The sequence below is a fragment of the Dendrobates tinctorius genome, unplaced genomic scaffold (assembly GCF_039654945.1).
Source record: "Dendrobates tinctorius isolate UK_male_01 unplaced genomic scaffold, ASM3965494v1 ptg000160l, whole genome shotgun sequence".
Classification (NCBI taxonomy): domain Eukaryota; kingdom Metazoa; phylum Chordata; class Amphibia; order Anura; family Dendrobatidae; genus Dendrobates; species Dendrobates tinctorius.
In genome coordinates, this window is record NW_027361827.1 from 13,253,153 (window position 1) to 13,325,241 (window position 72,089).

Sequence of the window (72,089 nt, forward strand, 5' to 3'; positions counted from 1 at the left end):
CAAACCCACACAGCGCAGGAGCTCTGGAATGCCATCAAGCAGGAAAGCGACGTGTGGTTTGTGCCAGCGAATCTCCAGCCGGGCTTGGTAGTGTGTGACAATGGCCGAAATCTGGTGGCAGCTCTTGGCCTAGGCAACCTCACTCACATCCCATGTCTGGCACATGTGCTCAACTTGGTCGTGCAGAGCTTTCTGAGGGACTATCCGGATCTTGATGCACTGCTGCACAAGGTCCACATAGAGTGCGCTCACTTGCGTCGTTCCAGCACGGCAAGATCGCGCCTTGCTGCTCTGCAGCGCCGATAACGCCTTCCGGAACATCGCATCATATTTGACCTACCCACCAGGTGGAATTCAACGTTACATATGTTGGAGCGGTTGTGTGAGCAGCAGGCAGCAGTAATGGAGTACCAGCTGCATCAGGCGCAAACAAGTCGCAATGTGCGCCGGTCACACTTCAGCACCACTGAGTGGGCCTCTATGAAGGACATCTGCTTCGTTTTGCGTGCCTTCGATGATTCCACGCGGATGGCGAGTGCAGATGATGCACTAGTCAGCATGACTGTCCCCCTTATCTGCATGCTTCAAAAAACACTGCAAGCACTAAGGGATGAGGTTTTGGAAGAGGTGGAGGATGAGGAGTCACAAATGCCATCTGCTTCTGGACAGTCTGCGCTACGTGCTTCCTCACAAAGGCCTAGGCAGGGGACACTTTGTGAGGAGGATGAGGAGGAGTCGATGGAGGAGAAAGACATCTCTCCACAGGAGGGAGGTACACAAAGCTCTAGTCAGTATGTACAGCGAGGGTGGGGTGATGCAGAGCAGGCAGAGATCACGCCTCAAGCAGGGGACAGCGGTTCTTTGGCAGTTGGGAGTCTGCAGCACATGGTTGACTTCATGCTGCAGTGCCTGAGAAACAACCGCCGCATCGCCCACATTCTCTACACGGCTGATTATTGGGTGTACACCCTCCTAGATCCTCGCTACTGGGACAACTTGCAAACCCTCATACCAATGTTGAACCGGGAACGTAAACTGCGGGAGTACCAAGACACACTGGTGCAGTCCATCATGTTTTCCATTCCACCCGACAGCAGTGGTGCTAGTGCTTTACAAAGCACCTCTGTGCGTCGAGCCAGTGGAGGAAACTCGGCACAAAGAGGGAGCAGAGGCAGCGCCTCAGCACAAGGCAAGACCACTATGGCCCAAATGTGACAAAGTTTTGTGTGTCCGCCACAATTGTCTACACCATCACTGATGGCTCCAGTCAGCAGGAGGCAATGTTTCCGTCAGATGGTGACAGACTACATGTCTTGCCCTGTGAGTGTACTCCCAGATGGCTCTTCCCCCTTCAAGTTTTGGGTCTCTAAGCTGGATACATGGCAAGAGCTTAGCCAGTATGCATTGGAGGTGCTGGCTTGCCCTGCTGCCAGTGTATTATCGGAACACGTCTTTAGTGCCGCAGGTGGTGTACTAACAGACCGTCGCACGCGACTTTCTTCCGATAACGTCGACCGGCTTACTTTTCTGAAAATAAACAAGGCCTGGATCTCCCCAGAATTTGCCAGTCCTCTTCCCGACTAAATATTTGGTTGGCAACTGTATCCAGGTCTCCTGTTGTGTTCATGTTTCTACCACCTGAACTATAATCCCTGGGCTTCAACACAGCCAGTTGTCGCTCAGATGTCTCGTCTGCACAGAGAAAAACACTAGCTCCTGTGTTAGTGGGGTTCAGTAACGCCAGCTGCTCCCCTGTTGTGTGGACGGCAAAGTCTCCTGCTCCATCCACATTCAAACTACTACTGATTTTTAACCCTGCTCCACTTAGGCCTCTGGCTCCACTGTCTCTAGTATTTCCCCTGGCCTCCAACCCCGCCAGTTGGTGTTCAGAAGTGCCGTCTTCACAGAGAAAAACACACTCGCTACTGTGTCTGTGGGGTTCAGTAATGCCAACTGTTCCCCTGCTGTGCAGACGGCAAAGTCTAGTGCTGCCTCCACATGCCAACACCATCAGGCCTCAGCCTGCTCCATGCCTCATCTTGGGCTCCAACAACGCTAGTTGGTGTTCAGAAGTGCCGTCTTCACAGAGAAAAACACACTCGCTACTGTGTCTGTGGGGTTCAGTAATGCCAGGTGTTCCCCTGCTGTCTAGACGGCAATGTCTCCTGCTCCATCCACATGCAAACTACTACAGATTTGTAACTTTGCTCTACTTAGGCCTCTGGCTCCACTGTCTCTAGTATTTCCCCTGGCCAACAACCACGCCAGTTACAGCTGTGAAGTGGCGTCTGCACAATTCACACTTGTTCCTGAGTTACTGTGGCTCAGTCCCGTCAGTTGATCCCCTGATGTGTGTCCGGCAAGGTCTCCTGCTCTGTCCACATTCACATTACTAGTAGTGTGAATGAGGACTGAGCAGGAGAGCTTGCCAGACACACATCAGGGGATCAACAGACGGGACTGAGCCACAGTTACACAGGAACAAGTGTGGATTGTGCAGACGCCACTTCAGAGCTGTAACTGGCTGGGTTGTTGGCCAGGGGAAATACTAGAGGCAGTGGAGCCGGAGGCCACAGTGGAGCACGGTGACAATCAGTAGTAGTCTACAACCTCTATAAAACCAGCTGCAAGTTGTCCTCCGCCTGCTGCATGCTTCATCCTGGGCTACAACACAGCCAGTTGTAGCCTGGAAGTGCCGTCCGCACAGATATAAACACTCGCTCCTGTGTTAGTGGGGTTCAGTAACGCCAGCTGTTCCCCTGCTGTGTGGATGGCAAAGTGTCCTGCTGCCTCCAAACTCACACTACAATGCTTTTTCTCCTCGCTCCAAGTAGGCCTCAGCCTGCTCGGAGCATTGATCCTGGGCTACAACACAGCCAGTTGTAGCCTGGAAGTGCCGTCCGCACAGATATAAACTCTTGCTCCTGTGTTAGTGGGGTTCAGTAACGCCAGCTGTTCCCCTGCTGTGTGGATGGCAAAGTGTCCTGCTGCCTCCAAACTAACACTACAATGCTTTTTCTCCTCGCTCCAAGTAGGCCTCAGCCTGCTCGGAGCATTGATCCTGGGCTACAACACAGCCAGTTGTAGCCTAGAAGTGCCGTCCGCACAGATATAAACACTCACTCCTGTGTTAGTGGGGTTCAGTAACACCAGCTGTTCCCCTGCTGTGTGGATGGTAAAGTGTCCTGCTGCCTCCAAACTCACACTACAACGCTTTTCCTCCTCGCTCCAAGTAGGCCTCAGTTTACTCAGAGCATTGATCCTGGGCTACAACACAGCCAGTTGTAGCCTGGAAGTGCCGTCCGCACAGATATAAACACTCGCTCCTGTGTTAGTGGGGTTCAGTAATGCCAGCTGCTCCCCTGCTGTGTGGATGGCAAAGTCTCCAGCTCCATCCACATTCATGCCGCAGGTGGTGTACTAACAGACCGTCGCGCGCGACTTTCTTCCAATAACGTCGACCGGCTTACTTTTCTGAAAATGAACAAGGCCTGGATCTCTCCAGAATTTGCCAGTCCTCTTCCCGACTAAATAATTGGTTGGCAACTGTATCCAGGTCTCCTGTTGTGTTCATGTTTCTACCACCTGAACTATAATCCCGGAGCTTCAACACAGCCAGTTGTCGCTCAGATGTGTCGTCTGCACAGAGAAAAACACTAGCTCCTGTGCTAGTGGGGTTCAGTAACGCCAGCTGCTCCCCTGCTGTGTGGACGGCAAAGTCTCCTGCTCCATCCACATTCAAATTACTACTGATTTTTAACCCTGCTCCACTTAGGCCTCTGGCTCCACTGTCTCTAGTATTTCCCCTGGCCTCCAACCCCACCAGTGACAGCTCTTAAGTGGTGTCTGCACAATCCACACTTGTTCCAGTGTTACTTGGCCTCAGTCACGTCAGTTGATCCCCTGATGTGTGTCCGGCAAGGTCTCCTGCTCTGTCCACATTCCTATTACTAGCAGTGTGAATGAGAACAGAGCAGGAGACCTTGCCGGACACACATCAGGGGATCAACTGACGGGACTGAGCCCAAGTAACACAGGAACAAGCGTGGATTGTGCTGACGCCACTTCAGAGCTGTCACTGGCGGGGTTGGAGGCCAGGGGAAATACTAGAGACAGTGGAGCCGGAGGCCATAGTGGAGCACGGTTACAATCAGTTGTAGTCTACTACCTCTATAAACCGTGCTGCAAGTTGGCCTCAGCCAGCTCCATGCCTCATCCTGGGCTCCAACAACGCCAGTTGGTGTTCAGAAGTGCCGTCTTCACAGAGAAAAACACACTAGCTCCTGTGTCAGTGGGGTTCAGTAATGCCAGCTGTTCCCCTGCTGTGTAGATGGCAAAGTCTCCTGCTGCCACCACATGCCAACCCTGTCGGGCCTCAGCATGCTCCATGCCTCATCCTGGGCTCCAACAACGCCAGTTGATGTTCAGAATTGCTGTCTTCACAGAGAAAAACACACTAGCTCCTGTGTCAGTGGGGTTCAGTAATGCCAGCTGTTCCCCTGCTGTGTAGATGGCAAAGTCTCCTGCTGCCTCCAACATCACACTACATGTTATTTTCCACTTGCTCCAAGTATGCCTCAGCCTGCTCGGAGCATTGATCCTGGGCTTCAACACAGCCAGTTGTAGCTTGGAAGTGCCGTCCGCACAGATAGAATCAGTCGCTCCTTTGTTAGTGGGGTTCAGTAACGCCAGATGTTCCCCTGCTGTGCGGATGGCAAAGTCTACAGCTGCCTCCAACATCACACTACTACTGACTTTTAACCGTGGTCCACTTAGGCCTCTGGCTGTACTGTCTCTAGTATTTCCCCTGGCCTCCAACCCAGCCAGTCGCTGCTCTGATGTGCCGTCTGCACAATCCACACTTGTTCCTGTGTTACTGGGGCTCAGTCACGTCAGTTGATCCCCTGATGTGTGTCCGGCAATGTCTCCTGCTCTGTCCCCATTCCCATTAATAGTTGTGGGAATGTAGACAGAGCAGGACACCTTGCCGGACACACATCAGGGGATCAACTGACATGACTGAGCCCCAGTAACTCAGGAACAAGTGTGGATTATGCAGACAACTCTGCAGAGCAGCAACTGCCATGGTTGGAGGCCAGGGGAAATACTAGAGACAGTAGAGCCAGAGGCCAAAGTGGAGCACGGTTACAATCAGTAGTTGTGTACAACCAATATAAAACTTGCTCCAAGTTGGCCTCAGCCAGCTGCATGATTGACCCCTGGGCTTCAACATCGCATGTTGCTGCTCAGAAGTGTGTTTGCCACGGGTCCTCCCTCCTGCCCAGCCGGGTTCCAGCACCGTCAGCTGTTTCTCGGCAGAGCCTTTGGCCTAGGTGCCTCCTTCTTGGTATCCGAGTTCCAGCAACGTCTGATGGTCCTTGGTAGTGCTTTTTAGCACAGGTAACTCCTGCTTAGAAACCGTGTTCCAGCACCGTCAGCTGGTCCACGGTTGTGCCATTGGCTCTTGTTCCTTTTGCTGCCCCTCCGGGTTCCAGCACCATCAGCTGGTTCTCGGCAGTGTCTTTGGCACGGGTACTCCCTCCTGCCCTGCCTGGTTACAGCATGCCTGCTGTTTCCGGGTAGTGTCAACGTCACTTTGCCACTGATACGTTGTCCTGTCGTGTTGCGGTCGGGTTAGCCGAGTCTATGGTGCCTGCAGTTTCAGTGCTTCCTATGTGGACTGCGGGTTCTGGTAACAAAGGCTGGTTCCATAGTGCCAATAGGAAAAGCACCCCCTGTAGGACTGTGGGTTTTGGTAACTGCGGCCTGCTCACGGACGCGACACTTTGTTAATCATGGGTACCTTCTGCTACCCATCCGGGTTCCAGCAACGTCAGCTGGTTCCCGGCAGAGCCTTTGACCTAGGTGCCTCCTTGTCGGTATCCGAGTTCCACCAACGTCTGCTGGTGCTTGGTAGTGCTTTGGAGCACAGGTACCTCCTGCTTAGTAACCGTGTTCCAGCACCGTCAGCTGGTCCACGGTTGTGCCATTGGCTCTTGTTCCTTCTGCTGCCCCTCCGGGTTCCAGCACCGTCAGCTGGCTCTCGGCAGAGCCTTTGGCTTAGGTGCCTCCTTCTCGGTATCCGAGTTCCAGCAATGTCTGCTGGTCCTTGGTAGTGCTTTTTAGCACAGGTACCTCCTGCTTAGAAACCGTGTTCTAGCACCGTCAGCTGGTCCACGGTTGTCCCATTGGCTCTTGTTCCTTCTGCTGCCCCTCCGGGTTCCAGCACCGTCAGCTGGTCCTCGCTAGTGTCATTTGCTCTTGCAGCTTCTGCTACCCATCCGGGTTCCAGCACCGTCAGCTGGCTCTCGGCAGAGCCTTTGGCCTAGGTGCCTCCTTCTCGGTATCCGAGTTCCAGCAACGTCTGCTGGTCCATGGTAGTGCTTTGGAGCACAGGTACCTCCTGCTTAGTAACCGTGTTCCAGCACCGTCAGCTGGTCCACGGTTGTGCCATTGGCTGTTGTTCCTTCTGCTGCCACTCTGGGTTCCAGCACCATCAGCTGGTTCTCGGTAGTTCCATTGACTCTTGTAGCTAATGCTACCCATCCGGGTTCCAGCACCGTCAGCTGGTTCTCGGAAGTGTCTTTGGCACGGGCACTCCCTCCTGCCCAGCCTGGTTCCAGCACGCCTGCTGTTTCCGGGTAGTGTCAACGTCACTTTGCCACCAATACGTTGTCCTGTCGTGTTGCGGTCGGGTTAGCCGAGTCTATGGTGCCTGCAGTTTCGGTGCTTCCTATGTGGGCTGCGGGTTCTGGTAATAAAGGCTGATTCCGTAGTGCCAATAGGACAAGCACCCCCTGTAGGACTGTGGGTTTCGGTAACTGCGGCCGGCTCACGGCCTTGCAACTTTGTTTTTTTCCTGGGTACCTTCTGCTACCCATCCGGGTTCCAGCACCGTCAGCTGTTTCTTGGCAGAGCCTTTGGCCTAGGTGCCTCCTTCTTGGTATCCGAGTTCCAGCAACGTCTGCTGGTCCTTGGTAGTGCTTTGTAGCACAGGTACCTCCTGCTTAGAAACCATGTTACAGCACCATCAGCTGGTCCACGGTTCTCCCATTGGCTCTTGTTCCTTCTGCTGCCCCACCGGGTTCCAGCACCGTCAGCTGGTCCTCGCTAGTGTCATTTGCTCTTGCAGCTTCTGCTACCCATCCGGGTTCCAGCACCGTCAGCTGGTTCTCGGCAGTGCCTTTGGCCTAGGTGCCTCCTTCTTGGTATCCGAGTTCCAGAAATGTCTGCTGGTCCTTGGTAGTGCTTTGGAGCACAGGTACCTCCTGCTTAGTAACCGTGTTCCAGCACCGTCAGCTGGTCCACGGTTGTGCCATTGGCTCTTGTTCCTTCTGCTGCCCCTCCGGGTTCCAGCACTGTCAGCTGGCTCTCGGCAGAGCCTTTAGCTTAGGTGCCTCCTTCTCGATATCCGAGTTCCAGCAGTGCCTGCTGGTCCTTGGTAGTGCTTTTTAGCACAGGTACCTCCTGCTTAGAAACAGTGTTCTAACACCGTCAGCTGGTCCACGGTTGTCCCATTGGCTCTTGTTCCTTCTGCTGCCCCTCCGGGTTCCAGCACCATCAGCTGGTCCTCGCTAGTGTCATTTGCTCTTGCAGCTTCTGCTACCCATCCGGGTTCCTGCACCGTCAGCTGGCTCTCGGCAGAGCCTTTGGCCTAGGTGCCTCCTTCTCGGTATTCGAGTTCCAGTAACGTCTGCTGGTCCTTGGTAGTGCTTTGGAGCACAGGTACCTCCTGCTTAGTAACCGTGTTTCAGCACCGTCAGCTGGTCCACGGTTGTGCCATTGGCTGCTGTTCCTTCTGCTGCCACTCTGGGTTCCAGCACCGTCAGCTAGTTCTCGGTAGTTCCATTGACTCTTGTAGCTAATGCTACCCATCCGGGTTCCAGCACCGTCAGCTGGTTCTCAGAAGTGTCTTTGGCACGGGCACTCCCTCCTGCCCAGCCTGGTTCCAGCACGCCTGCTGTTTCCGGGTAGTGTCAACGTCACTTTGCCACCAATACGTTGTCCTGTCGTGTTGCGGTCGGGTTAGCCGAGTCTATGGTGCCTGCAGTTTTGGTGCTTCCTATGTGGGCTGCGGGTTCTGGTAATAAAGGCTGGTTCCGTAGTGCCAATAGGGCAAGCACCCCCTGTAGGACTGTGGGTTTCGGAAACTGCGGCCGGCTCACGGCCTTGCAACTTTGTTTTTTTCCTGGGTACCTTCTGCTACCCATCCGGGTTCCAGCACCGTCAGCTGTTTCTCGGCAGAGCCTTTGGCCTAGGTGCCTCCTTCTTGGTATCCGAGTTCCAGCAACTTCTGCTGGTCCTTGGTAGTGCTTTGTAGCACAGGTACCTCCTGCTTAAAAACCGTGTTACAGCACCGTCAGCTGGTCCACGGTTCTCCCATTGGCTCTTGTTCCTTCTGCTGCCCCACCGGGTTCCAGCACCGTCAGCTGGTCCTCGCTAGTGTCATTTGCTCTTGCAGCTTCTGCTACCCATCCGGGTTCCAGCACAGTCAGCTGGTTCTCGGCAGTGCCTTTGGTCTCGGTGCCTCCTTCTTGGTATCCGAGTTCCAGCAACGTCTGCCGGTCCTTGGTAGTGCTTTGGAGCACAGGTACCTCCTGCTTAGTAACCGTGTTCCAGCAACGTCAGCTGGTCCACGGTTGTGCCATTGGCTCTTGTTCATTCTGCTGCCCCTCCAGGTTCCAGTACCGTCAGCTGGTTCTCGGCAGTTCCTCATCCTTCTTGTACCTTCTGCTACTTTTCCAAGTTCAAGCTTGTGGAAATGGTTTTTGATTCTCACTCTGGATCTCCCTGACAATGACCCTGAAGACGACGACCCTGAAGACCACACAGAAGAATATCTAAAAGATTACCCTGAAGAAGATGACCAAAAGGACAAAGAACAGGAAGACAACCACCAAGATGCAGAACAACAAGAGACAGAAGACCAAGAAGCATAAAAACCAAAAGCAGAAGAACATGAAGCATAAGACTAAAAATCAGAGCAAATTATATTATCTAATTTATAAGCAGAAGAAGACTAAGCAGTGTATGGGGGTGAGTCCGTTCCTCCTCGTGGTGCCCCTGGAAAAGGCCTGCTGCTGCAGGCCAAACTGAACGCGGACAAGTCCTGTTGTAAATCTTTTGTGACAGGCTGAACGGAAGGTGTAATCTTCAAACTTTTATAGATAACAACTACAGGAATGCCTGACACAAATAAGAATATGATGAAGAAGAATAGGAAGAAGATGAAGAAGTAGAATATGAAGAAGAATAAAAGAAGAAGAAGAAGAAGATACTGCTGCTGCTGAAGATGATGAAGGAGAAAGTGTGGGAGAAGAAAAAAAGAAGGTGAAGAGCATGGAAGTAGTGAAACATTCATATCTGACAAAAAATTAAAGACTTTAACATAGTCAATATCTTTGTAACTACGAACGTCTTTAAAAAAAAAAATCCTGCTATTCCATTTGATTGGGCTAAAGCTCTATGGCTTTAATGTCTCCTACACCTCCCACAATACATTCTACATTATTATTAGTTGTTTTTCTCCATGTAGAATTAACCGACAGGGAAAGAAAGGGTTTTTTTTAATTCCGATATTTCTGTTCCATTGACTTGAATGGGACTTCCGGGATCGGAATCGGCAATACCCAATACTTTTTTTAGATCGGCCGATCCATTCCGATACGATATTTTTCAGTATCGGGTGGTATCGCTCAACACTAATGCCTACCCGATGAACCGGGTCGATGAATTAATTGAGCGGTTAAGGCTGGCTGGATACATTAGTACCCTTGACCTCACAAAAGGGTATTGGCAAATTCTCAATGTTCCAGGGCACCAAAGAAAAGACTGTGTCTCAACACGAGATGGATACTTCAAATACACAAGGGTGCCGTTTGGGTTGCAGGGCACTCCAGCAATGTTCCAGAGAGCCATGGACCGGATCCTAGCTCCCCACAAGAGGTATGCAGTGGCCTACCTAGACGATATTGTGATCTTCAGCCAGGATTGGGGAAGCCATCTGAGCAAGTAAAGGCAGTATTTGATGCTCTACGGAAGGCGCGGTTTTCCATAAACCCAAAGAAGTGTGCCTTGGGAATGGAGGAAGCAAGATACTTGGCCTGTGTTGTAGGCAGGGGCAAAATAAAGTCCCAGATAAATAAAGTGAAGGAGATCCAGGGCTTGCCATTACCCCTCTCAAAGAAACAGGTTAGGTTGTTCTTAGTCATTGTGAGATATTACCACCGGTTCATCCCGAACTTCACCTTGGTAGCCGCCTCTCTGACAGATCTCCTTAAAGGGAGGAAGTCGGCTATGGCTAAGTGGTTTCCAGAAGCTGAGTGGCCTTCCAGGAACTGAAGCTGGCTCTTTGTAAACAGCCGGTGCTGGTAGCACCCGACTTCTCCAAGGAGTTTGTGGTCCAGATGGATGCATTGGATGTCGGGCTGGGGGCCGTATTAGGAGAGCGGGAAAGAGCACCCCATAATGTATCTTAGCCGGAAGTTGTCAGCACGTGAGAAAAACTATTCCACAGTGGAAAAGGAATGTTTAGCAAGTGGGCCCTGGACTCCCTAAAGGTACTATCTGTTTGATATGAGGTTAAGACTAGTGTCAGACCATGCCCCACTGAAGTGGATGAGGGAAAAAAAAGGGAACAATGCCTGAGTGAACAGGTGGTTCCTAGCACTTCAGGATTTTAACCTCCAAGTGAAGCATAGGCCAGGGAAACTGCATGGCAATGCTGATGCTGTCAATGATCCATTATTTATTGGCAGAAGGTGCCAAACCCCCCAGCTTTGGACAGAGAGGGAGGGTATGTAAGATGGTCAAGTTCTGGAGGGAAGATACTGTATGTGTCATTGTGGCCATTAGCTGCGGTGATGTGAGCTTGGAAGTATTCCCCAGCATATATAGTGCTGAGAGAGTTGTTTTGACGGCTCCAGGGGCAGGTTTTACGAGCAGTCATAAGAGATGGGTGGGAATGACAGCTCACATATCCCCACCCCAGGGGCGTGGTTTGGATAATAAAATGGAGGCTAATTGCCTCATTCAGTATCTGTGACTGGAAGTGTGGAGGCCTCCTGTGTGTGTGCTAAAGACACTGACCAGAGCGGGCGGACCCGCATTGTTACATGGACTTTGTATTTGTACCTGTTTCCTTTTCACCTTATGACGGAAAAGGTTATTCATTTGTTTTGAGTATCCAGAGCGGTTTATGCAACTTTAATAAACTTGCTTGAACATTTCCACAATACCGTTTCCTGTGACTACCTCAACTGCAGCCAAGTGAGTACAGATTCTTACAGTGCAGACTGTGATGTACGAACTGGCCGCATGTCTTCCGAGACAAATTCATCAGCCTCATACAGTATATCACAAAAGTGAGTCCACTTCTCATATTTTTGTAAATATTTTATTATCTTCTCATGGGACAAAACTGAAGATATGACACTTTAATGCAATGAAAAGTAGTCAGTGAAGAGCTTGTGTAACAATGTAAATTTTGTGGGATAATTTTAAATAACAACACACAGCCACTAATGTCTAAACCTTTGGCAACAAAAGTGAGCACACCCTTAAGTGGAAATTGCCAAATTGTGTCCAAAGTGTCAATATTTTGTGTGGCCACAATTATTTTCAAGCACTGCCTTAACTCTCTTAGGCATGGCATTCACTAGAGCTTCAGAGGTTGCCACTGGATCCTCTTCCACTCACTCATGACGACATCACAAAGCTGGTGGAGACATTGCTCTCCTCCATCTTCCGTTTCAGGATGCCCCACAGATGCTCAATAGGGTTTAGCTCTGGAGACATGCTTGGCCAGTCCAGGACAGTTACCCTCCATTTCTTTAGCAAGGCAGTAGTCATCTGGAGGTGCAATTGGAGTCATTATCATGTTGGAATACTGCCCTGCAGCCTAATTTAAGAAGGGAGGTGACCATGCTCTACTTCAGTATATCACACATACACTCATGCAGCCCCAAACCATGACACTACCACCACCATGCTTGACTGTAGGCAAGACACACTTGTCCGTGTACTTCTCATCTTGTTGCGGCCATACACACTTGACACCATCTGAACAAAATACGTTTATCTTGGTCTCATCAGACCACAGGACATGGTTCCATTGATCCATATCCTTAGTGTTCTTGTTTTCGGCAAAGTGTTTGTGGGCATTCTTGTGCATCACCTTTAGAAGGGGCTTACTTCTGGGACAATCGCCATGCAGACTAGTTTGATGCAGTGTGTGACATATGGTCTGAGCAGTGACAGGCTGACCACTCACCTCTTTAACCTATGCAGCAATGCTGGCAGCACTCAAACTTTTATTTTGAAAAGACAACCTCTGGATATGATGCTGGAAATGTGCACTCAACATCTTTGGTCGATCATGGTGAAGCGAGTTCTAAGTGGAACCAGTCTTGCTAAACTGTTGTATTGTCTTGGCAACCATGCTGCAGCTCAGTTTCACGGCATTGGCAATCTTTTTATAGCCTAGGCCATCTTTTTGTAGAAAGAAACAATTCTTTTTTCAGATCCTCAGAGAGTTTGTAGCGTTTCTGCTGATCCTTGGGGTCGTGACAGCAGACCCTTGGTAGCAAAGGAAAGAGGAGGTGTGGGACTGCAGTGAGTGAGTCGGCATCCCTGCTGGGGCATGGAGGAAGCATGAAGGGATGTCGACTCACTCACAGCAGTCCCACGCCTCCTCCTTCCTTTGCTACCAAGGGTCTGCTGTCACGACCCCAAGGATCAGCAGAAAAAGAGTTAAGCACTATGATCAGAAGGCCATAAATTCTCTCATCTGAGACAATGGGACCAATTATGCAGATGGCACCCTCATCAAACTCTGAGAGATTCTCGGATGAGAGGATTGGAGAACACTCTGAAGAGAAAATGGAGAATAAAGTTTCTCCACCTTTCCATTCAGTAATCGGACAGCACTTGGATGTCATCTGCATTCCAATGTTTCCCACATTCCCATAGACTTGAATGGGTGCATGTCTTTGGATTTCAAAGTGAAATTGCAGTGATTTTTTCCACTGACATATTCTGTCAATAAAAAAAGTTGTGTATCAGAACTGCCCCATTGAATAACATCGGCCTGAGTGCCATCCATTAAAAAATTGTATAGGACTCATCTGATGTATTTGCTGGTGTGAACAAGGAATTGGCAGTACTATGTTCCACATGTGGGACCATTACTTAGTGGGTGAAACAGTAACCTTCACATGAAAACCATCAGTTTTCTTTCAGCCTTCCTCCACTCGATGCATTAATTTCTCTGTTATCATGCAGCCAACTCAATGATTGGTGAAACAGTGAGAGCAATCCTTCATGAATGTTGCCCAACCAATCAACGCTGTGTGCATTACATAGGGGAAGTCGCTCCGCTCTCTATCACTTTGCAGAGTTGCAAAAACCCCACCTAAAAGGCACAAGATTACAGAAGCAAAGGTTGTCAAGGGTAAGCAGTTGAAAAATTTAAAAAGTTAATAAATACATTCATAAGGTTATTTTACCTCAGTATTTGGTAAGTTTTTTTTTTACCTCAGTATTTCTTTTATATTTTTTTTAATGATCTTTTTATTTAAAATTGAAGGTATAACACCATTAAAATTATTAAAAGTAAACGACATATTACATAAGGGTGAAATGCATAAAACATTAATATGTGTACCAATGAGAAACAGAAATAAAGGTAGAAATGGGTGGGGGGCTTCAGGAGAAGAAATGGAAGAGAAAGAAGAAAGAAAAAAGAGAGAGAAGGCAGAGGAAGCAAGAGAAAAAGAATGTGGAAGGGGGGGGTGAATGGGGGGGGGATGGAATCCGGCATCACTACAAACCGAGCTTCGTGTTGGACATGAGTTTATACGTGTAAAAGGCTTAAGGAAGATCTGAACTGATCCATGGGCTCCAATTTTCTTTGATGGATACCCGTGTATGATTCACAGAGGCCACAACTTCGGCCATTTGGTATAATTGATCTATTTTTGTCAATATTTGTTGAAGAGTGGGGGTCTGGGTTGATCTCCAGCAAGTAGGAATCAGGAGTTTGGCCGCAGCAATTATATTGTGAACCAGGGTGGAGGTTCTTTTTTGCTTAGAGCATATGGGGAAATTCAGTAAAGCTATTTCAGGTGACAATGACACCGATGTCCCCGTGATGTCACTAGCGAGTTTCTCTGTTGTTACCCAAAAGCGAGGGAGGGCTGGGCACGATCACCAAATATGAAAATAATCTCCTTCTTCACAGTGCCAGCATCTGGTCTGTGCCCCAATCCGCCAGGCGCGAGCAATATTGGATACGTTTCAATAACTCCCCTAGAGAGTTATACTGTAGAAAGTTGAAGCTCGAGGGGGCCAAAAGATTACTCAGTTCAGACAGCAGGAGCAGCACCCCATCAGCCATTATCTGGTCAATAGAAATTTGTCCCAGTCTTTGCGCATGGTCCCCCCCCCCTCCCCTCGTCATGTCCACAGGCGGCAATAAGATATCAGAGAATTTCAGTAAAGGAGACGAGGGTTGAACCAGAGAAGTGTGGGTTTTCTACCAAATCTTAGGCATAGTTAGGGTAATAGGGTTGCTAGGGGAAGGGAATTTCCTTCCCTTGGTGTATGTCAGTAAGCTTATCACTGCACAGCATTCAGGCAATTCTCCATAGCCATCTTACAAGCTCACTACAAGCACCCTATTACCAGTACCAGTGAGCCAGCACCATTCTAGAGATTACTCTGATGAAGGTCCAGCTGTGGACCAAAAACATTCAGTGACTTTTTTGTCTGGATGCCAAAATAAATGGAGCTTTCTTTTTCACTATTTTGAGTGCCAAGTCAATCATTATTTTTACAGCGGGCCGGATACCCTACTTGGGTACCAATTACAGACTGACTTACTGAGTGCCTTGTTGCTTTGTATCTAGAGAGGAAAGAGTTCGGGACATGAATGGGAAGAGTTGAGAATAGGTACGTGAATTTGGGTAGAATCAGACATTTTAATAGATTTTTCCATCCATAACAAAAAAGGGTCCATCCAAGACTTAATAGTAGCCTGCACTCTGTCTAACAAGGGGTAATAGTTGAGTTGGAGAAGTTCCTTATCAGATCTGGCTATTTTTATACCCAAGTAGGTAATATAGCTGTTAGGCCAAGCAAACGGGTAAAGCTCCTTTAACTTACCAAGCTGTTGTGAGTTCATTCTCCCCTTTGATGTCTGATGAACTCCCTCTGCTGGTGAAGAGAGGTAGTGAAATTGATTGGGATGGGAAGAACCTGTCATCTGAACAGGCGGAGTGTGATTGGACATCTGGAATTTCTGAGTGGATATAAGGCAGCCGACGCCCTGCAGGGCTGCTGGTGATCCTTTCTGCTCTGAGCTCTTGCATCCAGCTTAGTTCCTGTCTACTAAAAGCTAAGTTTTTGCCCTGCTATTATTCCATGAGATTTTGTCTGGTTTACTTAGTGTTTGTATTCAGCCAGTCCTGGATGGGACTGGCTGAATTCCATTTTTGTCTCTGATCAGTTGATCTCTTTGCTCTGTTTTCAGAATATACCTGAGTGCTGATATAGTGATTTTGAAGTCTAGCGACTTCAGGGCCTTTTTCCCTATCAGACGGTCGGGACATTTTTGGTAGGGTTTTTTTGTGGATTGCAGCCAGCATCTTTTCTGTCCTGTCCTATCTAGTTAGTTGGGCCCCATCGTTTGCTCAGCCTGTCTTTCTGTCTGTGTTTGTGTTTTCATCTGTTTTTCACCGATAATACATGTTGGGGGCTGTCTATTGCTTTGGGGTCTGCTCTGGGGCAGTTTAGATTTCCCCTTTCCTCCTTTAGGCTTATGTAGTTCTCCGGCTGTGACAAGGGGTCTAGGGCACCGTAGGAACCCCCCACGGCTACTGTTAGTTGTGGTGTATAGGATCAGGGGTCTGCAATCCGATAGCTACCAACCTCTCTGGTTTTCTGGACTTAGCTTGTATTTTTGTTTTCTCCTCCTCCGGTTACTCATTCATAACAGAATCACCAGCCATACTGCAGATTCTAGGGTGCTCAATAGCATAAAAGAATTGTAAAAAAAAAAAAAAAAGTGTCAGAATTTTTTTTTTTGGTGTATATTTTTTCCTCTATTTCGCTGAGGCCGTAGGGGGAATTTTTTCTCAATGGAGATTAAGCAATTGTCTGATCGTGTGGAGCAGCTTACTGCTGAAGTGCGGGGAATTTCCACCTATCTTGCTCATTCACATGCTGCTGAACCAAAAATCCCTACTCCTGATGTGTTTTTTGGGGATCGGTCTAAATTTCTGAATTTTAAGAATAATTGTAACTCATCGGGGAGCTCCGCGCAGCAGGTTAAAATTGTCATCTCTTTGCTGCGCGGCGATCCCCAGGATTGGGCGTTTTCTTTGAAACCTGATGATCCTATTCTGACTGATGTGAACGCATTTTTTCAGGCCTTGGGGTTGTTGTATGATGAACCTAATGCTATTGATCAGGCTGAAAAGGCCCTGTTGGCATTGAGCCAGGGTCAGGATTCTGCAGAGTTGTACTGTCAAAAATTCCGAAAGTGGGCGGTCCTTACTACTTGGAATGATGGTGCCTTGGCAGCTCTCTTTCGGAAGGGTTTGTCAGAAACCGTAAAAGATACTATGGTGGGATTTCCTGTTCCCTCTGGTCTTGACGATTCTATGTCATTAGCCATTCAGGTTGATCGGCGTTTGCGTGAACGCAAAACTGCACAAGAGGTGTTGCCACCTGTTGAACAAATGTCTGAACCTATGCAATGTGATAAAGTTTTGTCTAGGGCGCAACGTCAGGAGTTCAGAAGGCGTAATAAACTGTGTTTTTTCTGTAGAGATGCCTCTCATGTTATTTCTGTCTGCCCTAAACGAGAGAAACGTTTTGCACACATATTTGCTGTGGGTGGTGTTCAACCTAAGTTTCTTCTGGCAATTACTCTGATCTGCTCCCTGTCCACATTTTCCGCTAAGGCTTTTGTGGATTCGGGAGCAGCTCTGAACCTGATGGACTTGGATTTTGCTAAATGTTGTGGGTTTCCTATGACACCTCTGTGGATGCCTATCCCTTTGAGGGGTATTGATGCTACTCCTTTGGCGAAGAATAAACCTCAGTTTTGGACCCAGGTGGTAATGCGGGTCGCCCCAGACCATCAAGAAAATTGCAGATTTTTGGTGTTGCATAATTTGCATGATACCATCGTTCTGGGGTTTCCCTGGTTGCAAATCGATAATCCAGTTTTGGATTGGAAATCTGTGTCTGTGGTGAGTTGGGGTTGTCGGTGTGCCCTTAGTGACGCTCCTATTTTCTCCACCTCTCCCCAGTCGCATGATGTTCCTGACTATTTGGCTGATTTTTATGATGTATTTAGTGAGAATGAGTCTGCGTCTTTGCCTCCTCATAGGAGTTATGACTGTGCAATTGAGCTGAGCCCTGGGTGTAAATTTCCCAAGGGTCGACTTATCAATTTATCTGTACCCGAGCACGAGGCTATGCGATCCTATATTAAGGAGTTGTTGGAGAAGGGTCATATTAGACCATCCTCTTCACCCTTAGGTGCTGTTTTTTTTGTGGCCAAGAAAGATGGTTCATTAAGGCCTTGTATTGACTATCGTTCCCTCAACAAAATTACTGTTAAATATCAGTATCCGTTACCACTGATTTCTGATCTATTCTCCAGAGTTAAAGGTGCTTGCTGGTTTACCAAGCTTGACCTCAGGGGGCGTATAATCTTATTCGCATTAAGCAGGGGGATGAATGGAAGACGGCGTTTAATACTCCGGAGGGACATTTTGAGTACCTGGTGATGCCTTTTGGGCTCACTAATGCCCCTTCTGTCTTCCAGTGCTTCATGAATGATATTTTCTGAGACTTTGTGGATAGGTTTTTGATCATCTATCTGGATGATATTTTGATCTTTTCCAGGGATTGGGTCTCTCATGTGGAACATGTTCGGACTGTGTTCCGGATTTTGAGGGAGAATTCCCTGTATGTCAAGGGATCGAAATGCCTTTTTGGTGTACAGAGGATTTCATTTTTCGGATTTATTTTGTCTCTGTCAAGTATTGAAATGGACCCGGCCAAGGTACAGGCCATTTATGATTGGGTTCAGCCCACTTCTTTGAAGGCCCTCCAGAAATTTTTGGGTTTTGCTAATTTTTATTGCAAATTTATAGCTAATTTTTCTGGTATTGCCAAACCATTGACTGATTTGACTAAGAAGGGGGCTGATGTGCTGAATTGGTCTCTGGAGGCTGTTTCTTCTTTTCAGGAGCTGAAGCGAAGGTTCACTTCTGCTCCTGTTTTGCGGCAAATTGGTGTTTCACTCCCGTTTCAGGTAGAGGTGGACGCTTCTGAGATTGGTGCAGCAGCTGTTTTGTCCCAAAAAGATCCTGTAACATCTAAAATGAATCCCTGTGCTTTCTTTTCCCGAAAGTTCTCCCCATCCGAACGTAACTATGATGTGGGGAATCGGGAACTGTTAGCCATGAAATGGGCATTTGAGGAGTGGAGACATTGGTTGGAGGGAGCTAAACATCAAGTCGTGGTCCTTACTGACCACAAGAATTTGATTTACCTGGAGTCGGCCAAACACTTGAATCCTAGATAGGCTAGGTGGGCCTTGTTTTTCACCGTTTTGATTTTGTGGTCTCTTTTCTTCCGGGCACTAAGAATGTCAAGGCAGACGCCCTCTCTAGGAGTTTCTTTGCTGATTCTCCTATTGTGACCAAGCCTGCTACCATCTTAGGTGAGGGGGTAGTTCTTTCTGCCATCTCGCCCGATTTGAGACGTGTTCTGGAAGACTTTCAGGAGGACAAACCTGAGCATTGTCCTATTGGAAAATTGTATGTTCCTGACCAGTGGAGGAAGAGAGTGATGTCTGAGGTTCATTGCTCCACATTGGCTGGTCATCCAGGTATTTTTGGTACTAGAGCCTGTCTTTCTGTCTGTGTTTGTGTTTTCATCTGTTTTTCACCGACAATACATGTTGGGGGCTGTCTATTGCTTTGGGGTTTGCTCTGGGGCAGTTTAGATTTCCCCTTTCCTTCTTTAGGCTTATGTAGTTCTCCGGCTGTGACGAGGGGTCTAGGGCACTGTAGGAATCCCCCACGGCTACTGTTAGTTGTGGTGTATAGGATCAGGGGTCTGCAATCTGATAGCTGCCAACCTCTCCGTTTTTCTGGACTTAGCTTGTATTTTTGTTTTCTCCTCCTCCGGTGACTCATTCATAACACCAAGCATGTGGGCAGGCACATTTAGATCAAGAGCTTCCAATTTGGATGCATTTACCTTGAAATTTGTAAGATTACCATATTCCTCGAGGATCCTCAACAGAGCAGGAAAACTTTGCAGGGGATTGGTCATCAAAACCAGCAAGTCGTTGGCAAAGGCTGCAGACTTATGGTGTTTTCTACCTATCTTGATGCCCTCAATCTCTTGTCTTTGCTGTATTGCACACAATAGTGGTTCCATCACTAGGATTTAAAGCATTGGAGAAAGAGGGCAGCCATGTCTTGTACCGTTTTGGATGGTGAATGCGTCCGTTAAAGAGCCATTGATTCTAATACAGGCTGAAGGATCTTTGTACATCTTCATTATGGCTGAGAGCAATTGTAGTGGGAAGCCAAAGAAAGTTAATGTTTCCTCTAGGTAAGTCCAGTCCACCCTGTCGAAGGCTTTCTCCACATCAGTTCCGAGGAGCACTAAAAGGGAGATTTCTCTGCTTCGCGAAATGCAAAAGATGGAGTACTTAATGTGTATTGTTGTCCTTGCCCTCTCCCCCCCCCCCCACAAAACCCGTTTGGTTCAGCGAGATTGATTCTGGCAAGGACTCAGCAATTCTTCGTGCTATCATACTAGCAAATATCTTTAAGTCGACATTTAATAAGGAAATCGGTCTGTAGTTGTTGCATAATTCTGAGTCCTTACCATCCTTATATATTAGTGATATTCTGGCTTCCAGTGCCTGGGTAGGGAAAGGGCTATCCCCTAGCACAGAATTGCACATACATAACAGGTAGGGGAGAAGGATCGAGGGAAACAATTTATAGTAAATGGAGGGAAGGTTATCCGAGCCCGGTGCTTAGTCCGACGGGCACTTTGACAGGGTGGACTGGAGCTCGTCCAATCGGAAAGGTTTGACTAACTGTTGCCATTGTGAGTCCGATAGTTTTGGTAATCCGAGGCAAGTCAAGAAGGACTTATGGATTGTTTCCTCCTAATCTTTTCTTGAGTGGATTCAAGTGGGCGTAAATTATAAAGTTGCTTATAGTAGTTCAAAAATTCTTATTTTATCTGATTGTAATCAAGGGTGCAGACACCCTTTGAGTTTTTAATCGAGTGGATGTATGTGCGAGCTTGGCGCTGTCGTATTCTTGTATGCATGAGCTTAGAAGCCTTGTCACCATGAACAAACATTCTAGTCCGCCAAGAGGAATACCATTTTGCAGACTGTAAATTTTGAATATCTTTTAGTTGTTGCTTTTTCGGGGATAGTTGGGACAATGTTTGTGATTCCACTACCTCAGTTTTTCTAAGTCAAAACCAGGAGTGGGTGATAAATACAGAAGTGGTGACGTGTTTCCATTATTCTTTTCCTGTAATTGTTCACTCCTGATTTTGGCTTACACATACTGAGGTAAAAAAGTGACCAAATACTGAACATATGAACATGGCCTAATACTAATATTCTATCGCTGTTTCTGTTCATTAATGCCCAATTTCTTTTTTTTCAAAAAAGTGACATTGATATTGCTGTGGAAAATTTGAACACTTCCCTTGCATTTTCTTGGGTTGTACCAGTCTAGATCACAGTGCTACAGTGTCCCTCCCGTTCAGAGAAATAACAGAGAAGGAGATCAGACTTTCCAGAGTTCCACAGACAGCAGAATAAAACACAGAATAAGTATTGTGACTGCTGTATTCATCAGAAATATACTCACATGTAGTATCAGGGGTGGAGGGTTGCTTGACTCTTTATCGATGCTAGTACAAGGATAAGTAGAATTATTTGATATTACAGTATTCTCCAAAGTATTTTCAAGAAAGGAGAAGGACTACATACAGTAGAATACATTGAAAATCTAGTCCCCTAAGAATTTGTATCCACTGATATATTTTGCTACATTTTGGCCATTCAAATAAGATTCCCAATAAAACTAAAAAGCTAAAAAGGAAAATTAAATTCCATTACTTTAATTACTGTACTTTCTTCTCTTACATGGGTTCAGTGCATTCTGATAATCAAGTCAATTGTAGTTAACACGGACTTACAGCGCAATTACCTGTATCAGAAGTTAATGGATTCTGACAAATATATAAAAGGAAATCTGTCAATAAAATGAAGAGGTGTGTGCAGATCTATTCTGTGCTGAAATCTATGGTGCATATAGCAATGTATAACCTAACTGTACATTTTCAGTACGCTTTCCTGCTAACCGCAAAATGTAAAAAATATTTGCGACATCTATCATTGTAAAGACGCACACCCAAAGTTGGTGCGTCCTTGCTTTTAGTAATTTTTTTCTACTACCTGTATTGTTGTTTTTTTTCTTGTTTTTTTCTCTGTTGTAACCTTACCTGATTATAATTAAATAAACTAGATCTGATTTTACTCCACGATATTTTGGACTGTATGGTCGGCTTTCTCCTTCTTTCCCATTTTCTGTATATTCTCCGACTGTCCACATATCCTTACACAGGTCGGGTTTCTTGATCGCAGAGACATTATTTTATCTTATTTTTATTTTGCACTGTGAATTTACTTCAAAATACGTAGATACCCTGCCACCATCAAGCATTTCTTTGTCTCTGCTTTGGTGTCATTGTAAATAGAAAATACATCGCCTGCAATTCTAGAATTTCACACATTGATGCAAAGGAGATCAGGAGGACCCTTCATCGTCTTTAAATAAAATAGTGGCTTTGCAGGTTCAAAAAATATTAGTCCTCTAGAAGCTTTACTTTCTCAGTCATGGCAAAGAAGATTAATTGGTGACATCAAATTTCAAAATCCTATACAGCGAAATAGTCGGGGTCTTCTGTATGTCTTACCTGAGTGCAGTGTTTTTTTTAGCAGAAGGGATGCTTCAGGGATAGAAGATGGGAGCTGACAAAAACTCCATACATCACAATACATGGTATGCCAATGGTTACATAATATAGATTGATGTAATGTATGGATTCTTTGGGTCTCTATAGTCTAAGTGCAAGAACCCTAATGTAAAACACAATTGCACCATTGCATGGCTAAACTGGTAATGCCATAGGTTCAATTATTATATTACTTTCACAAGTTAGAAAGAAATAACACAAATTTTAATATAATAATAATTTTGAAAAGTAAGATTAAATTCTGGATAACTACCTGTTTATATAACACAACTTTGCATCAAGCACGTGCAGCTCAGTGTCTCTGCTAAATGTCTCTGCCTCTCCATTAATATACTCTGGGATTGATGTCACCTGACAATACAAAGGTGACCCCCCAACAATCACCCCACTTGCCATTGCACCAGGGTAAGTGGGAAGAGTGAGGCTAAGTACCAGAATTGGCGCATCTGGGGCCACGAAGAGCTGATAATTGTAGTGTGGGTAGGGCCCAAGATCCATGGCGCCTTCTTAGGCTATTAATATCAGCCCGCAGCTGTCTGCCTAGCCTTTGCTGGTTATTAATTATAGGGGAACCCTATTTCATTTTTTTTGATGATTTTTTTTTTCAAGTCCCCTGGCCCAGCCTGTGCTAGGGTCAGACATAGTGACAGAAGTATGTGCAAATATGCTACACTGTTCGGTTCTCTTTAACCCAAAAAATGTTTCAGAAGCTGCACGTTATTTATTTAAATCGTGGTTAGGTGGTGCTACTCTACTGTAACTGTATGGGCATGCACAGCGAGCCCATACAGTTACATTCTGCGGCACACCAGGGAGAATCGATCTCCCTGCACTGCTGCCTGACCGCTATTGTCCCCTGAGCAGGCGGATGGAGGTCCAGTGCCAGCAGTGGGCCCCCTGCCCAACATCACAAGTTCAGCTGTATCAGCATCCAGCACCAGCACCCAGGTCACTGGGATCTGCTCCAGCACTTCCATCCATCTATCCCTCTCTCTAGGGATCTTCTTCTCTCTCCAACCAACTACTGACTGACTAACTTAAACTTTTCCCGCTCCTTGAAATGTAATCTAACTCCACCCACCTCCCAGCACATTTCATATTCCAAGTAGGGAGCCACCAAGGGGTGCTTTGCTATACTCCAAGCAGGGAGCCGCTGAAGGTGCTTTGCTACACTACTTTGAGGTGTGGGGTGCAGGTGATGGAGCGTGGTCAGGAGTCTCCACCTTACCTGAATGGTGGGATACCACACCTCAGGTGGAGGTGCAGTACCTCATGGCGACTGAGCCTCAGGGGCGCCACATACCCTCCGTTAATCACAGCACGTCCGCGGGCTGCGAGGCAAACAAAGTTGACAAACACAGGAACATACAAAATTCTTACAATGCTTAGTAAACAGTTCTTATCTAATCTTCTCAATGTGAGAGGCACTCATTCTTGAAAGTTGCAACAATTCTTAATTAACTATCTAAAGTCTAAATTAAAAAGTGCAGGTTTCATCATCAACACATTTCTTCATCACCTTTCTTGTTCACATTTTCTACATTTTCTATCATTAGCTTAAAGTGACAACCACTGATACCTGGTTCATCACTTGCATCTTCCAAATCTTCATTCTTTATTCAAATCTCTCATCTCTTTATTAAAACATTCCTAAATCCTATATAAAAGCTATTATAAGACACATTATCAAATACTTCACATTAAAACATCAATAATTCTTGTAAGTGCTGGATACCGCTCCCAGCCGGGATCTCTTGCAGTGTCCTTTGATTGGAGCCATGCTCCAGATGAGGTAGACCTTATCTTCGCAAAGTGTCTATGTAAAACCAAGAGAGGGCACCTAAAGAGGTGCAAACTATTTACAAACAGTCCTGGATCATTCAGCGTTCATGATCTCCACAGTTCCAAATGAAGAAGCGCTGCCAATCAAACTGGGCAACAAAACTGGAAACAGAAAAACATGATGAACAAAATAGGAGAAGGCACAACGATGCAAATACCCTCCTGGGTAACAAAGTTAGTTATTTTGCAGGTTATGGCTAGTTGTCCCCTCCTGGGGTACTGGAAGCTGTTGACTTGGGCTGCTTCCATGGAAGAACTTCGTGACAATCTCTTCCTGCTGCTGGATTCACATGAGACGATGTGGTGGTACCTGGGGGTACATATAGCTTCTTTCCTGTATAGGTTGCCAGTAGCTCTTCAGGCAATGTAGATGTTAGGCCGACGCTGCAGACAGATCCTCTGGGACAGATGGTGTGGTGCAGCAGTGATGGTATAGCCCTCCACAGGCAGGGCTGTTGTCCCAGGTCAGAGTAGGTATGGTGACACTTAGGTGGTGTAGTGTCAGGTGCAGGGGATGTAGCAGTGCCTGGCAGGTTGACACAGGAATAAGTGGAGGACACCAGAGCATATAGTTCCAAAGCTTTACTCACAGTCTGTTGTACAAACAGGTGCCTGCCTCTGTGCCGTGTCCTCCGGGTCTGGGACTCAGTCAACTTCCAGGCAAGATGAAGAACTCCTTTCCAACACTCCGCCAACTTGTGCTTTTTTGAATGTCTCCTCTTATAGCGCCTTTAGGTGAAGTACTCCTAGTACTGAGTTACACTGGAGTTCCTCTCATCTGATGTTCCTATGAAATCTACTTGTACGGCAGACAGCTGTAGCCTGCTTCGGGGACTCCTTGCTACTGAGTCCCGGCTCACTATCCAGTTGCTTTTGTGGCCCCAAGCCTTATGTGGGAATAAAGTGGTCACTACTTCTATTCCTCCGGTGTCTGCTGCAGGACCATTAGTATCCATACAACCTCGGGGACCGGGCCCTGGCCTTGCGCTTAGAACTTCTAGGAAGGGTTCTCTTCTCACCCACGTCCTCTGTTCTCTTTTACTCCTCACGTTCCATACTAATCCTTTCTTTCTATGGAGAGTCAGCCTTTCAGTCTATGTTGCTCTCTTTCTCCCTTTCCTGTGCCAGCAGACCCAGGTCACTGGGATCTGCTCCAGCACTTCCATCCATCTATCCCTCTATCTAGGGATCTTCTTCTCTCTCCAACCAACTACTGACTGACTAACTTAAACTCTTCCCGCTCCTTGAAATGTAATCTAACTCCACCCACCTCCCAGCACGTTTCGTGTTCCAAGCAGGGAGCCACCAAGGGGTACTGTGCTATACTCCAAGCAGGGAGCCGCCGAAGGTGCTTTGCTACACTACTTTGTGGTGTGGGGTGCAGGTGTTGGAGCGTGGTCAGGAGTCTCCACCTTACCTGAATGGTGGGATACCACACCTCAGGTGGAGGTACAGTACCTCTGTGGCGACTGAGCCTCAGGGGCACCACACATTGATGAGAGAAGGAGCGAGCGCTCCTTCTCCCATCATCCCCCTCTCAGCGCCTGATGATGCAGACACTGACAGCGGGCGCGATGACGTCACTGCCCGGTGCCCAATGTCAGGAGATGAGAGGGAGCTCAGAGCAGTACAGGAACCAGGAGGAAGAGAGGTGATTATTTATTTATTTTTATGGGGGTGCATTTTATTACACTCTGCCTATGGGGGGTGCTGCCTTACATTACAGTCTGCCTATGGGGGGTGCTGCTTTACATTACAGTCTGCCTATGGGGGGGTGCTGCCTTACATTACAGTCTGCCTATGGGGGTGCTGTCTTACATTACAGTCTGCCTATGAGGGGGTGCTGCCTCACATTACAGCTTGCCTATGGGGGGCTCCATTATATTAGAGTCTGCCAGGGGTTGCATTATATTACAGTCTGTCTATGGGGTACTGCCTTATATTAGAGTCTGCGTAGGGGTGCATTATATTAAAGTCTGCCTATGATGGGCTGCATTATGTTACAGTCTGCCTATGGGGGGCTGTCTTATATTAGAGTTTGCCTGGGACTGCATTATATTACAGTCTGCCTATGGGGGGCTGCCTTATATTAGAGTCTGCCTGGGGGTGCATTTTATTGCAGTCTGCCTATGAGGGGGTGCATTATATTACAGTGTGCCTATGGGGGGCTGCCTTATATTAGAGTCTGCCTATGGGGAGGCTGCGTTATATTACAGTCTGCCTATGGGGAGCTGCATTATATTACAGTCTACCTATGGGGGGCTGCCTTACATTACAGTCTGCTTATGGGCGGCTGCATTACAATATAGAGTCTGTCTATGAGGGGACTGCATTATACTGTCGAGTCTGCCTATGGAGGCTGCATTATACTATATAGAGTCTGCCTATGGGGGCTGCATTATACTATATTGAGGACTGTCTGGTATATTATGCTATATGGAGGCATTCTAGGGGGCCATCATACAGTGTGGAGATTACAGTGAGGGGGCCATCATACAGTGTTGGAGCCATCAAACAGTTTGGGGGATGCTAAGGGGTCAGTATATACATAGTGAGGGGGCATTATACTGTGTATTAGAGAGCATCATACTGTGTAGAGGGGAGCTGTACAGGGGAGAGAGTCGGGACATTATTAAATGTAAAGTGGGCACTTATTGTTATAGGGGAACTCAGGTTACTGTGACTGTCAAAGGGGCGCACAGAGGGCAATATTACATGCTAGGGGAAAAAATATGGCTACTGTTTTCTAGGGCACTTGCACCCGGCATTACTATATTCTAGAGGGTTGCTTCAGAATTTAAAGGGCACACAGTACCACACAGCAGGTGCAGTAATAGGGACATATACGGCAGCAGCGGCTCAGTTTTGGGGTATCAGCAGGATAAGGAGATTGTGCAGGTTGGGAATAGATGGTGATGGGGCTGGAATGTGAGAAGTGAAACATGTCTTTCTTGTGATCTCTGCAGCCAAGTTGTGGCTGAACAAGTTGTAATGTCGGTCAGGGCCAGATGGAAAAGACGTGAAAAGTGAACGATTCCATCAGAAAGAACATCAGTGGTAAGTCACCAACTATAACTGTCCAGTAATCACTTATATGTTTTGTAGGACTGGCATTTTCCACTGACCATACGGCGGTAATATCCACGTTGGTCTTTTTATAGAGATTATTTTCAGCGCAGTCATCTCCTACATCCAATATTAGGGTACGTCACCGAGTTGTAGTCAAGGTTACCTGGTTAGGGGCCCACTCAGAAGTTTCGTCCTCCCCTGAACCAAAACCCTAGCTACACCTCTGCCCATGAAAGTCATGAGTGTCCATTATTTCAACAGTTAGATAAAAATGTGGCAAAGAAGTCCATTGAGTGAAGCTGAGTTGGAAAAGCTTGCCAACACTTCAGATTCTGAAGAAGATATCCAACTGGAAAAAGTGTCACTCACTCATGAGATACTCACGGAAAATACTGCACGTATAAGAGAACACTATCGACAAATTTCACCACAATTATATCAGAAGGTGAAAGGTATGCTGGGAAAGATGTTGCAGAAAGGTGTCATCAGACAAAGCCAGAGCCCGTGGGCTGCCCAGATAGTTTTGGTACGAAAGAAAGATGGGACTCTGCGTTTTTGTGTGGATTATCGGAAACTCAACGCCTGTACCGTGAAATATTACTATCCACTACCCAGGATTGAAGAGTCCCTGTCTGTGCTCGGGAAAGCCCAATTCTTTTCAACATTAGACCTCGCCAGTGGCTATTGGCAAGTACCGGTGTCCGAACAATATCGAGCAAAGAGTGCCTTTATTCTGCCCATGGGCTTATTTGAATTCAATTGAATGCCTTTCGGGTTGACTAATGCCCCTGGAACTTTTCAACATCTCATGGAAAGATGTCTAGGTGATCTAAACTTTGAAGCTACGCTCATCTATTTAGACAATATCATAGTTTACACTGCTTCATTTGAGGAACACTTACAATGTCTAGAACAAGTGTTGAGTTGCTTGCAGAAATACGGGCTGAAGGTGAAACCCCAAAAATGTCATCTGATTTGCTCTCAAATTGAATATCTGGGTCATGTTGTGTCTGCTGAAGGAGTGAAACACTCTCGGGAGAAGATCGCGGTGATACAAGATTGGCCCACTCCAAAGACAGTAAAGGATGTTCGAGCATTCCTAGGATTGGCTGGGTACTATCGCCGCTTTGCGAAAAATTTTGCTCACCAGGACAGACCACTACAAGAACTGTTGAAAGGAATGCCCTCTGGCGCAAAGAACTGGAAGATTTGTTGGAAAGAACATCGGGAGGAAGCTTTACAAGACCTGAAGAAAGCCTTGATGGAAGCTCCTGTGCTGGCTTATGCAGACTTTTCTCAACCGTTCATTCTCCACACAGACGGGAGTTGGCATGGACATGGATCCGTGTTGTCGCAGATACAGGGCAGAAGAGAGAAAGTGATTGCTTATGTGAGTCAGTCCCTTCAAGATTCTGAACATGATCCGGACAACTACGGTTCCTTCAAGTTGGAGCTGCTTGCGTTAGTGTGGGCTATGATGGAGAGGTTCACGGAATATCTGTCCGGGTCTGAAGTTCTAGTGCACACTGATAATAATCCTCTGACTCACCAGGAAAATGCAAAGCTAGGGACTCTGGAACAACGATGGGTGGCCAGAATGGCAAAGTTCCGGTATAGAATCACGTACAAGAAGGGAGCAGAAAACATTCATGCTGATACTCTATCCAGAATAATACATCGGGAGCGTGGAAGGAATAGAGATGAAGAACTGGAAAATGAAGAGATTCCCAGGTTTATAGAGCCCGCCAAGGCGGTGGTGGCAACGCAGGACCAGATACAAACACAGCTCCTCGGAGGAGTTTTAGGGCTACCTCGGGATGAATGGGTCCGCTTGCAACAAGAAGATGGAGAGCTTGCTCTATTGAGGTAATGTGTAACTTCAAGGAGACTCCCCAGTCTGGCAGAAAGGAACACTCTGTCTCCGGGAACTCTGCGGATCCTCCGTCAGTAGGAACGTCTCCAAATGAAGAATGGGTTACTATAGGAAAGTGCAACTCCAAATGGAGCTGGGGGACACCTGGCAAGTCCTAGTTCCAAAGACTCTGTTAACTGAGATTTCCATCAAGGCCCATGAAAAAGGAACACACTTTGGCCCGGAGAAAACTTTCCAGTGGTTGCAGCAGTTCATTCATCATCCTAGGCTGAAGGTGGTGGTTGAAGGGACGTGCAGAGCTTGCTGTGTGAACTGGTGAAACGACCCGAGCAGAAATCTCTAATGCAATTCATCGTGACATCCACTCCCTTTAGTTATTGATGGTGGACTATTTGACTATCAGACCGGCTCACAAGGGATATGAACATTGCTTAGTAATGGTGGATCATTTTACAAAATTCGCGGTTGTGACCCCTACCAGAGACCAAACTGCAGAATCAGCTGCGTATGCTTTCTGTAAAAATTTTATCCAGATTTATGGCTGTCCAAAATGGGTTCATTCAGATCAAGGAGTCTGTTTTCTTGGGAAAGGTGATGGAAGAGAGCTACATCGCATGTACCGAATTGATACATCTCGGACTACACCATATTACCTACAGGGTAATGGTGCTTGTGAACACTTTAACCATACATTGATTCAAATGTGTAACCCGTGGTACTATGCACTCAATTGTTATAGACCCAGACCAACTCTGAAACGAATTCAGGCCACCGGGCCTTCCGATCTTTTTCCAAAGTTCTCAGCATCATTCACCAGCAGTGACATCATCGAGGCCGGGCTGAACTGCGGTGACCTCAGGATCGTGGGAAAATGTCAGTGATGATGTCGCTGCTGGTGAATGAGGCTGCGTCCTCAGCAGCTCATTCACCAGTTGTTTTCAGCCGAGACGGTCGCATCTTGGCACCGAGCAGGTTGAAAAATAGAAAAATATTTAGCCCCCAGACATGGATTACGGCGTGGGACACAACGATGGACAGGTATGGTATATTGTTATTTTTTTATTTTATTTTTATTACAGGAAATAGAAGGCTTCGCTTGGATTAGGTGATACAGTAAGTAAGGTTTAACTGAGATTAATAAAGGAGTCTGTAATTTTTTCAAATAAAGGACTTTATTCTGACTGTGTCTTTATTTAACATATAAGTATAGGATTATTAATGGATAGGTGTCTTTTAGATGCCTCTCCATTACAAAGGCTGGTTTCACATTAGCGTTTGTGTGCGCAGCGTTTGATCCACATAGATCCCCATGCGTCATACGTACATATATTTAACAGGGCAGTGTCTGGCGAACGCAACATGTTGCATTTTTTGAGGTGTCAAAAATCCATCAAATATGCGCAGGCATGCGCATGCGGATGAGTGCGTAAAAATACCGCATTACTGTCTATGGGAATGCATTGGTATGCAAGGACATGCGTACGCATGTGTTCGATACGCATGCGTTCTTCAACATGTAAATAGAAATCCTATGAGACATGCCCATTTTGTCTGGTGTCATATCGAACGCATGCGCACAAACAGCGCAAACGCATGCAAAAACGCATGCACATGCAGTGTTTTTTCCCCATCATGCGTAAGATGATGCGCATAAAAAACGCTGTGTAAACATGCATTTTGCATGCATTTGCACATGCGGATGATACGCTGCAGACTCAAATGCTAATGTGAACCTAGCCTAAGCCGTGGGCTTGATGTCACCTAACAATACAAAGGTGACTTCAACCCCACAAATATTAACCCCACTTGCCACCACTACGGAGCAAGTGGGAAGAGCTGGTAAAAAGTGCCAGAATTGTTACATCTAATAGATGCACCTTTTCTGGGCAGCTGCGTGCTGCTGTTTTTATGCTGGGTGGGCTATATCAATGGCCCCTTACCAGCCTGAGAATAACAGCCTCCAGCTATGAGCTTTAGCAAGATTGGTTGTCAATGCAAACTCCCATCCGCTGCTCCTGCTCTCACTGTAATTAGAATTAGTGGTAGCAGGTGTCACATGATGGGAGCTGTAGTCCCATCAGCTGACACCAGTCACCGAAGGTAAAGTTTATACCTTCAATCACAGCTGAGTGCTCCCACTGTCTTTTGACAGCGTGGGAGCCACGGCTCTCTGACCGGCGGGGAAATCATCAGTGTTTTCCGCGCTGTCATGCACATTACAGTGCAGCAAACACTAGATGTTCGGGCCCCCCATTCAAGTGAATAGAGTCCGATTTCGGGTTCAGGTCTGGGTACTGTTCTGGTACCCGAACCCAAACTTTTTATAACTGTTTGGCCATACCCGCCTGACCCGAACATCCAGGTGTCCGCCCATCTCTACTTCCAATGTGATGTGGCTAAAGAGGGTTCTGCACAAGGGTGCCCAAGATCATGGTGCATGTCATGACATCACAACATCCTGATTTTTCTTACACTTATACAAATTTTTCCTGGGCATCATAAAAGCTCCCAGCCCACGCTAGGCTGGGCATTAGAGCTTGAGTGGATGCAATCTGAAAATGCATGAGACTGGACAGATGATGCAAAGGGGCTAAACAGGTGAGTGGTAAGATGAGTGTAATGATTATTTTTAACCCTTTTATGATTGAGTACAGATATGAGTTACAAAAATTTGGATTTTTGTAAAATTCGAGTAGAATTCTTTTCCACTCACATTTATTCACTCATCTCTAGTCCTTCTTTTGAAAGATAACTTTTTGGTGTTTTTGTTTGAGAATTTCAATTTGGCTATTGCTACATTTTAGAGATGACCTAATTGATACGATGTGAAACAAATTCATGTTGAATCTCAGAAAATTCACTGGGCCCAAACAATTTGAACTACTGTCGATTTAAGTTGCATGAATCTAAAAAAATTGTTGCTGCTATTTTAGGCAATGTAGAAAATTGCATCAGTCAAAGAAGGCCTCACATGATCTTGGGTATGATTGGGTTGACGTCTTAAAATGCCTTGCATCACAAAGTAAAGCAAAGCCTATCATAGCTTGTATAAAAGGCAGGGAATGCAGTGCATGAACCATGTTGGAGTGAATTTGTTTAGTGAGAAAATGTCACAGCTCACAGTTTAGCAATACACAGGGAGGAAAAGCTAAAAAACACAGCATATTCTGTATACATAGTATGTGTGAAAAACTCCACTGAAGATAGCCATATGTGGTAAAGGTACTTTGACATCAGGGGTGGACATACCTCTGGTGTAGCCAGTGCAGCTGCACCAGCACCCGGAGATGGAAGGGGCCCTTGTGGCTAAAAATGAGGGCAATCTGGCCTGTTTCTCGGAGCTCGAGTCTCTGGGGGCCCATGGCTAGATTGCCCAAATCTGCAGCAGGTAGGGAGCGATCCCTGCAGTTCTGCTGCCTACAGGAGAGAATGTCATCAGAGTTGCAGGAGTCTGTCCTCTGCTTCCTGGCCAGCGCTTTCTGTGTGACACAGGCTTGATGATCTCAGCATGTAGCACGAGCCTGTGTCAGAGCTCATAGAGAAAGTTGCCAGCGACTACGATGCTTTGGGGGAACAGAAAGAGAGGTGAGTGCTGTCGTGGTTTTTTTTTTACCAATACACTGGGGAGAAGTCCAGGACAATGAGGGGTGGTGGGGGAGAACAATGATAGGGTGGGGGAGATGACAGTGATGGAGGTAGAGGAAGAACAATGATGAGAGTGGTACAGAGGACAATGATGTATACGGGGCAATGATGGAGGTCAAGGTAAAACAATTATGGAGGTGATGGAGAGGACAATGATGGATGTGGGAAAAGACAATGATGGAGTTGGGGGAGATGACAATGAGGGATGAGGGGGGAGGACAATGAGGGGAGTAAGTGGGACTTAGAATGGACTTGTGAACAGGGGGAGGGGGAGGAGGACTTTAGATATGAATGTAAAATGAATTGGGTGGTGGAGGAGGATGCTAAGTCCCTGTTAGTGTCCTCCCCATCTCACAATTTATTATGACACTATCAGGTACTTAAAATGTATTGGAGAGAGGAGAGGGTAAGGTGCTATCAGGGAATTGCAATAAATTGGGAGTTGGTAGAGAAAGCTTAGTACCTGATTATGTCTTCTCCCACCCCCCAAATTTGTTATGATGCTATCAAATACTTAGAATGAAAGGGGAGGACACAGGGCAGGGAAAAAGGCTATGTGCACACATTCAGTATTTGCAGGAGAAAATTCTTCTGCATTTCCTAATGTGTTGACAGGAAGAACACTGCATAAAATACAATTTTTTGCCACATTTTTTTACATGCTTTTGTTGCATATTTTCCCCCACTCATTAGTATGGGTGAAATATGTTGCAAAAATTGACAGTATGCAGATTTTTAGCCTGTTTCACACTTCAGCTATTTGACGTCAGTCAAAATCCACCGTTTTTATGAAAAAACGGATCCGGCATTTTTTTGGCAGATCCGTTTTTTCCCCATAGACTTGCATTATCGGCGGATTTTGACTGATGGTTGTCCGTCGCATCCGTTTTTTGACGGATCCGTTTGAATTTTAGCATCCGCTGGCTCTCTCTCTCTCCCTCTCCCTCTCTCTCTCTCCTTTTCCAGAGATCGGTTCCTTTAAATTTCAAGTACTTAGCAGCTGCAGCGGATCCATCCAAGAAACAGATCCGGTGGCATCCATTTGTTGCAAAACGGAAACGGATGCGTTTTTCACACTTTGGCGGTTTGCAACTGACGTCAAACAACTGAAGTGTGAAACAGGCCTTAATCTGCTGCAAATCTGCAAGGAAAAAATAAGCAACATGTGCATGAAACTTCAGGGATCTCATTCACTTTACGTGTGCTGTAAAACCTTGGCCTAAATAGGCCTAAATTTAATTGGGGAGAGTCACAAAGACACAATAATTTATATTATTGGGTGGCGTTGAGTATAGTTAATGGGGAACACAGTGCAGCTTATCACTTTATATTTTGATTGGTGCGTGCCTAATAGATATATTATTGGTAGGGTAAATATCTGTAATCAAGGGTGCAGTACGGGGGAGACACATGTATTTATGCAATATATGTGACCTTGTTACTTCCAGGACTACAACAAGACGAGTCATGGTTGGGAGATTTCAACATGAAGGTCTGACCAGAAGGACAAGAAGCAGCAGAAAATAACTCTATTCAGATGAGACATCTTTGGTAAGTGCCTGGATGTAAATATTATTCTATATCTGCACTATGTGACTTGAAGTGATAATAATATCTGTTAAATCCCTTCGGTCAATTTCTCACATTTATGTGAAACGTCTGTGTGCTGCCAGATTTTTTAATTTTATGGCACACAGACTCGTAGAGTTTTATAGGTCTACTAGATTAAGGCCCGATGCTATCGCATCTAGAGGATAGTGACACATCTCTTGCCATGTTAACCCTCAATACACACACACCTCCTCAACATACACTCCTCTCACCTTTCACCATCTCCACTCACATCCACTCACTCTTTCACTCCACATACGACCCTTTCTCTCACTCCGTCTCTCATACTCACACTGTCATCGTCGCTGCTCCATGATCCCCGACATCTTCTTCCGCCGGCGCCATCCTGGATCCCGACGTTGTCCACGCCGGCGACATGTTCTTGCGGCCATGCCATCTTGAGTATTCTGAAATCCTGCGAGTGGACATTAGTGGAGATAGTGAAAGGTGAGAGGAGTGTGTGTTGAGGAGTGGTGTGTTGAGGGTTAACATGGCAAGAGGTGTGCTGTGACGTCACCAGTTACAACTGGACGGAAGTTGTTACAACCTGGAAGCTGCTTAGCGCATTTATTATAGTAGATTAAGGCCCGATGCTATCGCATCGAGAGGATAGTGACACACCTCTTGCCATGTTAACCCTCAATACACACACACCTCCTCAACACACCACACCGCCTCAACACACACTCCTCTCACCTTTCACCATCTCCACTCACGTCCACTCACTCTTTCACTCCACATACGACCCTTTCTCTCACTCCGTCTCTCATACTCACACCGTCATCGTCGCTGCTCCATGATCCCCGACATCTTCTTCCGCCGGCGCCATCCTGGATCCCGACGTTGTCCACGCCGGCGACATGTTCTTGCGGCCATGCCATCTTGAGTATTCTGAAATCCTGCGAGTGGACATTAGTGGAGATAGTGAAAGGTGAGAGGAGTGTGTGTTGAGGAGTGGTGTGTTGAGGGTTAACATGGCAAGAGGTGTGCTGTGACGTCACCAGTTACAACTGGACGGAAGTTGTTACAACCTGGAAGCTGCTTAGCGCATTTATTATAGTAGATTAAGGCCCGATGCTATCGCATCGAGAGGATAGTGACACACCTCTTGCCATGTTAACCCTCAATACACACACACCTCCTCAACACACCACACCGCCTCAACACACACTCCTCTCACCTTTCACCATCTCCACTCACGTCCACTCACTCTTTCACTCCACATACGACCCTTTCTCTCACTCCGTCTCTCATACTCACACCGTTATCGTCGCTGCTCCACGAACCCCGACATCTTCTTCCGCCGGCGCCATCCTGGATCCTGACATTGTCCACGCCGGCGACATGTTCTTGCGGCCATGCCATCTTGAGTATTCTGAAATCCTGCGAGTGGACATTAGTGGAGATAGTGAAAGGTGAGAGGAGTGTGTGTTGAGGAGTGGTGTGTTGAGGGTTAACATGGCAAGAGGTGTGCTGTGACGTCACCAGTTACAACTGGACGGAAGTTGTTACAACCCGGAAGCTGCTTAGCGCATTTATTATAGTAGATTAAGGCCCGATGCTATCGCATCGAGAGGATAGTGACACACCTCTTGCCATGTTAACCCTCAATACACACACACCTCCTCAACACACCACACCGCCTCAACACACACTCCTCTCACCTTTCACCATCTCCACTCACGTCCACTCACTCTTTCACTCCACATACGACCCTTTCTCTCACTCCGTCTCTCATACTCACACCGTCATCATCGCTGCTCCACGTTCCCTGACATCTTCTTCCACCGGCGCCATCCTTGATCCCGACGTTGTCCACGCCGGCCACATGTTCTTGCGGCCACGCCATCTTGAGTATTCTCAAATCCTGCGAGTGGACATTAGTGGAGATAGTGAAAGGTGAGAGGAGTGTGTGTTGAGGAGTGGTGTGTTGAGGGTTAACATGGCAAAAGGTGTGCTGTGACGTCACCAGTTACAACTGGACGGAAGTTGTTACAACCTGGAAGCTGCTTAGTGCATTTATTATAGTAGATTAAGGCCCGATGCTATCGCATCGGGAGGATAGTGACACATCTCTTGCCATGTGAACCCTCAACACACACTCCTCCTGAACACACCACACCGCCTCAACACACACTCCTCTCACCTTTCACCATCTCCACTCACGTCCACTCACTCTTTCACTCCACATACGACCCTTTCTCTCACTCCATCTCTCATACTCACACCGTCATCATCGCTGCTCCACGATCCCCGACATCTTCTTCCACCGGCGCCATCCTAAATCCCGACGTTGTCCACGCCGGCGACATGTTCTTGTGGCCACGCCATCTTGAGTATTCTAAAATCCTGCGACTGGACGTTAGTGGAGATAGTGAAAGGTGACAGGAGTGTGTGTTGAGGAGGAGTGGTGTGTTGAGGGTTAACATGGCAAGAGGTGTGCTGTGACATCACCAGTTACAACTGGACGGAAGTTGTTACAACCCGGAAGCTGCTTAGCGCATTTATTATAGTAGATAGATGTATCACACCTATGTTTTTATGTGGATAAGATATTTACATAGTGAGCCTCAAGAAGGACAGTATTACTGATGTATGTAAAGTGCTATTGAAATAATAGTACTCTATTAATAAATAAAAAATTAATTATTATTACCTAAGTTATGTAGGTATGTGTTAGCTATGTAGTTGAAATCTACGTATGTTTGCCTAAATTTTTTTTGTTTTTGCCTTTTTTTTTTTAATCTATATATACCTATACCTATGTATATTTTTATGGATTTAAATATGTCTATGACATATATGTGAAAGAGATAATTAGTGTAAGATATATCTATCTGCTTAAAATATTTATATATATAACATATATCAAGCTATGTATAGAAGTCTTAGAAGTCTATTATCTATATCTATTTAGAATGTAACTATTATTTATATATCTATATATCTATCAATTCCAGGACCAACTTAAATAGTTTAAAGTAAGACATTTTTGTAAACGACATTTCTAGTGAAGATTTTTGGGCTATTAGGTAGCAATTGTCCTTGAAGTGGTGTATCCACCACTTTGACCCTAACGTTGCTGCATTGCTTTACTCGGGAGAATGCAACATACAATTGTCCATGGGCAAATACAGGTTCGGGCAAAAAAATTCCAACTCGATTGAGGGTCTGTCCTTGGGATTTGTTAATGGTCATAGCAAAAGCAGGTTTTAGAGGAAACTGTCGACGTTTTAATTTAAAAGGTAACCCAGTTTCTGAAGGACACAAATCGATGCGTGGAATAAACACAATGTCTCCTTCAGCTGAGCCAGTAATCACTTTAGCCTGTATGATGTTGCGGAGTAAGGCAATGACAATGAGGCGAGTGCCATTGCAGAGACCTTTCTTGGTGTTTAGGTTTCTTAATAGCATCACAATGGTGCCAATTTTAAGTTTTAAGAGATGTGATGGCATTCCTGATGGTGTCAGAGAGTTTAAAAATTCAACTGGGTAGTTTTCACATTCCTCTGCCTCATCAGCATCGACAGAATCATCACTTGTATATACAGTATAATCACCACTAATGCGATCCATTACTTTACAGTTCAGAAAATCGACGTCATCATTTTTCGGACATAGTATAGCATGTGATGCAGCAGTGTTGAGGCTTTGTTGGTCATTAACATCAATGCAAATATGGTCTCCAAAGATCTCGGTTACTATAGAGCCAGTGCAAAGCATGTCTGGAGGAATTTCAATGACATCCTCTCCAAGGTTATGTTCATTAGACAGCTCACCATTTCCAAGTTTAAGCAACCAAGTGCTGTATTCAGGATCAGTGGAGCGCATGTTGTTAATTAGCGGTAGTCTGGTAAAATGTTGCCAATGTTCTGAATATTTAATGCAGGAATCTACAATGTCTATTCTTGTTCCATGAGCGATGACGGGAAGACATTGTCTGAAGTCTCCTCCAAGAACAATAACTTTACCTCCAAATGGTGTTTTATTTTTTTCAGCAACATTTGTTGTCATGATGTCACGTAGAAGTCTATCTATCACATTCAATGCATGTTTTTGGACCATAGTGCACTCATCAATAATAAAAAGTTTTGTACTCTGTAAATGTTTTCCTGCATTTGTTTCGTTTTTAATCCTGGAAACAGATGTTTCGTTGATCGGAATAGGTATGCCATATAGAGAGTGGATTGTTCGGCCTCCTTGTATCAAGTTAGATGCTATTCCTGTAGTTGCTGCAGGTGACACAATTTCTCCTTGTCCTCTTAAATGATGTGTAAGTAGATGGTATAGGTAGGTCTTTCCACTGCCACCAGGTCCATCGAGAAAAAAGCACTTTGGTATTAAACTGCTATTTTGTAAAGCTTCAGTAATGACATCATAGGCAAAAAGTTGCTCCTGATTAAGAGTTTCTTTCATCTCTGCAGCTTTATTTAACTCATAATCCTTATCATATTGTTTAAGGAGTTGTTTAATATTTTTTGCTGGGCGTGGTAAATTATAATCAGCAAAAGTTTTTCCATGGACTATGAGGACATCTTGGACATCTTTCATAGCATATCCTTCACAATCGATACACTCTTCAGTGTTGCTGTGGTATGTATGACAATAGTCTTGTAAAAAATGGTCCTTAAATTCATTCCACAATTCAAGTGGATTACTGGGGGGGCCAAAAATACAGATATAAGCAAACATGTCTCTAAGTTGGGAAGGCATGTTAAGAATGCAAGCATCTGTTAAAGTATGTCTCCAGATGCTATCATCAAATAATAATCCAAGTGCTAACGCAGCATCCTTAAAGGTTTCATGCATAACTCCATTGACGGTTTTAATGCTGTCAAAACTGGTAGCAGCTTTTACATGCAGTAACAACAAACGTAAATAATAGCGTTCTTGGTCTTTCACACTAACAGTATACATTCTTCCAATAACTGTGAGACCCCCTCGTTTTCTTCGTTCCCATGTGCCTTGTTTCCAAACGTAGTGTTCTGGAATTTCGCGGTAGAAATAGTTATGTGCATTGTGGTCGATCTTATTAAGGTTGAAATACGCCATAAGTGTAGAATTGGAATTGAGCTTTTGATGGATGTTGTCTGCAGAGTCATTCTCATGAAAATAGAGTGGTTGAGAATTAGGCAGATGTACGGCTAGGCGAATGATGGCATGAGATTGTTTATGCATAGGAAAAGCAAATATCCGCCATGCAGCCTCAGGTGCACTAACATATCTGGTATCCGTAAATTGGTGTGTTTCATCATGTTGGATGTTATTTTGGGAAATTTCAAGGTTGGCTTTGTCATGCCCTTTGTAAACGTATTTAAATAAATATTTTAGACTTTGAATGGAAGCACATATTTCTACATTAATATGGCACTTGTATTTGGTGAGTAAAAATGGGTTATATGGAACTACCCATGAATTGTCAATCGTCTTAGAATGGTGTTCATATGTTTTGCCAATGGGTCTGCGGTAAGTGGGATAGCCATCCTTTTCTTTGATGGTATATGGTTGGTTTTGTTTTGGGAAACCTTTGCTACACTTTCCAAGATCCATACAGGGAGAATTAGGATTGTGTTCTCCACAGGGACCATGAATCATGTGTTGAAGAACAATGTTATGGAGCTGAGGGTAGATTGTTTCATCAGGTATTTCAGCCCAGACTATATTGTGTATGTCCGCCTCAGTCCGTAATTTAGACAGGCTGTCAAGAATAATTAAAATATGAGCGTGTGGGAGAACACGCTTCTGAAATTCAATGACATGGACCATTGCAGTGACGTTTCCAAATAATCCACTGCTAATGTCTTTTAAGAGGGATTCCAGTTTAATTTTAAAGACACGTGCAACCAAGTCTGGTCTGTGTTCAACACGCTGCCACGGTTCTAAATGTGTAGTAATCTCATTCCACTTAGGATTACATGTCATGGTGATAAATAGATCTGGTCGACCATACTTTGTAACAATAGCCATAGCATCCTGGTAGCGCTGCTGCATGTTTCTTGGACTGCCTTCAAAAGAAGATGGTAAAATGACGGTTTTCCCAATAGGGATGCCCTTTTAAACCGATTTTTTGAGTAGATGTTCTTGAAGGAGGCAGTAATCTTCCACTTTTAAATCTTTTTGGTGTTTGCGGATGTAATGTAGGCGATTAGCTTCGATTTTGACATAAGCATCTACTAAATATTGCTGTGTTAGCTTACCACCATTGAGGAGTGGATTAAAGTAATTTCTGACAGATAACATATAGCAATAGTATTGGAGTTGAGTGATCCTCCTCGAACTTTTGCCTTGTTGTTTGAGTCCATCATGCCATCCTTGGTCTCCATAAGGGAAAAATATTGGATAGAGGAGGGCATCCAAATTGCTATGGAGAATACTAATTTGTTGTGTTTTTGGAGCTAAAGGGTTATGGGGATCAGGTTTTAAATGAATTAATATGTCTCTATTGAAAGGTGGCTCACCATTGTCATTTTGAAACACGACAGCTACTTCACTGACAGTGGGATTATTGTAGCGTCGAGGGTCTTGAGTACGATCTTGTTTAATAGCCATAGTGATGTTTGGCATGACAGTTCCGTTTTGTAGAGATTTAATTTTTTCTTGTTCTTCCACATCACGTAACATTTGATAAGCTTCCACAAAAGGATTAATAGTTTGGATTTGAAGGGCAATAATGTTCATCAATGTAGGATGACATTTTTGATTTTCTTTACATCGTAAGCGTTGTTCGTTTGCGGTAGTGGTATCGAGAATGCGTTGCTGGTCATCTGAGGGATGTAGTGTTCCAGTTCTATGATAGATCTGGCCATGTATGCGGAAACAGTATGGGCCATATCCAGGAGGTGGTGAAATATTTGCACCCATGGAGGCAAAAGCAAAGGAACTGTTAATACTTCGAATATTATCCATGAAATTTTTGCTAAATTCACTTTGCCCTTTCAGCAAACGTGTAAAGACATCAGGATATTGTAGTATGGGTACATGGACTTTACCCTTCTGACAGCAGAGCGTAAAGTTGTTATCAGAAGGTATCTCTGCTACAAAATGCAAAGCTTCGCAATGCTCACATACATGGGTCATGTCACCACAGCTGTGTTCGGTAATACTATTTTCATCATTAGTGAAAATGTGAGGTTGTAGTAGAAGTGCATGTCCAACCGATGGGGTGCGCCTAGTTTTGAGACCAACGTATATTTGTCTTGGTTGCACTTTCTGCGGGCTAACTGCAGCTTGTATGTGAAGAAACTGTGCGTTGGTATTGAATGGTGGTATTGATAGGGCAGAAACAGATTGCTGATTAGTTATGTCAGTGAACGGCATATAGGATGAAGTGTGGTAGTAACTTGTTCCACATACTGATGTGGAAGCATCCTGTTGTGAGTCTACTAATAATGATGAGGAAGAAGCCGTCTGTTGTTGGCGGTGATGGCGTGTAGAGGCTTCTTCAGCCAATGTAATAGATTTAGAGTTAGGGGATTCGTGTGTGAGACGACGGCATTTATAAGCCTTAATCTTGTCAAGTCGATGCTGTTTTTCCTCAGGAGTCTCATTAGCACAGCGTTGTTTTTGTCGTAGTGCTAAAGCTGCTTTCCTTTCACTGGCATTGGCATACTGTGCATCGGTATTGAATGGTGGTATTGATAGGGCAGAAACAGATTGCTGATTAGTTATGTCAGTGAACGGCATATGGGATGAAGTGTAGCAGTAAATTGTTCCACATGCTGATGTGGAAGCATCCTGTTGTGAGTCTAATAATAATGATGAGGAAGAGGCCGTCTGTTGTCAGCGGTGACGGCGTGCAGAGGCTTCTTCAGCCAATCTTATGGATTTAGAGTTAGGGGATTCGTGTGTGAGGCGACGGCGTTTATAAGCCTTAATCTTCTCAAGGCGATGGTGTTTTTCCTCAGGAGTCTCATTAGCACGGCGTTGTTTTTGTCGTAGTGCTAAAGCTGCTTTCCTTTCACTGGCATTGGCATACTTTTTGTTATGACTCATGTTGGAACAGGTAAAGGAGTCTATTTGGCAGTTATCTGGCAGTGAAGAAGGCGTCCTGGAGTATTGTAGAGTAAACAGATACTAATTGACCCTGTAATTGCCCAGCAGTAGTTATGAAGTGGTAGTGGCAAATTGGCCCTGTAGTTAGACACCGGCAGAGGAGCAAGGCAGCAGTAGTTATGGCGGTAGAGGCAAATTGGCCCTGTAATTAGACACCGGCAGAGGAGCAAGGCAGCAGTAGTTATGGCGGTAGAGGCAAATTGGCCCTGTAATTAGACACCGGCAGAGGAGCAAGGCAGCAGTAGTTATGGCGGTAGAGGCAAATTGGCCCTGTAATTAGACACCGGCAGAGGAGCAAGGCAGCAGTAGTTATGGCGGTAGAGGCAAATTGGCCCTGTAATTAGACACAGGCAGTGAACAGTCAGAGGAGCAAGGCAGCAGTACTTATGGCGGTAGAGGCAAATTGGCCCTGTAATTAGACACCGGCAGAGGAGCAAGGCAGCAGTAGTTATGGCGGTATTGGCAAATTGGCCCTGTAATTAGACACCGGCAGATGAGCAATGCAGCAGTAGTTATGGCGGTAGAGGCAAATTGGCCCTGTAATTAGACACCGGCAGAGGAGCAAGGCAGCAGTAGTTATGGCGGTAGAGGCAAATTGGCCCTGTAATTAGACACCGGCAGAGGAGCAAGGTAGCAGTAGTTATGGCGGTAGAGGCAAATTAGCCCTGTAATTAGACACCGGCAGAGGAGCAAGGCAGCAGTAGTTATGGCGGTAGAGGCAAATTAGCCCTGTAATTAGACACCGGCAGAGGAGCAAGGCAGCAGTAGTTATGGCGGTAGAGGCAAATTGGCCCTGTAATTAGACACCGGCAGAGGAGCAAGGCAGCAGTAGTTATGGCGGTAGAGACAAATTGGCCCTGTAATTAGACACCAGCAGAGGAGCAATGCAGCAGTAGTTATGGCGGTAGAGGCAAATTGGCCCTGTAATTAGACACCGGCAGAGGAGCAAGGCAGCAGTAGTTATGGCGGTAGAGGTAAATTGGCCCTGTAATTAGACACCGGCAGAGGAGCAAGGTAGCAGTAGTTATGGCGGTAGAGGCAAATTAGCCCTGTAATTAGACACTGGCAGAGGAGCAAGGCAGCAGTAGTTATGGCGGTAGAGGCAAATTAGCCCTGTAATTAGACACCGGCAGAGGAGCAAGGCAGCAGTAGTTATGGCGATAGAGGCAAATTGGCCCTGTAATTAGACACTGGCAGAGGACAAAGGCAGCAGTAGTTATGGCCGTATAGGCAAATTGGCCCTGTAATTAGTCACCGGCAGAGGACAAAGGCAGTAGTTATGGCGGTATAGGCAAATTGGTCCTGTAATTAGACACCAGCAGAGGAGCAAGGCAGCAGTAGTTATGGCGGTAGAGGCAAATTGGCCCTGTAATTAGACACCGGCAGAGGAGCAAGGCAGCAGTAGTTATGGCGGTAGAGGCAAATTAGCCCTGTAATTAGACACCGGCAGAGGAGCAAGGCAGCAGTAGTTATGGCGATAGAGGCAAATTGGCCCTGTAATTAGACACTGGCAGAGGACAAAGGCAGCAGTAGTTATGGCAGTATAGGCAAATTGGCCCTGTAATTAGACACCGGCAGAGGACAAAGGCAGTAGTTATGGCGGTATAGGCAAATTGGTCCTGTAATTAGACACCGGCAGAGGAGCAAGGCAGCAGTAGTTATGGCGGTAGAGGCAAATTAGCCCTGTAATTAGACACCAGCAGAGGAGCAAGGCAGCAGTAGTTATGGCAGTACAGGCAAATTGGTCCAGTAATTAGACACCGGCAGTAAACAGGCATAGGACCAAGGCAGCAGTAGTTATGGTGGTACAGGCAATGCCAAGCGTCCGCACAGCAAGTCGGCGTGAGGTAAATGACGCAATTTCACGAATGCAAGATGGCGTCGGCGAAATCTCGCGAGATTTCGCCGACGTCGTTAACACCTCTTGCCATGTTAACCCTCAACACACCACACCGCCTCAACACACACTCCTCTCACCTTTCACCTCCACTCATGTCCACTCACTCTTTCACTCCACATACGTTCCTTTCTCTCACTCCGTTTCTCATACTCACACCGTCATCGTCGCTGCCCCGACATCTTCCTCCGCCGCCGCGATCCAGGATCCAGACGTTCTCCAGGTCGCCGACATGTTCTTGCGGGACGCCATCTTGGATTTCGTGAAATCCCGCGATATTCAAGATAGCGTCGCTGCAACAACATGTCGCTGGCGTGGACGACATCGGGATCCAAAAAGATGGCGACGGCGAAATCTCGCGAGATTACGCCGACGCCATTTTGGATCCCGATGTCGCCCACGCCAGCGACATATTCTTGCGGGACGCCATCTTGGATGTCGTGAAGTCCCACGATATTCAAGATGGCGTCGCCGCAACAACATGTCGCTGGCATGGGCGAGATTTCGCCGACGCCATCTTTTTGGATCCCGATGTCGTCCACGCCAGCGACATGTTGTTGCGGCGACGCCATCTTGCATATCGCTGGTTAGGGCATTTATTATTATAGATTCATACATCCGTGAAAATCACGAATCTGAGAATGAGATCCGTGAGGGTCAGAGAATACTTTGTTCTGATCCAATTTTGAGAATCAGAATAGTACATGCTCAATGCATCTGTAAAAGTGGGCAGCACACAAACACTACACACAGATACAGGGATGTAGCCTTATTATGTATTGCACAGTGCCTTAGTATATAGTGTATTCATTCACTTATTATGTATAGCACCTAGTTTTCTCTTTTTATTATGTATATCACTGCCCATTATTACGTACCATCCTCTCTAGTTATATATGGTGCCGTCACTTATTATATAGCTTCCTCTGCTGTTAAGTACAGTGCTATCCCATTATTACAAACATTATATTACAGGTTTTGTATGCTTTATGGCCAAAGTGGACATGTGTTTATGTGCTGCATGTATACCAACTTAAATCAAGCTCAATTTTTGTGTTTTTTATCCTCTTTGCATTTTTGCACTCTTTGCAAGCTTGGGTGTGGCCTCCTTCCCTTGAACTGGAAATAACATTTACAGGTTTCCCTAGACTGTTGTCCACAGGTCAGGGCCTGATCCTTTTATCTGCCCTTATTCACACACTGAGGTCAGCTCTGACTAGTGTTGAGCATTCCGATACCGCAAGTATCGGGTATCGGCCGATACTTGCTGTATCGGAATTCCGATACCGACTTCCGATATTTTTTCAATATCGGAATTCGGCATCGGAATCGGAAGTTCAAAATGATTGACAGCCTGACGTCATCATGATGCACGGTGTGTGCGCATCATGATGCGCCGTCATTTCGGGCCTTCCGGGGGTCTCTGCATGCCTGCCGGGGGGCTGTGTGGACTGCCCGGGGTCTGTACCGGCCTGCCGGGGGGCTGTGCCGGCCTGCCGGTGGTCTGGGCACCCTGTGGGGGTCTGTACCGGCCTGCCGGGGGGCTGTGCCGGCCTGCCGGTGGTCTGTGCACCCTGTGGGGGTCTGTACCGGCCTGCTGGGGGGCTGTGCCGGCCTGCCGGGGGGCTGTGCTGATGTCCGGGGGTCTGTGCAAGCATCGTCCGATGGGACAACAAGTCCCATCTGGCGATGCCTGCTACCATGACAGTGATTGACACATTAGCCAATGATGGGACAGTAGTAGTCCCATCATCCGGCTAATGTGTTAAATGTTAAAAAAAAAAAAAAAAATACTACATACATACTACATGCATGCTACATGCATGCTACATACATACTACATGCTACATACATACTACATATATACTACATGCATGCTACATACATACTACATGCTACATACATACTACATATATACTACATACATGCTACATACATACTGCATGCTACATACATACTACATGCTACATACATACTACATGCTACATACATACTACATACATACTACATACATACTACATGCATGCTACATACATACTACATGCATGCTACATGCATGATACATACCACATACATACTACATACATACTACATACATACTACATGCTACATACATACTACATGCATGCTACATACATACTACATGCTACATACATACTACATATATACTACATGCATGCTACATACATACTACATGCTACATACATACTACATATATACTACATGCATGCTACATACATACTGCATGCTACATACATACTACATGCTACATACATACTACATGCTACATACATACTACATATATACTACATACATACTACATACATGCTACATACATGCTACATACATACTGCATGCTACATACATACTACATACATACTACATACATACTACATACATACTACATGCATGCTACATACATACTACATACATACTACATGCATGCTACATACATACTACATACATACTACATACATACTACATGCATACTACATGCATGCTACATACATACTACATGCTACATACATACCACATACATACTACATGCTACATACATACCACATACATACTACATGCTACATACATACTACATATATACTACATGCATGCTACATGCTACATACATACCACATACATACTACATGCATGCTACATGCTACATACATACTACATATATACTACATACATACTACATACATACTACATACATACTACATGCATGCTACATACATACTACATACATACTACATACATACTACATGCATGCTACATACATACTACATGCATGCTACATGCATGATACATACCACATACATACTACATACATACTACATACATACTACATGCTACATACATACTACATGCATGCTACATACATACTACATGCTACATACATACCACATACATACTACATACATACTACATACATACTACATGCTACATACATACTACATGCATGCTACATACATACTACATGCTACATACATACCACATACATACTACATACATGCTACATGCTACATACATACTACATATATACTACATGCATGCTACATACATACTGCATGCTACATGCATGCTACATACATACTACATACATACTACATGCTACATACATACCACATATATACTACATACATACAATACATTCATACAATACATACATAGACATACAGTACATATAACATAGAGTAACATACTTACCAATACTTGTCACATTGTTCCCCGAAGCCATTGTCTTTTCCGGAATAAATATTAACATAACAAACCACAAAAATACTCACCCACGATCCGAAGCAGTCCACGAGTGTGTCCCACGACGATCTTGGGTAGAGAACGGCAGCATCAGATGATGCTGCCGTTCTCTACGGGCTGCAGGAATCCAATGACGGAAGGTAGGTATCCTTCCGCACTGTATTCCTCCGCCACTTAAAAAAAAAAAAGTCCCTAGTCTCACTTTATGCCATTGCTGCGTGGGAAATTCCCACATGTAGCATGCATGTAGTATGTATGTAGTATGTATGTAGTATGTATGTAGCATGCATGTAGTATGTATGTAGTATATATGTGGTATGTATGTAGCATGTAGTATGTATGTAGCATGCAGTATGTATGTAGCATGCAGTATGTATGTAGCATGCATGTAGTATATATGTAGTATGTATGTAGTATATATGTAGTATGTATGTTGCATGTAGTATTTATGTAGTATGAATGTAGCATGTATGTAGTATGTAGTATGAATGTAGCATGTACGTAGTATGCATGTTGTATGTATGTAGCATGTATGTAGCATGTAATTTTTTTTTTTTTTTTTTTTACATTCAACACATTAGCCGGATGATGGGACTACTACTGTCCCATCATTGGCTAATGTGTCAATCACTGTCATGGTAGCAGGCATCGCCTGATGGGACTTGTAGTCCCATCGGACGATGCCTGCACAGACCCCCGAAGCCTGCACAGACCACCGGCAGGCCGGCACAGCCCCCGGCAGGCCGGCACAGCCCCCCGGAGCCTGCACAGACCACCGGCAGGCCGGCACAGCCCCCTGGCAGGCCGGCACAGCCCCCCGGAGCCTGCACAGACCACCGGCAGGCCGGCTCAGCCCCCCGGCAGGCCGGCACAGACCACCGGAGCCTGCACAGACCCCCTGGCAGGCCGGCACAGCCCCCCGAAAGTGGGGCCGGGTGTGGCCTCCTTCACTTTTGTTGGAAATAACATTTAAAGGCTTCCCAAAGCTGGTGTCCACAGGTCAGGACCCAGTCCTTTTTTCTGCCCTATACATAATAAAGGAGACTATGTAAGGTACAGATATATGCAATTTTGCATTGAGACATAAGCATTTGATCCCCTACCAAACATTAAGAGTTCTGGCTCCTACAGACCAGTTAGACCAATGTTCCCCAACTCCGGTCCTCAAGAGCCACCAACAGGTCATGTTTTCAGGATTTCCTTAGTATTGCACAGGTGATGGAATTCTTGCCTATCAAGGTGAGGCAATTATCACCTGGGCAATACTAACGAAATCCTGAAAACATGACCTGTTGGTGGCTCTTGAGGACCGGAGTTGGGGAACACTGAGTTAGACGCTCCTAATCAACTCGTTACCTGCATTAAAGACATCTGTTTTATGTAGTCACCATCATAAAAGACTCCTGTCTACAGACTCAATTAATCAGTTAGACTCTAACCTCTACAACATGGGCAAGACCAAAGTGCTTTCTAAGGCTGTCAGGAACAAGATCACAGACCTGCACAAAGCTGAAATGTGTAACAAAACCATACGTAAGGCACTAGGTGAGAAGGAGGCAACTCTTGGTGCAAAAGTAAGAAGATGGAGGAAATACAAAATGACTGTCATTCGACATTGATCTGGGGCACCATGCAAAATCTCACCTCATAGGGTATCCTTAATCATGAGGAAGGTGAGAGATCAGCCTAAAACTACATGGCGGAACTTGTTAATGATATCAAGGCAACTGGGGCCACAGTCACCAAGAAAACTATTGGTAACACATTACCCCGCAAAGGTTTAAAGTGTCCGCAAGAAGACAAGGCATATGTGCAGGCCCATCTGAAGTTTGCCAGTAAACACCTGCAAAGAGGAGTAGACCAAAATTCCTCCTGACATGTCCGCAAACCTCATCATCGACTACAAAAAACATCTGACTGCTGTGCTTGCCAACAAGGGTTTTGCCACCAAGTATTAAGTCTTGTTTGCCAGAGGGATCAAATACTTATTTCTCACTGCAAAATGCAAATACATTTCTATAATTTATACAATATGATTTTCTGGATTTTATTTTTGATATTCTATCTCTTAATGTTAAAATTTACATACCCTTAAAATGATAGACTGTTCATGTCTTTGTCAGTGAGCAAACTTACAAAATCAGCAAGGTATCAAATAATTATTTCCTTCTCTGTATGTAGCCTTGTCGCCATAAAAGAAGGGGGGCCCAGTCACATTTCTTGCACAGGGGCCCCAAGCTGTCAGTGTCCGCCCCTGTTTAACATTACTAAGGATGTGTTTATGTCGACGAGCTTGAAAGTTGATGGATACAGTCCTAAGGCTGGTTTCACATTTGCGTTTTTTTGCGCTGTAAAAAAACGCATACGTGCGCATGCGTTTTTTCCCCTATATTTAACATGGGTGCGCATACCTGCGCGCTGGCATGCGCATGTATGCGATTTTCATGCGCTGCGTTTTTTTGGGGTGTGCGTTTGTATTTTCCAGACGCAGCATGTTGCATTTTTTGGCCCTGCAAAAAAGCGCATGCGCACGTATGCGCACGTTTTGCGCTAAAAATGGCCATTATAGCCTATGGATGCGCATACGTGCGCACTGGCATGCGCATGTAAGCGTTTTTTTAGCGCTGCGTTTTTTTGGTAGTGTCCACTTGTTGTACTAGTTATAATCTTCTAAAGTCAAAAAAAAAAGTCTATATAAAGGAGGTGCCTGCCAAAACTCTGCCACTACTACACTGACAGATTGGAGAGCAGACAGTCAACAAGGAACCCATCTGATCAGCGAAGAATGTGAGTATATTACATTATATGCCTGTCCTTTTAAATTATGTATGTACTAATGATTTTTATTATTTTTACATGCAGTATGTCTTCAGAATCCGAGTATTCCCCATCGCGGCAGGAATTGGCGCAAGCAGACCGTGAGGTGATTATTTTCGTGCATCTGGTAAGTATATCTGCTGCTTCTCCAAATCTCTTATGTTTTTTCCTACTTTTTTAAGACATCGTCATCATCATCATCTTCTGCGGACGGGACTAGTGAGGGCGAAGAGCAGGAGCAGCGAAGCCAAGTCCCGGTGGTGATACGGAATGTATGTATCAAATGATTTGTAATGTTCTTTATTTTTTATCTTCTATTTTTACTCTTTTTTATGTTTCTTTTTTTGTAACTTTTTATTCAATTTAAATTTGATTATTCTAATGAATGTGTTTTGTCTAGGTTCCACAACGGGATGAAGATGTCTACCTGGATAATGAGCAGCTCATCAGCCTGGTCCAGGAGCGTTCGCCGTTGTGGGACAGCCGTGACCGGCTGCACAAGGACATTGTGGTGACCCGGCGGCTATGGAATGAGGTGGCCGCAGCGTTGATGGATGGCTGGGACAGCGCCACAGCATCCTCCAAAAAGGCGTTTAGTGAGTATTTCCCTGCTCTGTATTGTGCCGCAGTGACTGTTGTCCTTGACGGCACTGTTGGGTTTCGTGCTAGGCATATTCTAGCAGGAAACCCAAAAGTGTCATTGGGGGTCTACAGTGACTGCTTTGAGTATTGTATTGCTACATTGTCCTGTAGTGACTGTTGTCCTTGACGGCACTGTTGGGTTTCGTGCTAGGTGTATTCTAGCAGGAAACCCAACAGTGTCATTGGGGTCTACAGTGACTGCTTTGAGTATTGTATTGCTACATTGTGCCGCAGTGACTGTTGTCCTTGACGGCACTGTTGGGTTTCGTGCTAGGTGTATTCTAGCAGGAAACCCAACAGTGTCATCGGGGTCTACAGTGACTGCTTTGAGTATTGTATTGCTACATTGTGCCGCAGTGACTGTTGTCCTTGACGGCACTGTTGGGTTTCGTGCTAGGTGTATTCTAGCAGGAAACCCAACAGTGTCATCGGGGTCTACAGTGACTGCTTTGAGTATTGTATTGCTACATTGTGCCGCAGTGACTGTTGTCCTTGACGGCACTGTTGGGTTTCGTGCTAGGTGTATTCTAGCAGGAAACCCAACAGTGTCATCGGGGTCTACAGTGACTGCTTTGAGTATTGTATTGCTACATTGTGCCGCAGTGACTGTTGTCCTTGACGGCACTGTTGGGTTTCGTGCTAGGTGTATTCTAGCAGGAAACCCAACAGTGTCATCGGGGTCTACAGTGACTGCTTTGAGTATTGTATTGCTATATTGTGCCGCAGTGACTGTTGTCCTTGACGGCACTGTTTTTTTTTTAACAACAGTGGACAAAGTCCGAACACGTTGGCGTTCGATCAAGGACCGCTTCAACAGTGATGTTCGTGCTGAGGGCCAGGTTCGCAGTGGATCTGCGTCAAGGACCAGAACTAGATACCGTCACTATCACGCGTTGCAGTTCCTAAGACCGGTCCTTGCCACGAGATCGTAAGTATTATAAATTTTGGGTTTTTATTTTTATTAATCTGTGTTTTTCTAACCCACAGCTGATGCTTCTTGTAAAGGCATGGTAGTAATGATTTTCCTTTATTCCACAGCACCTGGAGCAGCACCCTGCAACCTGGCCCTGGAGAGGTCCTTCCTCGGACGTCCTCTGACCCGTCCCAGCCATCCGACAGCCAGGAAGCACCTTGCAGGTCAGCCACACACACAGCTGGTGACCAGGAAGCTGGGCCATCAGGTGTTCCCCTGTCCCAGGCCTCTGCCACTGGTTATGCGGGCACTACCCGCCAGCGGCAGAGGGCCTTGGACAGGAATGTCTTGCCCGAGTTTATGCATTTGAGAGAGGCCTTTAATTCCAGCCTCAAGTCACTGTCCGACAGAGTTGAAAGCGGTTTTGCACTCATGGAACGTGGTTTTAACCACTTTGAACACCGCTTCAATTCTGTAGAACAGCGCCTTGACCGTCTGGAGGCCGACCTCAACAGACCAGCACACCATTTTTTTAGTAAGATTGAAAAGGGCATGGCGGAACACCTTAGTCCTGAGCAACAGCTGAATGTGCTGCAGGCCTGCAACAATGCTTTCTTGCAAGCTATGCAGCATAATCGGTACGGTCAGCAGTCAGTGGTGTCATTTCCACCTGTGCCACCATTGACTCGCTTCACCTCACTACCGACTTGTGCTGCATACCACTGCACGGACACCTCTATTCAAAGCCAGGACACCCACCGTTACACCACCACAAGTCTGAGTGCAGCTGGTCACTTCACCGACACCACCATGGCAAGCGCTGCTCCTCTCTGGAGCACCACCGCCACTCCCATGCATGCGTGGAGCTCAGCCACCACTAGGCAAACATGGAACAGCCCTGCCGCTACAACAACATGTAGTAGCCCTGCCACCACCACTCTGCAAACCTGGACCATCACTGCCGCCACCAGTCCTCCTGCAAGGACGAGCACTGCCAACGAAGAGCAGCAGCAGCAGCCACCTCAGCAGCAGCAGCCACCTCAGCAGCAGCCACCTCAGCAGCAGCAGCAACCACCTCAGCAGCAGCAGCATCCACCACAACAGCAGCAGCAGCCACCTCAGCAGCAGCCGCCACCTCAGCAGCAGCAGCAGCCACCTCAGCAGCAGCAGCAGCCACACCAGCAGACGGGGGACCTACACTCAATATTTGCCCCTAGTTCAAGGCGAAATCTATCAAGGTGGGCATTGGGCCAAAGTCGGTCCAGGCACACAAGCCTACGGCGACATGCCATTACAACTAATGTACCTGAACAGATTTCCTCTCCTCCAAGTGTTCCTAGTTTAATTCCCTTAACTGAACTACCTTCCCCCACAAGTTTTGTTGCCCCTTCCCCTCAAACACCGTCTTCAACTGCAAGTGTTGCATATTCCCTGCACACCCCCAAATTGAAACCATCTGCCCCCAAACGCCGTAAAAAATAATTTTTTGGTTTACTTTTTTTGATTAAAAATAAATTTACATTTGTGGTTCACCATTAAAAAGTTTCATTAATGTTGTTTGCGCCGCTCACACACACTGATGGGTAAATACATGTTAAAAACCAACCCAAGGCCTAGTATAGTCATATGTGAAATACCACGGCCTAGTATAGTCATACCAAGGCCTAGTGTAATAACTCTAGTTTTACCAACTTGGATCTGGTTTCATGAAAAACAAACTGTTGAAACTTGTCTAAAAAATAAGTTTCTTTCTAGTTTCACCAGTTTGTTTTTTGTGAAACAAGATGCTAGTTGTTAAAAATCGAGTTATTACAGTAGGCCTTGGTATGACTATACTAGGCCGTGGTATTTCACATATTACTATACTACTAGCCCCAAGGCCTACTATACTCATATTTGAAATACCACGGCCTAGTGTAGTCATTCCAAGGCCTAGTGTAATAACTCTAGTTTTACCAACTAGAATCTGGTTTCATGAAAAACAAACTGTTGAAACTTGTCTAAAAAATAAGTTTCTTTCTAGTTTCACCAGTTTGTTTTTTGTGAAACAAGATGCTAGTTGTTAAAAATCGAGTTATTACAGTAGGCCTTGGTATGACTATACTAGGCCGTGGTATTTCACATATTACTATACTACTAGCCCCAAGGCCTACTATACTCATATTTGAAATACCACGGCCTAGTGTAGTCATTCCAAGGCCTAGTGTAATAACTCTAGTTTTACCAACTAGAATCTGGTTTCATGAAAAACAAACTGTTGAAACTTGTCAAGTTTCAACAGTTTGTTTTTCGTGAAACAAGATCCTAGTTGGTAAAAATCGAGTAGGCCTTGGTATGACTATACTAGGCCGTGGTATTTCACATATGACTATACTAGTAGGCCCAAGGCCTACTATACTCATATTTGAAATACCACGGCCTAGTATAGTTATTCCAAGGCCTAGTGTAATAACTTGTAAGTTGGAATGGAGCAGATTACATTCATCCACTCAATGCTGACTTGTATTCACCATTGACTTTCATTGGGGTTGGGTTTTGAGGGTTGTGTTTTGAGAAAATCACATACTTTTTTTTCAACTAGTTGCACAATTTTCTCTTGAAAAAATTTGGTTTCCTGATTCATGGCCTGCAGCTTTGCTCGTTCCAATATATTTCACGCAGACTAGCAATGCTGCATTTTAACTCGTATGTGTATTTACCTGCCCAGGTGTGTGAACATCAAAAAATTCAGTTATACATGGGAAGTTTTTTATTTAATTGGAGTTTAAAAAATATAGTGCACTCAGTAATGGTATCAAATAAGGTTTTTTATTACCATAAACAAACAAAAACATTACACCATTTCATCTTGCCAGTGCACCCGTCCTACATCAGAAATAAAGTAGGCCGCAAATTGGTCCCTCATTTGGCCAACTTCAACGGATGACCTGAGAGTGTGCTGAGTGAATTCAGGCAATGGGTTAGGAGCATCATCGTCCAGTTCAAAGGTCGGGTGCTCTTTAGCCATCACAAAGTTATGTAGAACCACACAGGCCTTCACCACCTCATCGACTGTTTCAAGTTTAAGATTAATGGCCGTGCCCAGAATTCGCCATCTGGAGACAAGAATCCCAAAAGCACACTCGACAGTTCTTCTGGCCCTGGTCAGCCTGTAATTAAATATTTTTTTGGTGTGGTCCAAGTCCCGGCTGGAGTAGGGTTTAAGTAAGTTTCCGCACATTTGAAAAGCCTCATCGCCAACCATTACAAAGGGCAGTGGCGGAGCTTCGGTGTGAGGAAGAGGCCGTGGCATAGGGAAATTAAATTGGTTGCCATACAACCTCCGGCCCATGTCTGAGTTTTTAAAAGCCTGTGAGTCATTACCACGGCCAAATGCTCCAATGTCCACTGCTACAAACATACATCCGGCATCCGCAATCGCCATGAGTACTATTGAAAAGTACTTTTTGTAATTATAGTACTCAGATCCCGTTCTTTGGGGTTTGATGATCCGTATGTGTTTACCATCAACAGCTCCCAAACAGTTGGGAAAATTGCATACTGTCCAGAATTTGTCAGCAATTTCCATCCACTTTTCAGCGGTGGGCAGGGGCATAAATTCTGGACAAAGAACATTCCAGAGAGCCCGGCAGGTGTCAGCAACAATTCCAGACAAGGTAGAGATTCCAATACGGTACTGGAAGTGTAGTGAAGATAGGGTTTCTCCAGTCGCCAGGAATCTGTGAACAGACAAAGAAGTAAAATTAATATTTATGTATATTATTTTAAAAAACTATAAAATAAAATATTAGTACATTCACGAAAACTAATTACCCAAGGTTTTGAATACTAAAACCTTGGGTAATTAGTTTTCGTGAATGTACTAATATTTTATTTTATAGTTTTTTAAAATAATATACATAAATATTAATTTTTAAAAAAAAAACATCAGACCGCACCCCTTGGTTTTTAAAACATACCGTAATGTCACCAGTAGCCGTTCCTCAGGAGGAATCGCACGACGGAGCTGTGTGTCCTGTCTCCGGATGGATTGTTGGACACGAGCAAGCAAATCCATGAAACTTTCGTGGGACATCCGGATATAATCTGTAAATTTCTCCGGGTTTGACTGGAGCTCGCTGTAGAGGGTGTGGTATGCCTCACGGCTATCCCGGAGTTCAACAATCGGATGTATCCACATACGCCGCCGTCTTCGCTGCCTCTCTCTCTTCCTTTGTTCATGGCAAGCAACTGCATACGCCTGAGCCATCGCGATGTCCAAATCCAAGTTGAAGTGAAAACTCTTCCAGCGCAGATCCATGGTCACGAGAAGAATCAAGCAAATGTGAAGAATACTGTAGACAGGGTCTATATATTAACATACCACACCCACAATGCAGTCCCATTGGTCTTGTGTGTTGTTGATTGGTTGTTTTTTCTTTTTTGTGGGGTTTTTCCAAAATCTGTAAAAAAACGCAAATGCACAGAAAACGCATACAAACGCACAAAAACGCTGCGTTTTTTTCCTGCATGCGCATAAAAATGCTTGAAAAAAACGCAGCGTTTGTATGCATTTGTATGCGTTTTTTTAATGCGTTTTTTTGCGGGAAAAACGCGCTGCAAAAAGAAGCAAGTGTGAAACTAGCCTAAGAGATCTCAGTATTATATACAACTATTCAGGGCAATTGTTACATCTGGAATTATGGTAAATGTGAATTTCAATTTAATTATCTCTACTAATTTTACTAACATACTAAAATAGAAAAAAAACCTTGGTATGTATAGAAAAATATTTGGAATTGAGAATCCTCAGTGGTTGATACCTTTTAATGGCTAACTGAAAAGATGGTAACAAATTGCAAGCTTTTGAGACTAATTAGGTTCCTTCTTCAGGCATATACAGTACAGACCAAAAGTTTGGACACACCTTCTCATTCAAAGAGTTTTCTTTATTTTCATGACTATGAAAATTGTAGATTCACTCTGAAGGCATCAAAACTATGAATTGACACATGTGGAATTATATAATTAGCAAAAAAGTGTGAAACAACTGAAAACATGTCTTATATTCTAGGTTCTTCAAAGTAGCCACCTTTTGCTTTGATTACTGCTTTGCACACTCTTGGCATTCTCTTGATGAGCTTCAAGAGGTAGGCTTCAAGACTACACTTCAACGGAACACTTCAACGGATCTTGGCTATTCTGAGATTTTTTCTCGTGACATATTGTACTTCATATTAGTGGTAAAATTTCTTCTATATAATATTTATTTATTTGAAAAGTATAATATTACAGGATATATACACTAGTTTCCTTAATATTGCGTTGATCCTGGGAGCTAGTCTGATTGCCGTATGTGGAGTCGGGAAGGAATTTTTTTCCCCAATATGAAGCTTACTGTTTGCCACATGGGTTTTTTTTGCCTTCCTCTGGATCAACATGTTAGGGAAAGTTAGGATAGGATATGGGTTGAACTAGATGGACTTAAAGTCTTCCTTCAACCTTAATAACTATGTTACTATGTTACTATGTTGTGTAAAAATGGAAATTGGGAGGAAATTAAAATTTAGCGATTTTTGAATTTTTATGCCCTTAAAACAGAGAAATATGTCACAAAAATCATTAATAAATAACATTTTCCACATGTCTACTTTAAATTTTGGAACCAAAATTTTGTTTGTTAGGAAGTTATAAGGGTTAAAAGATGACCAGCGATGTCTCAATTTTGCCACAAAATTTACAAAACAATTTTTTAGGGACCACCTCACATTTGAAGTTACTTTGAAGGGTCTATATGACAGAAAATACCCAAAAGTGACACCATTATAAAAACTGCACCCCTCAAGCTGATCAAAACCACATTCAAGAAGTTTATTAACCCTTCAGATGTTTCAAAGGAGCAGAAGCAACGTGGAAGGAAAAAATGAACATTTAACATTTTAGTCACAAAAATGATATTTTAGCAACTTTTTTTATTTTCACAAGAGTAAAAGGAGAATATGAACAGATAAAGTAGTTTTGGAAATTCTCCTGAGTACGCTGATACCCCATATGTGGGGGAAACCCACTGTTTGTGCGCACGGCAGGGCTCGGAAGGGAAGGAGCGCCGTTTGACTTTTTCAACCCAAAATTGGCTGGAAATAAGATCGGACTCCATGTTGCGCCCATGTGCCTAAATGGTGGAAACCCCCAAAAGTGACCCCATTTTGGAAACTAGACCACCTAAGGAAATTTTCTAGATGTGTGGTGGGCACTTTGAACCCCCAAGTGTTTCACTAAAGTTTATAACGCCCCGGCGTGAAAATGAAAAAATCAAATTTTTTTCTACAAACATGATAGTTTAGTCCCAAATTTTTTATTTTCGCAAAGGTAACAGGAGAAATTGGACCCCAAAAATTGTTGTCCAATTTGTCCTCTGTACACTTATACCCCATATGTGGGAGGGAACCACTGTATGGACGCACGGCAGGGCTCGGAAGGGAAGGAGCGCAGTTTAACTTCTTCAAACTAAAATTGGCTGGAATTGAGATCTTGACACCATGTCGCATTTGGTGAGCCCCTGATATGCCTAAACAGTGGAAACCCCCCATTTTGGAAACTACACCCCATAAAGACCCTATCTAGATGTGTGGTGAGCACTTTGAACCCCTAAGTGTTTCATTAAAGATTATATGGACCAGGTATGAAAATAAAAAAAATCATATTTTTTCCACAAACATGATTGTTTAGTCCCCAATTTTTTATTTTCCCAAAGGTAATGGGAGAAATTGGACCCCCAAATTTGTTGTTCAATTTGTCCTGAGTACGCTGATACCCTATATGTGGGTTTAAACTACTGTATGGGCACACGTCGGGGCTTGGAATGGAAGTAGTGACATTTTGGAATGCAGGCTTTGATGAAATGGTCTGCGGGTGTCATGTTGCAATTGGAGAGCCCCTGATATGTCTAAACAGTGGAAACCTCTCACAAGTGACCCCATTTTGGAAACTAGACACCCCAAGGAACTTATCTGGATGTGTGGTGAGCACTTTGAACCCCCAAGTGCTTCACAGAAGTTTATAACGTAGAGCCATAAAAATAAAAAAATCTGATCTGATCTGACAGGCAGTGCAGGCGGCTTCTCAGCGCATGCTCGCACCAGGCACTGAGAAGCCACCTCCCTGCAGGACCAGGAAGGCCCCCACGGCGATCTTGAATCCGGGGGCCTGCAGGGGTGTTTGATCACAGTGTGCCAGCGGTTAATGTGCCAGGAGTGGTCCGTGACTGCTCCTGGCACATAGTGCCGGGTGTCAGCTGTGATAATCAGCTGACACCCGGCTGCGATCAGCCCCCGTGAGCGCAGCTGATCACGATGACATACTATCCTATCCATGGGCATTAAGGCCTAGGGCACATGGATGGGATAGTACATCAAATGTCGGGAAGGGGTTAATTAGCCCCTATGGTAATAATATCCCCCATCCTGGCCCAGTGTATCTCATTCCAGGCTCCAACCATATGTTCTCCTGTCTCCATCCTGCCCCATTTGTCTCCATCCTGCCCCCGTGTCTCCATCCTGCACCATGTGTTTGCATCGTGCCCCCATGTCTCCCATCCTGCCCCCTGTCTCTATTATCCCCGTGTCTCCATTCTCCCCGTGTCTCCATTCTCTCTCCTTGTCGCTTTCAATAAAAATAATTAAAAAAAACCTTTCTCCTTACCTGGCCGCGGTCCGGCACCGACGTCCCCCCTAGCCCTGGACTTGCCAGGGAATGACAATGATGTCATACGCCGGTGACGTGCGCGCTGACGTCATCTGCCAGCCTCCAATTGGCTGGTGGCTTTTAACTATTGCTGTGTGGGCCCACGTGGCAATAGAGTTTAACCGAATCTTTGTCTCGGATGCTGCCGCTGAGGCCCGATGAACAGAAGAGATGGGGCCCCCTCTGATCATCGAGCCCCATATGCCAGTCAGGGCAGTAAAGCCCTGATGGCGGCCCTGGGTGACACGCAAAGCCCAAAATTCAAATGGGCATGTTTGAAATGGTCTTGTAAAGGGATGAGGAATATGTATTCCACTATCTTGCTAACTGTTTGGCATGACGGTGGGTCCTCCTTAATGTAGCACTCAGAAATGTTAATGGAAACACTAAAACCAAAATACTCCGTGTGAACATATGTTAAAGGGGAGGTGTAATTTTTAAAAAAAATTTTTTACTTTTATTTTGCATTACATACATGTAATTATGAATGTTTCTTAGCATTTTTCCCTTTTAACCCCTTAACCTCCAGAACGTTTTTCTGTTTTGCATTTTCGTTTTTTGCTCCCCTCCTTCCCAGTGCCTTAACTTTTTTATTTTTCTGTCAATATGGCCATGTGAGGGCTTATTTTTTGCCACACCATTGGTTTTAGCATTCATGTACTAGAATATGGGAAAAAAAATTCCAGTTGCAGTGAAATTGCAAAAAAAAGTGCAATCCCACACTTGTTTTTTGTTTGGCTTTTTCGCTAGGTTCACTAAATGCTAAAACTGACCTGCCATTAGGATTCTCCAGGTCATTACAATTTCATAGACACCAAACATGTCTAGGTTCTTTTTTATCTAAATCAGGGGTAGGGAACCTCCGGCCTGCGGGCCGCATGCGGCCTGTGGGTAGGTCCCTGGAGTCCTCAATGCTCGGGCGGCTGCTGTATCCTGTCAGCTGCCTGCCCTTTAACCCCCAAGTGCATGGGCACGCAGCGTTCATTACAAAACGCTGCCTGCCCTGCACATGATGATGACGTCGTCTGGGTGGGCGGGGTTAGTGTAAGGGTGGGCAGGACTAGCGCCCAATGCTCTCCCGTCCACATGTCCCGGAAGAGGAGATGCTGCCAGAGAGTCAGTGATCTCTGTGAGTGCATGCCCACAGCTCTGTGCCTCCCTGGGGATCTGTGCCCTCCAGCTATGTGCCCCCCGTGATCTCTGTGCCCCCAGCTATACTTCCACATGTGATCTGTGCCCCCCACCTATGTATACCCCATGATCTGTGCCATCCAGCTATGTTTCTCATGTGATCTGTGCCCCCCACCTATATACCCCGTGATCTGTGCCCCCAGCTATGTTTCCACATGTGATCTGTGCCCCCCACCTATATATACCCCATGATCTGTGCCCCCAGCTATACTTCCACATGTGATCTGTGCCTCCCACCTATATATACCCCATGATCTGTGCCCCCAGCTATGTTTCCACATGTGATCTGTGCCCCCCACCTATATATACCCCATGATCTGTGCCCCCAGCTGTTTCCACATGTGATCTGTGCCCCCCACCTATATATACCCTGTGATCTGTGCCCTCCAGCTATGTTTCCACATGTGATCTGTGCCCCCCACCTATATATACCGCCTGTGATCTGTGCCCTCCAGCTATGTTTCCACATGTGATCTGTGCCCCCCACCTATATATACCCCCTGTGATCTGTGCCCTCCATCTATGTTCCCCCCCAGCTGTTTCCCCATGTGATATCTATGCCCCCTGTGATCTGTGCCTTCCAGCTATGTGTCCCCCGTGATCTCTGTGCCCCCAGCTATGTGCACCCCTGTGATATCTGTGGCTCCCAGCTTTGTGCCCCATGTTATCTATGTGCCCACCTGCTATGTACCCCCTGTGATGTTTGTTCTCCCATGTGCCCCCTGTGATCTGTCACCCAAAGCTATGTGCACCCCCGTGATCTTCGCGTCACCCCTCAGTGATCTGTTCCCCCCGGTGATCTATGAGCCTCCCCAACGATCCCTGTCCCCCCCCCCCGGTGCTATATATCCCCCCACAGCTGCTGCATTTACCCCGAAAGTGCTGTATAAGAAAAGCGAAAAAAACGCTTACGTGGGTACACAGCCTCAAGGTGATCTTTTTTGTGTGGCCCTCGAATGAAGGTAGAAATTTCCAAATGGCCCCCCGGATAGAAAAAGGTTTCCCACCCCTGATCTAAATGGTGAAATAAAATTCCAAACTTTGCTAAAACAAAAAAAATACGCCATTTTCAGATACCCGTAGCGTCTCCATTTTTTGTGATCTTGGGTTGGGTGAGGGTTTATTTTGTGGCAAAAAAAGAAAAGAAGCCAGCGCTGCTTAAGGTTAGAACGCATAACATAAAGTGCATATGCACATAATATCTAACTGTATTCAAAATGAGATATTTGGCAAAAAAATTGATCAATTCAATTGAATTGATCAATTTTTTTGCTAAATATCTCATTTTTGAATACAGCTGGATATTATGTGCATATGCACTTCAATTTGTGCGTTCTAACCTTAAGCAGTGCTGGCTTCCCCCCCTATTTTCTTTTTTATTTTGTGGCACCTGGCTGATGTTTTTAGTGATACCATTTTGGTGCAGATGCGTTCTTTTGATCACCTGTTATTGCATTTTAATGCGATATCGCGATGACCAAAAAAACGTAATTCTCACATTTTGACTTTTTTCCTCGGCACGGGTTAATCCTACGTTATTGATAGATTGGGCAATTCTGAATGCGGTGATACCAAATATGTGTATATTTGTTTTTATCTTTATTGTTTTATTTACTGGGGCGTAAGGGGGGTGATTTGAACTTTTTTTTATATTTTTAAACACTTTTTTCACTTTGGCATGCTTCAATAGTCTCCATAGTAGACTAGAAGCTGCCATAGCCCGATCGACTCTGCTACATAGAGGCGATGGTCAGATCGCCTCTATGTAGAAGAATTGGTGACTTGCTATGAGAGCCAACCACTGGGTGGTGCTCACAGCAATCCGGCACTGACAATCATAGAGGTCTCCAGTAGACTTCGGGTTGTCATGCTGACACACTGGTGACCCGCGATCACGTGACAGGGGTCACCAGTGTGTGCATTTCAGGCGCGCTTGCCAGAAGCGTCATTTAAATGCTGCTATCAGCGATTGACAGTGACGCGCCCGAGGGGCCGTGGGGTACTCGGTATCGAGCCCGTTAACTTCAATGGGAGATGTCACATGATGTCACTTCAATGGGAGATGTGACCCGGTCCGTGGCCCCAGGCATTCATGTAAAAGGGGTAGAATTGGATGGGGATAAAGTTTATGTGGTGATTCGTGACGTCAGTTGGAGTGTTCGACTGTAGTATAGCCGGCACTGCAGATGATCCCTGGGGGAGTAGATGGTGATGGCAGTGCAGATGTTAAAACTCTCTCCAACCAGGGCAGGACCCCCCAGAGATTGTGATGCAAGTAGAAGGCACGGATTAATAAGGCAGGAGACAAGGAAAGTCACTTTAGTATTTACTGTAGTTCAGGTGCAGTTCAGAGGAGATATTACAACTCTCATCAGGTTACAGTCTGCTCTGGAGAATGGGAGTTATCTTTCTCTTTGCTGTGACTCAATGTACCTCCTGCTATTCTAATCCCTTCTGGGACCAAGGCTTTCTGGAGTTTAGAACTTCCCAGTAGCGCCTCTACTCATGTATATTTCGCCTTCAGCAACTTGCAGTTTGAATCCTTTGTGACGCAGCTCAAGTTCCCACTTGCACTGTCCTTCACTGATTGCAAGGTATTGCAGTATTTCTGAGGGAAAACACTTTTCTGCTGGTTGTGTAATCCCACGCAGTCTCTCAGGTTACTACCCAGCTCTGAAAGCATGGATGGTCTAGGGGCTGGTTCCCTGCTTTTTAGCTCTCACTCCTGGACAAGCCACATGTCATCATCGCATCCAGGCGTACTTCCTCCTTCTTCACACTGAGAACAACAACTCGGTCCCTCCCCCTCCCAGTTAGGATATGTCTGCAAAGCTCTCAGCTTCAGACAAGTCAGAGAATGAGGCAAATTGTGTGTGTGTGTCTAGCAGAGAAAGCATAACTCCCATTGCTCACAAAACACATACAGAACTGTACATATTTAACCCTTTTTTGGTGATAAAGATGCAGGGCGTCACATTCCCCCCTAGTTAAAGGTAGCACATCCTCAGGCTACACCAGGAACATAAGCATATAACAAATGACATAACAGTTAGCTTGAGTATAATTAAACAGTCCCGGTAACTGAGTTGAAGTCGTGGATTACAGCCCAAAACCACTTCTGATTATTTGGATCATCCCTGAGTGCAGCTGCAGGGCACACAGACCATAATAGAACATTCACTGCACTGGCTGCTTTAGATGGCTTCCTGCCAAGGCACGATGAACAGTTTCTTCTTCTTGAGTTTAAGATTCTTTACAAGAGTTCTTGTAGTAGAAAAAGGCATAAAAACTATTAAAATCTCACATTAGTCCATGTGGGCACAATTTCTTTAACATTTTCAATAACGTTACCTAAAGCAAAGTTCAATGTTAGTACAACAAAAACAAATTATTTATCTTAGAATATTTTGCAAATCATTTCTATAGCAAGAAGGGGTTTGGCCCTGTGTGCTACGCTGTGATCTGCGCAAGATAGGAGTACTAGATGACTTCCTACGAATCTTTGAACCCACCATGGGTACGACAGATTCAGTGCTGACTGTGGGCAAGTTTTCTGTTTCTTCCACATGCACATCGTTAGTGGTTGGCATTAGCGATTCGTTGCTTCCAGAACAATTTCGTGTCTCTGGTAAAGACCTTTGTGGGAACACCATCACTGGAGCTACCACTGCGTTGTTAACTTGTAGCCAAGAACTGGGAAATTCACCTAGAATAGTGCAAATCTTGGTATCCGTCTTTTCTTTTAGCTGAGAGTCATCATTATTCTCAACTCTTTCACGCAATTGTGCTGGACATACTTTAAGATTGTCTCTGGATACGGTAGTACATGTTTTTCCACCGTCTTTGGAGATGGTGCACACTTTGCTGTTGTCAGAGCTAGATGGTTGAATAGTGTAAGGCTGAGCCTCTCATTGGTCATCTAACTTGTGGTTTCTTCTCTTTTTCTTCAGCACTTGTTACCTGTTGGAAAGGGGGTTGCTACGGCATGTCTGTTAAAGTTCCTTTCCTGCTTTTGCCTAGCTTGCGCAAGACTTTCCTCTACACATTGTTGAACTTTCTGATACTGCAGTTGTCTTTCTGTATTCCAATCAGTGGCCATTTGGCTGGATATGGTTTCAGGAGTTAGGACTCCCATTTCATGGTCGATGGGGAGTTTACCTGCCAATGCACGCATCAATTAAGCTGGAGCATATCCTGTTGCACTGGTTGGGATATGGTTGTACATTTCAATCAAATCAAGCAATTTCTCAGGCCATTGATTCCTTTCTTTCAGTGGTAGGATCTGCCTTATGGGTGGTATGGTGTAGTTCTGATCTTCTTACATCCATAGAGGGAGCAAAATTCTTGAAAGACTTCTGCTTCGAAGGCTGGACCTCTGTCTGTCAGAACTTGATCTGGGTAGCCATGGGGTCTGCAGAAATATTCTTGGAATGCCTTTGCAGCTGTTCTTGCTGTTTAGTAGAGATGAGAGACTTTGCCTTTTTTAGGGTCGAGTCGGGTTTCATTAAACCCGATTCCTGCAAAAGTCGGGTCGAACGAAATCGGCTGACTATAGGGAAAAGTCGGAGGCTGACTGAAACACGAAACCCAATGCAAATCAATGGGGAAGCAAAGTCGGCTGGGAGTGGAGGACAGTAAACACACCTAGAGTGCCCATTTCATTGCCAAAAACATCAATTCTTATCACTGAAGCTTGTCAACCTTAATTTACTTCATAATAATAGTTATACATTGAAAACTGGGGGCTATTTGGATAAAGTTGTGGGGGGGGGGTAGGGCTGGCTCCAGGTTTTCGTGTGCCCTGGGCCAAAGAGTGTCAGTGCGCCCCTTTAACACATACCACAACTTGTGATGCTCCGACACGGCACAGAAATATAGGTATAGTATAATGACAAACACTTCAATGCTTACATGACATGACTGATCTATTTTAAATTGTACAATAGCTCAATAAAAGGACAGTATATTACTCCATACAGTATTATGGCCACCACATTGTGCGCCATACAGAATAATGAGCCCCATATATTTCTCCATACAGAATAATTGGTCACATATAATGTTCCATACAGTATATGATGAGCTCCACATAATACTACAGTATATGATGGTGCCTATGGACGATGCTCCAAAGTGTTTTGGGCCCAAATAATGCTCCATATATAATGTGCCCCATTTCTAATGCTCCAGTGTATAATGTGCCCCATAAATGCTGCTCCAGTGTCTGATGTCCCCCATTTGGAATGCTCCAGTATATGATGGGCCTCATGAGTCATACACAGACGCTCACAGGCTCAGTATGGATTACACAATAAAATAAAAAGTTGAAAAAGGGTACAGTATCACCAGATACAAGGTATATATAGTATAGTGTAAACATTATGAATCTCCATATATATTTTAGGAGGCAGACACAAACGCTCTCAGGCCCAGTATGGATTACACAAGAATATGAAAAGCTGTAAATGGGTAATGTAACACAAGCGTACAGCTGTATACAGTGTTGGGGTAATCTTAAATCTCCAAATATATTGCCGGAGTAACAGACAGACGTTCACAGGCTCATTATGGATTACACCAGAATCTAAATAGCAAAAAAGGTTACTGTATCAGAAACGTAAAGCTGTATACAGTGTTGGCCAAATTGTTGCAACATCTATAATTAGGCGGTGCTTGGGGAGGTGGAGCAATCGCTGCAGCTTCTGCATATGACAGGAGTGTATGGCTGAGCGACGGATGTGTGAGCACAGTCTTCGCACCTTATGGAGCAGGGCTGTTAACTCCGGATAGTTATTAAGGAAGCACTGCACCACCAGGTTCAAAGTGTGAGTCAGGCAAGGTATGTGTGTGAGTTTTGCAAGGGCTATGGCTGCCACAAAATTACGGCCGTTATCACTGTCTACCTTGCCTGGCTCAAGATGTAGACTGCCCAGCCATGATTCAGTTTGTCGCTGCAAGTAGTCGGCCAGTATCTCCGCGGTGTGTCTGTTGTCGCCCAAAGACATCATCTTTAACACAGCCTGCTGACGCTTACCACTAGCTGTTCGATAGTGGGACACCTCGTGTGCAACACTGCCAGCTGCGGATGAAGTGCTTGTGCGACTGCGCTCTGTGGACGAGCTTTCGCTTATAGAGGAGGAGGAGGGTCGAAAGCCTACAGCCAACTGTTTCCTACACAGTGGGCTAGGCAGCACTGTTCCACCACCGCTGTACCCTGTGGAGCCTGCATCCACCACATTAACCCAGTGTGCAGTGATGGACATGTAACAGCCCTGGCCATGCCTACTGGACCATGCATCTGTTGTGAGATGCACCTTTCCACTCACTGATTGCTTGAGTGCATGGACAATGCGGTCTTTCACATGCAGGTGAAGGGCTGGGATGGCTTTTCAAGAAAAGAAGTGCCGACTGGGTAGGTCATAGCGTGGGATTGCGTAGGTCATGAGCTCGTGGAAAGCTTCGCTTTCAACCAAATGGTAGGGCATCATCTCTAATGAGATTAGTTTGGCAATGTAGGCGTTAAAACACAGTGTACGTGCATGAGAGGATGAGTACTTTCTTGTCCTACTCAGAGTGTCTGGTAGGGTGAGCTGGACTGGAGAGCTGCATATGGGGGAAGTAGCGGTGGACCGGACGGAGTGAGAGGGGGTTGGTGATGGTATTGGTGGTGATGGCCTAGATTCAGTGTTGAATTGCAAAACCATTGTGATTTCCTGAGTGCTTTGGCCTTGCGACGACACCTCAACATTTAGTGCTGGTGGTGTGCTTAACGGTGGTGGTAGTCTTACAGTGGGGGAAGCGATAGAGCCTTGCTGGCTAGCTTCATTCGGAGCAGGTGCACATGTGCTACCTGAGGTTTTGTAGTCCGTCCATGCTTGAAAGTGCATGTTGATTAAATGTCTAAGCATGCAACTGGTATTCAAATTTCTGAGTTGTTTACCTCGGCTAAAGGTCCTTCCGCACTTCTTACAGGTAACCTTTGCCTCATCAGTAGGATTTTGGACAAAGAAGTGCCACACTGCACTCTTCCTACTATGGTATACATTTTCTGGCCTTGCACGCTGTGCTAAGTTGACCATCTGGCCAAGCTGTCCTGCAACTCTTTTAGTTTTTTGTCCACGTTTTTGGACAGCTACGGGCCTGCCAGATAACTGCTGCTGCGATGTCAATGCCTGCTGCGGATCCTTCTCCTTATCTGAACTATTGCCAGCGCCACCCTCCTCCCCCAATGAATGCCAATCCGGGTCAAGAACTGGGTCATCCATCACCTCCTCTTCAAAGTCATCTGCACCTTCCTCTTTACCTATCTCTGTGTAACCGTGTAAGGTTGTATAGTATGCGGGAAGGGGCACCTGAGTTTCATCAGGGTCAGATTCTGGCTCAGTAGACTGCGAGGGCAATGTAGTGCTCTGGGTCTATGTACCAGCAGAATCATCTAGCAGTGGCTGTGCATCAGTGCACTCCATGTCAGATTCAGCTTGGAATGAGGAATTCAGGATTTGACTGGGTAACCAACGCATGGTATGTGAAAAGAGCTCCACAGAGTAATCTGAAGTGTGGGCTGCCGCATCCTTAACTTTTGGTGGGGGTGAAGGACACAAGGAAAGGTGTTTTTCCTGACCAGAACCCTGCACTGACGACTCCATGCTTGCAGGTTTTGAACGTTCAGAAGAGGAGGCAATAGAGCTGGTGGCTGTTTCGGCAATGTACGCAAAACCTATTCCTGATGCTCCGGCTTTAAAAGCGGTTTTCCTACTCCAAGAAAAGGGAACCTTACAGGCCTTCTTGGGCTAGACGATGATGCAGGCTCAACACCTCCTGACTTAGCTGCTATTGTGTATTTGCCAGAACCAGCCGATGCACCACCACTATCAGTACCAGCCGCGCCCCCTGCCCACGTCCTCTTCCACCATACTTCTGTCACGTAGACCCGTCCTGTGTGTCGCAATCCGCAGGCCGGTAACTAAAACAACAAGACGCAGCACGTGATACTGTCCTGTGTGACACGGCTCGCAGGCCGGTAACTAAAACAACAAGACAAGGGGAAGGTAAAACAGTTACAATGGTGGGCCCTGCGATAGGGAAAGGGGACGTGGAGACCTCCTGCACTCCCCTGAGTCAGTGTCCTTAACGCTCCTAACGTTCCCTATGCCGGTTCCGCACCGGGTGCCGATCAGGAGCCTGTCATCCTAGCACACCCTATACCTATCCCTTGCAAGGGAGCTGGGTGGCGCAGGCACTGGCCCCACCGCTGTACTAATACACACTAAGGAAAAACACAAACGGGGAAACACCACTTAGCTTTACTCTGTTGCACTTGTGTTATGAATGGGAAACCGAGGAGGAAAAAAAGACAACAAGCTAAGTCTCAGAAAACCCGAGAAGTTGGTAACTATGCAGATTGCAGATCCCTGATCTTACCCGCACAACTAGCAGCAGTCGTGGAGCGTTCTTACGTTGGTCCTAGACGCCTCGTCACAACCGGAGAACTACATAAGCCTAAAGCAGGAAATGAGGAAAACTAACTGCCCCAGAGCAGACTCCAAAGGAAAGACAGCCCCCCACATGTATTGACGGTGAAACAAGATGAAAATACAAACAAAGGCAGAAAACTAGGCTGAGCAAACGATGGGGCCCGGCTAATTAAAAAGGACAGAAAAGGAAAGACACTTTCTGCAATCTGCCAAAAAAAACCTACAAAAATATTGTCCAACACTTCTGATAGCAAAATTAATCCTGAAGTCACTAGACTTCTAAACCTATATCAGCACTCTGAAATATTCTGAGACAGAGCAAAAAAGAGGCCAATCTAATAAGGGACAAAAAGCAGATTGGCAAATACTGATTAATAGGAGTGGAATTTCAGCATAGCCCCAGCAGAGGCAGGCTGATTACACAAAAAACTGAATTGACCAACAAGAGCAAGTGTGAACATTAGCAAAAAACAAACTTAACTTGAGAAGACTGAAAGAGAGCTGAAGTCCAGGACCTGAGAAGCAGACTGAATCACCAGCACCCGGATAGGGCGTCGGCTGTCTTATATCCAGTCTGATACTCCAGAGATCCAATCGTTATCTTTCTCATCAGGTGGCAGATCACTACCACTTAAACCAACAGCACTACCTCCTGTCACCACCAGAGGGAGAACGGAAGGGGAACTCTCAACTGGTGGAGCAGAAAATGAGTTCATGACAGTACCCCCCCTTGAGGAGGGGTCACCGAACCCTCATCCATGCCACCAGGCCGATCAGGATGGGCCCGGTGAAAAGCACGAACCAATTTATTGGCATGAATATCAGAGGTAGAGACCCAAGAATTATCCTCCTGGCCATAACCCTTCCATTTGACCAAATACTGGAGTCTCCGTCTAACCAAACGAGAATCCAATATTTTCTCTACCTCATATTCCACATTGCCTTTAACCAATACAGGATCAGGAGGTGCCGCCACAGGAACTACTGGCTCAACAAACCTCTTCAACAGTGACTTGTGAAATACGTTATGGATTTTGAACGTAACTCGAAGAGCCAATCGAAAAGAAACAGGATTAAGAATCTCCAAAATCTTATCAGGTCCAATAAATCTTGGCTTAAATTTTGGAGATGCAACCTTCATAGGAATATTCTTAGACGACAGCCAAACCATATCACCCACTTTAAACCGGGGTCCAATGGTCCTACGCCGGTTGGAAAAACGCTGGGCCTTTTCCTGAGAAAGTGACAACTTATCCACCACTTGGTCCCATATCTGCTGCATTCTCACAACCACTGTGTCCAAACCTGGGCAGGACGAAGATTCCACTTGCCCTGAAGAGAATCGAGGATGAAACCCAAAATTACAGATAAAGGGTGACATCAGAGTGGCAGAACTAGCTCTATTGTTCAGCGCAAATTCGGCCAAGGGCAAAAATGAGACCCAATCATCTTGATCAGCAGATATAAAACATCTTAAATAAGAGACTCCAGGGTCTGGTTTGTTCTCTAAGTCTGCCCATTTGTCTGGGGATGAAACGCGGAGGAGAAGGATAACTGAATTCCCAGATTGGAACAAAAGGCTTTCCAGAATCTGGAAACAATCTGGACCTCTCTATCGGACACAATGTTCTCAGGAATCCCGTGTAACCGAACCACCTGTTGTAAAAACAAGGGCACCAACTCAGCGGAAGATGGCAACTTTGGGAGTGGTACAAGATGGACCATCTTCTAAAATCTATCACAAATCACCCAGATAACAGTCATTCTCTGAGAGACAGGAAGATCAGAAATAAAATCCATTGAGATATGGGTCCATGGCCTCTTGGGCACCGGCAGGGGCATCAGCAACCCACTAGAACGAGAACAGGGTTTAGACCGAGAACAAGTCCCACAGGACTGTACAAAATTCATGACATCACGAGATAAGGCAGGCCACCAAAACGACCGACTCACCAAATCTCTGGTACCAAAAATACCTGGATGACCAGCCAATGCGGAGCAATGGACTTCAGACATCACTCTCTTTCTCCACTGGTCAGGAACATACAATCTTCCCATAGGGCAACGCTCAGGTTTATCCTCCTGAAATTCCTCCAGGGCACGTCTCAAATCGGGCGAAATGGCAGAAAGAACTACCCCCTCACCTAGGATAGTAGTCGGCTCGGTCACATTAAGAGAATCAGCAAAGAAACTCCTAGAAAGGGCGTCTGCCTTAACATTCTTAGTGCCCGGAAGAAAACAGACCACAAAATTAAAACGCGTGAAAAACAAGACCCATCTAGCCTGTCTAGGATTCAAGCATTTGGCCGACTCCAGATAAATCAGATTCTAGTGATCGGTGAGGACTACAAATGGATGTCTAGCTCCCTCCAACCAATGTCTCCACTCCTCAAATGCCCATTTCATGGCCAAAAATTCCCGATTCCCCACATCATAGTTGCGTTCAGATGGGGAAAGCTTTCAAGAAAAGAAGGCACAGGGATTCATCTTAGAAGTCACAGGGTCTTTTTGGGACAACACAGCTCCTGCACCAATCTCAGAAGCGTCCACCTCCACTTGAAATGGAAGTGAGACATCAGGTTGCCGTAAAACTGGAGCTGAAGTAAATCTCCGCTTAAGCTCCTGAAATGCTGAGACAGCCTCAGGAGACCTATTCAGCACATCAGCTCCCTTCTTGGTCAGATCAGTCAGTGGTTTGACAATACTAGAAAAATTACCTATAAATTTACGATAGAAATTAGAAAAACCCAAAAACTTCTGGAGAGCCTTCAAAGAAGTAGGCTGAACCCAATAATAAATGGCTTGTACCTTGGCCGGGTCCATTTCAATAGTCGATGGAGACAAGATAAATCCCAAATATGAAATCCTCTGTACACCAAAGAGGCACTTTGATCTCTTAACAAACAGGGAGTTCTCCCTCAAAATCCGGAACACAGTCCGGACATGTTCCACATGGGAATCCCAATCACTAGAAAAGATCAA

The 72,089-nt window shown here is 45.5% G+C and overlaps 1 pseudogene; it reads right to left on the bottom strand.

The window, feature by feature from the left end:
* Window positions 1-33,949: 33,949 nt before the first annotated feature.
* Window positions 33,950-44,961, bottom strand: LOC141052380 (uncharacterized; annotated as a pseudogene).
* Window positions 44,962-72,089: the final 27,128 nt, after the last annotated feature.